Source organism: Sinohyriopsis cumingii, chromosome 19, assembly GCF_028554795.1.
Source record: "Sinohyriopsis cumingii isolate HCF-2022 chromosome 19, ASM2855479v2, whole genome shotgun sequence".
NCBI classification, from domain to species: domain Eukaryota; kingdom Metazoa; phylum Mollusca; class Bivalvia; order Unionida; family Unionidae; genus Sinohyriopsis; species Sinohyriopsis cumingii.
In genome coordinates, this window is record NC_142979.1 from 20,065,011 (window position 1) to 20,137,099 (window position 72,089).

The following is a 72,089-nucleotide window of genomic DNA, read 5'->3' on the forward strand; positions in this document are numbered from 1 at the left end:
GGAAAATATTTTAACGATATCATTTGTCTTGACTTTCCATCGAGATTGGCCTCCAGTAGGCAAAGTCACTGAGCTACACTTCTCGTCTACCGAGTCATCTGAACCCCTCCAAAATCTTTTGTCCAAGCAAGCCCAGCTAAAGCACATTGCAGAGCCAAAATTGTGAGAGAAATATTCGTAAGATAAAAACTAAAACCAATCACAAGCCAAGCTACTAATTGATCCTACGAAATGATTGGTGATTAAAGATGAATGACATTCCAAAGATTGATCTCCAGCACAGAAACGAAAGTGAAACCCTATATTTACGGCATCATCATTACATACAAAACGCAAAACGTGATACGTTTAATAACATATAACATTTGTTCAATCCGATAATATTTATTCAATCCAGGAGGATAAGCCACGATTGATCCGACTTTCAAATTACAAAATTTGAAGAAGCTGCATTATAGAATACCTTTCTTTCCATGGCCGCCATTTGAATAACATTATCATGACGGTACTAATTTACAATCAGTGTTACCTCTAAACTAAAAGAGCAAAGGAAACATGTTAGATTAGCCGCCTCAGAACTCCCAGACGAGGTGTTTATCTTTTCCTTGTTACATTTGTTTCGATGGGTTTAACTTTCTTGAGTTTATGTGCTTTTTGATTGCTACAAATTTGGATCTTTACTTTTGAATGGCACCATATAGCAATTATTGTACTGATTTGCCGTTGAACGCATACATACGTACGTACGTACGTACATACATACATACATACATACATACATAGGTTCTATCTTCCTTAGGGTTTTGTGCAATTCATGGTTTTACTTTGTTGAAAATTTACTTTGAATTGGCACAAGATAGCCATTATTGTACTGTTAAATTATATACATTCATATCATATCTTTCTCTACCGTGGAAACAGTTTTGAAACCCATTCCACTCATGTTTACATTTAGTAGAAGGGTTATTATCTTCAAAGGTTTTTGTGCAATTCTTGGTTTTAACATTTTTACTTTTACTTTTACTTTCACTTGGCACCATATAGCCATTGTTGTGTCTGGGTGCTATTAAACGCTAAAACATGCGTACATATCATTCCATTCTTAATTTTGAAAGCACGTTAGAAACATATTTCCCTCTTCATGTTTACATTTGTTTGGAGTATCTAAGCCATTATTGGATGCTACATTTTGGAAATTTACTTTTGATGGCCACCATATAACCATTATGGTGCGGAGGTGTTGCTGAACGCTGATACATACATGCATACATACATACATACATACATACATGCAAACATACATACATATATTTCTCTTTTCATGTTTACACTGAGTTGGAAGGTATTATCGTTCAGAGTGTTTTAGTGTAATTATTAGTTTTAAGATTTTTAGAATTTTACACTTCTACTGGGCGTTATTTTTTACTCTTTGGAGACCTGTGGCCTAGGGGTTACCAACATCTGCCTCGCCTGGCGCTCAGCATTAAGAGGTTAGTGTTATGACTGGTCGGCCTGGTGTCAGGATAATGTGACTGGGTGGGGGACATCGTGCTACACGTCTGCGGCATGATACCTTAGTGCTAGACATCGCTTTAAACTGCCACGCTGCAGACATCGTAGCGATATGACTAAAAAATATTTAAAGCTACGTTAAAAATCCAAATATCACACACACACACACACACACTTTGGAAAAGAACAAGGCAATAAATATTTTCCGGGACAAAATTTTGGGTTGTCTTGAACTGGTATTACTGTCATCTTACGTTATATAGTTCCTCTGTTTTAAACCGTTCCAGTGGTCTAGTGGGTAGAGCGACCGCCTGGGATGCGGGAGGTCCTGCGTTCGATTCCCAGCTGAGTCATACCAAAGAATTACAAAAATGGTACTGTGTGTGTGATTTGGATTTTTAACGTAGCTTAACAATGTTTCAGTCATATCGCTACGATGTCTTCAGTGTGGCAGTTTATAGTGATGTCTAGCACTGAGACATGTGGCACGATGTCCCACCCAATCACATTATCCTGACACCAGGCCGACCAGTCCTAACACTAACCTCTTAATGCTGAGCGCCAAGCGAGGCAGCTGTTAGTACCATTTTTGTAAGTCTTTGGTATGACACGGCCGGGGATCGAACCCAGGACCTCCCGCATCCGAGGCGGACGCTCTAACCACTAGGTCACTGGAGCGGCACTCGTATGCTTCGTCATATAAACAATGTTTGTGTTTAATAATACTGCCATGTATCCGTACGACTGATAAGACTGAGGTGTTACTTTTTCTTCCACAAATGTATTGTTCACGATAAATAATATCGTTCACGATATAGTTTTGCGTGCAAGCTTTTCCAAGTCAGATATCTAGGGAAGGGGGAGAGGGTGCATGCATTAAAGGTACTGACGAATATGAGACATCGCATTTCTCGAACACCTAATTTTATTTCGTCTCTTGACAAATCTATTTATAGTGTAATTTGCTATGGAGAGGGTACTTGCAGGTGTAGTCCGTTCTGTTGTCCCCACAGCGCAACTGCTGAAACGCACTCTAGCACGATATATATATATATATATATATATATATATATATATATATATATATATATATATATATATATATATAAAGTCAGCTAGATAAAGAGATAGTCCATACGTGTATCCGTCCATCCGTCTCTCAGTCCATCACAGATACAATTGATTAGTATGTACAGTTCTTGTAATATTTTTATTCGTCAAGCTGTATAAATAACAACAATGCACTTTGATATTTATGAGAATAATATACTTTATCTGAACATGTTTATAATACAACAGAAAAATTATCGTGATTCAATTATAAGGTTTTGTCACACAGATAATAGCCCTCTCCATTCTTTGTTTTTCATTGCGGAAGAAAGGAACAGAAGATGCCTCTTCAAGTAAGTAGTAAACAAATGAACAGTTCTTTCCCAAACGTGGGGGCCCCGAGTGGCCGAGTGGTCTAAAGCGCTCTTCGTTACGGATCACTGCCATCTCACCTCTGTCTGCGGCGGTTCGAGTCTAAGATTCAGCCAATGTGGGCATGTGAGAAAGCCTGCCAGCAGCTTCAGCAGCAGGGGGGGCGAATCGGACATTTTGTCCAATCGTTATTTTGCTTAATTGTTACTTTCTGCACTCAACGATCTAGTGTCGTCAGCGCCTGGTAAAAAAAAAACGACGTCGGTCCATCCTACACGATGGTGACGTCATTTGGTTTAATTAACACCTTCTGCGCGCCGATCCCCAGCGTCGTCAGCGTCCGGTAAGCACATCGACGACCGCGTCGATGTCATCGCCCCCCCTGCTGCTAACAATTTAACCGAATATTTGGTCAAGTCCGATACGATATCGTGTCCGAGGATCATGTAAATTTATCGTTACAAATCCATGTGGGGTCGACTGAGCATGACTAAAAAAGTTTCGAAAAACATTAAAGTCCATGTCACCGCCGCACCATGTCTGCCAAATATTTCGTAGCGTGTGTGTATCAACGCCGTTGAACACAGCAAGAATATTACAGTTGTCTCTAATTACTTTTGGAATCTGAGTGTATCGTTGAGTGACATATATCACGTCAGTGTTTTTATGCCTGCCTCTGGAAAATATCCTAGCTGGGTTTTTTTGATTGTCTAACATAACATCATCGTACACGACTAGATTGTTAACGTCGCCATCAATATCATCAATACCCGGTGCATCATTGATATCTGTAATAAACTCGATGACATTTTTTTTAGCGATCGCTGATGCATTCTCGTTGAAATCTTTCAACACCTCGTAGCATCGTTGATCATCTACGCTAGGAGCAACCAAATACAACTTATCCCACTTCATCCATCTCATTATTAAATTGAGTAACAATTGCGTCTTGCCGGATCCAGATGGTCCGATGATAATCATCCGGATCGAGTTTGGTAACGCTGCAACATGCTTAACTGGTTCTCTTGTTTTAGTCGCCGAAAAATCAATTATATTCATATTTCTATACATAAATTATGGATCTATATTGTGTGAAGTGTAGAGTACGTACTGGCACAAATGATATGACAACCGCTACAACAAGAAATAACAGATCGGCGCTTACTGGTAAGTGTGTACAATGCGGTACAAAGAAATTTAGATTTATTTCTATTAGACCCGGAGATGTTTTAAAAAAAAGCGAGGAGGTGACATCGCAGCCAAATTGGCAAAACTCCCCGGAACACCGTGGGCAAAGTATCCAGGAGAAAAACACCTCCCAGGATATAACTACTGTGGCCCCGGAACACGATTAGATATTAGACTCGATGATCAAAATCAGCCCAAACCCGGTGAGTATCCAATAAACGCTATCGATAAGGCGTGTTATGCTCATGATGTTGCTTACAAAAGTAGCGATCTGCAACAGCGTCATATCGCGGATGTAAAATTAATTCACGCATTAAATGCTATTCCTGATAAATCCGTCAAAGAAAAATTGGCCTCATGGTTGGTAAAATCGGCTATGAAAGGTAAATTAATGATTGGAAGCGGAGCTTCTGGCGCTGGTAATTGAAAACGATAGCGTTTATAATAACAACATGGATTCCATCTATTATTCTCCGAGAGGATACTGGAAGGGGAAGGCCGCAATTGATAAGCTTGCAAGCGCTGCAAAGGTAACAAAGACCACTGCGGCTAATTGGTTATCCAAACAGGCTATATGGCAAATTTATCTACCACCGCCTAAACAAATCAACTTTTCGCGCTTTGATGTCAGCGTACCTAATGAAGTTCATCAGGCTGATATACTATTTTTGCCGCATGACAACGGTTACAAATACGCGCTAACCGTAGTTGATGTTGCGAGTCGATACAAACAAGCGGAGCCGTTAAAAACAAAGTCAGCAACTGAAGTAGCCGCTGCGTTTGAAAGAATTTATCGAAGAGGCCCTCTGCGCTGGCCAAATCTATTACAAGTTGATCCTGGTAGTGAATTTCGCGGCGCTGTTTTATCAACGCTGAAACATCATAGCGTCGCGATACGACGAGGTCATACTGCGCTACATCGTGATCAGGCAATTGTTGAACGATTCAATCGGACTCTCGCTGAACGGTTATTTGGATATCAATACGCGAAGGAATTCATCCAAGAAAAACGATCTCGTGAATGGGTCAAAAGGTTGCCAGGCGTAATTGCAGCGTTAAATAACGAGATTACCCGAGCAATCAACATGAAGCCCAGCGACGCGATTAAATACGAGTATATACCCGGAAAATCAAAAATAAATAGCGTTTCCAAGCCGATTCTTGGCGATGTCACTGTTAGATATCTATATGAACCAGGAGAGCTTGAAGGCGGTAAAAAAAGGGCTACCGATCCTATTTGGAGTGTTACCACACATAACATATCAACGATAACACGATCAACTGGTAGACCACCGATCTACAGACTGGATTCAACTGCTCCTCAGCGCGGATTTACACGCGAGCAACTACAAGTGATACCTAACGATACTCAATTACCCCCACGTGGTCTTAACTAGCGCCGTTGCGTCTATTGCACTCAAGACAGGTCAACCTCACATTGTTTTTGACATGACCGAGACTGTTATCGATCCTATCCACGGTAAATTGGCGAGTGTCTTTATCCGAATAACGCCAACTCATTATACAATTGCAACTCGCGCAGTGATTATTCTGTTGTTGTCGTAGCGAGATTATTAATTCGGCATCAATATCAAAACGCCGCTGTTTTTTTTTTATCCTGTTGGCGGTAACCCGAGAGTTTTCTATCAATGACGCTTGCATCGATGGTGACTTTGTCGCCGGCTTCGTCAGTGACTCCGTCACCGGCTCCGTCAATAACAATTCTTCGAAGCTGATTTATCCTTCGTACTCTGGACACTGCAAGATAGACTAGATTCGACCATTCGATGCGATTATCAACTATCCAAACAATTGTGTCCGTGATGGTTAGTCCCTGCGAGGAATGTATTGTTGTTGCGTATCCTAGCGTCCACGGGGATTTATCAGCACGTAGCGCGTCCTCGACGACACCGATATCAACGAGCACGATATCATTCAGCACGAGAATTTGTTTTTCTGTCCGGCCTGGAATTTCAACTTCAATGTTCTGCCGCCGTGTGTCCGCGGGTCTATAACATAACGGCACTGGACGCGTTGGAAACTTTTCCTTATGCAACGTAAACAACTTCCGCTGAAGTGTGTCTCTGACTATCTTTCTACTCGCTACAATCAAATCGTTTGGTCTCCATGTTTCCCAGAATTCATTCAACGGCGTTTCCGGAATCACCTCGCGGATTATTTTACACTGAACTCTATCCGGCTGTAATCTGATTAGTTTTTTAACCTCGCGCAGTTGTTCATCAAGTGCTCGGTAATCAGTATCGGTTTCTTCATAATAGTCTACGAACCCGCTCAACCACTCATGTGGACCCTCGCCGACAAATGGTGGTGGTTGGCCATGGTCGCCACACATGATCACCGCTGTATTCGCGCGCAGCAGCCACTCAAGAAACATTTGTAAAGTATCTAACGAAACAGTACATATTTCGTCCCAGATGATAACTTCAGGAATAAATTTTTCACCCATTCGATCAGGAGTCCACTCACCGCCGCTGTATCGAAAAAAGCTGTGATAAGTAACGGCGTCAACATTTCGTTGTTTTATCTCTCGCGCTAGTCTATGGGTCGGTGTAAGCACGATTATACTTGCCCGCGTTCGAAATAATTCAATTGCCCGAGTCGTCTTTCCTGACCCGCCACAGCCGCTTAAATAAACCGTCTTGTGTCTACAAATTGGATCAGAACACGATGGTGCATTAGACCATTCTGACAATTTATCACCGCGTAAGTAGTTGTTCTCAACGGTGACATCTGCTGACGGGGAATAATCGCGTCGTATTTCATTTTTAATTCTCCATGTACCCCAACTCTCGTCCGGACTAGTAAACTCGGCTAAGTTTCCCTTATACGCTACGTCTATATAAAACGAATCAACGGCTACTCTAACCGCGGTGTCGGGAAATCTATTTATCATCGAGAATAAATTGATAGCGGCGTAACCCAGCATAGACGCCCTCAAATGTGGATATGCCGGGCTGTCTCCATCGCTGTAAGTAACAACTGTGCCCAACCTTGTTCCATTGGACAAGAAAGCTGTTTTGCAGTTTACATATCTATTTTTGGCCACTGCGTCCTTGATTACGAAATCATATTCTGCGTCATCTATAATCAGCCGTGAGCAATATCGTTTGTAGTCGCAGTTTTTTCCACCTTGTGTGAACTTACCGATTATTCTTCTACCGAGATCTTTTGCCTCGCGGTTTCGTTGGTTAAATATCCTCCTGGACCATTCGATGATATATTCCTCGTCGGCATCAATGTTTTTTCTGGACTCGTCAATTATGCTATCTAGACGCTCCGGTTCTGGTAACCAGACTTCAGTCTGCGCCCGGTATGATATAATCGCGTCACTGACAATCAACGAAACTAGCATGCTACAATCAATCATATACCGTAGCAGCGCTATTGGCAGCCACTTCTTTTCAGTCATGTGTCTACCGATCCAAATATAACAACAGCGATGGAGTCCTGCCGCGAATTCAAATGATACTATGCGAGCGAATCCGGTTAAATCAAAATCAGGCAGTGGTCCATTAATAGCAACACGAGTCATTTCATGACTGGGGTGTCCAAATCGTCTAAAGTACTCGGCGGCGGATCCATACCCGAAAAAACTCGCTGGATAACAGGCAACCATATCAACCGAGATCATAGTGTCGCGGTTGTATTCAGTGTTCCATAGTCCACCGTGATAGTATTCCAAACAACTGGATTGTACATCCGGTAGAAATTCCCTGCGCGTTGGTCTCCACGCATTTTTCCTTGCTGCAACATGAGCCGCAACCGATGGAATCGTAAAACAATTTGTTAGCAGTTGTTCATCATGCTCCTCAAATTCTATGGCGGTTTTTTTCATCCTGTTGTGAAATGCTTCAGTGCGATATAATTCACCGTTTGGCCTTACAAACTGATCAAAGGTATCCGCATCGTTTTCAGCGCTGCGAAGTAACCACACTGATACAGGGTCGTTTTTACACAAGTAGGCAATAGCATCAAATAGTTTCCTCTCCGCGAGAAAACCGTCCTTGGAGAATTGTTCTCCCAGGAATTCTTCGGGTATATACTTTACTGTTCTATTCGGTGGAAATATTGTGATCACGGGCGTCCATGCGTGTTCGTTATGATCGATAATTTTGATTGGGGCTCCCTTCGATTTATACTTCGATTCGTATAATACTTCACCGGTTATCGTTGTAACGGTTATTGGAAATCTCAGCGATGTTTCTAATCTCGCTATGTCGCTGATGGTCGCTCCACGCTCTTTTACGGTTAGTTCCCACTGGTTGATTTTGCTACGTCGTAAATCAGTCAATTTGTTTCCTCGACATGCATTTGTAAAATGCTCTATTATTCGTTCTGCTACACAATTTATCCCCGTTGACTGTTTCATCGGTTTCAGTTTTCCGATATCAGGTTTCTTATTTAACGGGTATATTCCATAAACAACTGCTGTTTCAGGATACGCTCGTTCATAGTATGGTCTGTCAATTCCGGTTAACAACCCCGGCTTGGAGTCGCGGCTGACAGTGACTGTTTTCTTGTCGCTGAAAACTGGTTCAAATTTATCACGTATGATCCAATCGCCTGATTCCACCCGGACAATGAATTTTACTCTGAAGAAATACCTTTTACTGTCAAGTTGTGATATTATCATTGCTGCGCGGTTGTCGTTCATGGTAGCATCAACAACACCATCAATTCGAAATGTTGACCAACTATGAGATGCACCATCACGTTTGAATTCATTGATACAATCGCGTATTTTATTCAACAGGGTTTTATCGTTTATTAACGCTTTTGGTGTGTCCTTGAGGACTCTATCGAGATTGAACTTAATATTTTTCCGGGGTTTAATTGCTGCTAATCTCTCAAACTCATCCATATAATTAAAACAAGTATTTAAATGAAAGAATATAGTATAATGAATCACTGCAAATGGTTGATGATTGGGTCGATAACCCCGTGCAATAAATCATGTAGAGGTGAATTCTGCGGGTATCATTTACAAAGCGTTCGTAATGGTTCTCTTGGCCCCCTCCCGTGCTTGGTTTGCCACGTTGGTGTAAGAGGAAAATCGCAGTTGTGTATCAATTGTGGCGGAAAGCGATACAGGGAACTAAAACGCTATTACGATAAACGAATAAAAAACGCCGTCATCGACCCCACTGCCGACAAAATCATCAAAACTCCTCAAGACTACATTGAAAGGTTTATAATTAAACCAAATAATGAATTAGACAAGTAGTATTATTATACAAATGGACCAAGAATTTCAGCCGCACCCCCTGCTCGTCAATTACGAGGCATCTCGCGACGGCATTGTCAGAAATCGTAGACTGAAGAAGCCGGTTGGATGGAAAAACAATCACGGATATTTGATGTTTACTGCTGGAGGGAAAAAATATCTCTGTCACAGAATCATCTATGAATGTTTCCACGGATTGATCAAAGATCGTCTCGTTATTGATCATATTGATGGATGCCCTCAAAATAACAGACTGTGTAATTTGCAAACCATCTCTCAGAGTGAAAACAGTAAAAAAGGCCAAACTGGTAAGTACTCAAAAGCAGCAAGGGGCGTCAAATCATTTGATACAACAACTCACGAGGAAAAAATATTTCAGTCGATGAATGAGGCAGGAAAATATTTTGACATTTGTATCACCTCAGTACGATTTGCTGCAGAACGAGTATATCAAACAGCGATCTCAAAAAAAACCGGACACAAAATTCGATTTTCGTATATGGATACGAGGTCACCGTGACAAGGTCACGTCTGTTTTAAAGAAAACGAATTGTTAAACACCTTGGGATTGATACGCGCGGGTTTCATTTTTTTTTATTTAAAAACAAGATGTTTTATGAGAATAATGAATATCGAAGACATCAATAATATATTAGCCGAGATTTCAAAATTAAAAAATCAAGGAATTGAATGATCTGATGGTCTCGACAGTGAAAAAATATTATCCGATTATGAGATTATTAACGAACAGTCGAAACGGGGGCGTTTTACCCTGGCCCGCGAGTATTTTTTTATAAAACGATTACAACATACGATCAATGAAAACTTGTACCACAATGACGCAAATGCATTCATTGGACTATTCACTGCCGTTGAAATAATACGAAAAAAACTCGGACGTGTTTATGAACGACGCCGGGAGATTTCTAGTAAGATCAAAAACATTAGAAGGATTATAGACGAAAACTCCGTGGAGCCCCCGATGGTACACTCGGCGGAAAATTAGAAAATTGCGGATCAATTTACAATAATGGTAGGTGAATCACTTACTACTCGGCTAGCCAGAGAGCGGCTAGCAGCGCTTAAAAAGTTTATACCGTTACGAGACAGGGTGAGAGAGAAACTTCAAACGCGACAACAAATGCAAACCGATTTTACTGTTGGAAGCGAACAACTCTTTGCCCCGGTAACTAAAGCGACTAAGGATGTTACAGCGGCAACTGTACCCGTTCTTGGTGCGCTTGAAAAGATAGCGGCAGAGACAAAACAAACAAAAAGGTCTTTAGAAACACTCCCTGCAAAAATAGCGGCTGCTACAACACGGAGGCCACCACCACTCGCTATAACCGAACCACAAGAACCTTATGTTACAATGGCCGACGAAGAAGAACTAGGTGCTACTGCGAAAGAACCAGAAGAAGAAATACCCGAAGAAACACCAGAAGAAGAAATACCGGAAGAAAAAGAGGGGAATATACCCCGTATTGTACTCAAGAAGAGCACAATAGATCAAATTAGAGGCTTCAGCAACAGGGAAGAATTAATTAATTTTACTGCCAACAATTTTGCTAAGAACATACGAGATAAGAAGCATATCAATAGCGGTTACGAGAAAAATATAAAGTCGTTAAAGGACTGGGCAAGAATAGTGTATTTAGCAAGTAAACATAAAGATGCATTACCACATCATAGTAAATCCGATTACGACGCATTCCACAAGGAAGTTAAGATTATAACACCAAAAAAAGGAAAAGGATACTCTGTTGGTAAAGAATCCTATGGCGTTACCTGTCCTAATAGTGTTCTCAGTGATATATCACGGCTGGAAGTACTAATCGGAGGAAAACGAGCCGGAAATAACTCTACGGAAATAATCAATGAGGCCGCTGATATTTGCAAGCGTTTATTTGCAGGCGGTATTATGGACATTAATGCATATCGAACGCTCATAGACGAGCTCGTGGATGATTAATTGGAAAACTGGTGTTTTTAATAAGGATGATCATACACTACAACCATGATAAACCAGTACTCGTCTACGTGGTAAACTCGCGATTGCCTGTTTACCGCGCGTACTATGGAGATGGTCTCGGTAGCACCATTGCGGGGTTATTTACAAGAATGGCTCCAAAAGTAGCGCCGTTAGCCAAACAATTAGGAATGAAGGCTATTGATGTTATTCGTGATAAGGGTATTAGTGCTATTGGAGATGTTGCCGGAAAGGCGCTTTCAGCCGCGCGGGACAAACTAATGTCGTTGGTGAAATCCAAGAGATTTTCAAGAAAAAAACAGATGCCATCAACGACAGTGATGCCTGCGAATATCAGTAAAGTAATAAATAACGCCGTGGAAGAAAAACTAGAGTCGTTGGCGGCGACGACTCCGTCGTTGGCGACTTCGCCATCCGCCGATGCGGCAACCAACGCGCTCATGAACGCGATAGCGGGGAGTGGTTTAAATTCAAAGAATTTACGACGAAAAAATCGCAATTGAAAACATCAACATGATAAATAATAGAATGTTTGCGCGTACCGCTGATCCCGCGTTTGATATGGACGCCCCAGTGCGCAGGGATGATTCTGTCCGTGATTATCAATTTTATTCTTATTATGCAGCGCAACCTGACCTACGATCGCGAATTGAACTTCAGGTCCAAGATACCAGTAAATACTTTCTGCCGTGTGAAGCGTTTATCGAAATCGAGGGAGAACTCGTGACAAATGCCGCCGATAATGCACCATACGCAGATGACCATCGTGTTCGAGTTGGCTTCGTCAACAACGGTATCATGGCGTTATTTGAGAGCGCCAGATATCTTATTGACGGGCGAGAAATTGAATCAATAGAACGCGAGGTTGATGTTGCAACAACGATAATTGGGCTAGCAAGATACTCGGATGATTATACAAGATCGGCGGGCCCATCTATGATGTTTTCGAAGGACACCACCAATAACGCTGACCATCTTCAGTACGTTAACGTGCTGGCGGAAAGAGATACCGCAGTTGACCCACAGGCTGAAGCAGCCAATCCAGACCGCAGAGCAAGACCAGGCGCTAATTTCAATATTATAAAAAGCACCAACAATGATTACAATCTAGGATTCGCAGCACGAGTAGGAATGTTGCAAGGACCACGCCGACAGTTTTCATGCGCGATTCCACTCCATCACATATTTGGATTCTGCAGAAATGTCAGAAAAGTTGTCTATGGGGCTAAGCATACAATCGCGCTGACTCGAAGAGGCGATGATAACAATGCAATATGGCATGCTGCTGGCGTCGCTGCCGGTAAAGTCATTTTAACTAAAATGGCATTGTGGATGCCGGTGCTGACTCCATCAGTTACCACGGAAGCACGATTGTTAGCATTTATGGAACAGGGAGGGAAATCGTTGTTGAGTTGGCTAGCGGTAACAACTGATGCTAAAGAGGATAACGTCGCCGATACGTTTACATGGCACCTAGCATCAAAACAGGGTGTTTCAGCCCCGCGTCATATATTCATAGCGCTACAGAATAGGGAACGATTGGGTAATCAAGAACGCAGCCATATGATATTTGATCGATTAGGAGTCATGGAGGTTTCGCTGAGAATAAACGGACAACAGGAACCATCCGAGGATATACAGCTTAATTACGGTGACAACCATGTCGCACGTGTGTATCATCGATTGCTGTCATATATGGGTCGTGATCAAAACGTCGACACTGGTTTGCAAATATCACAACTTGATTTTAAAAACCTGTATCCGATTTATTACTTTTCGTTGGAACATCTTGATTTAACGAGACAATCCGTCGTTGATATACACTTCCGAGCTCGTATAGCCCCAGCTGGTGTTAATTACAGAGCGGTCGCTGTCATTCTCAGCGATAAATCAATGCTGCTAGAAGGTGTTGGTGGACGAATGAGAATCGTGGATGCGCCAGTGGAAAACATGTAATTGAAAGCATAAACGCGTTTACAATAAAATGTCGTATAGTGTCGTCAGTGTAGAGTTGACTGATGGTCAAGTCAAGAAATTACGATCAAAGTCGGCTAAACAATGCGGAACCACAATAACGCTGAAGCCGTCACAGATGGCAGGTGGTAATCATAAGATATCGTTGACGGCGCGTCAAATAAAACATTTCAATGATGCGATGAAGAATAAAAAGGGTGTTCAAATAGATTTTTCAGCCGCAGCAATTAAAAACATGGAAAAGACCGGTGGGATATTTCCGCTGTTAGCTGCGATTCCGGCATTGATTGCCGCGGCCGCACCAGCAGTGGCTAAGGCGGCGGCGTTAGGAGCCGTTGGTACCGCGGCGGGGATGGCATTGAAGAAGGCAACCGGGAAAGGCTACAAAAAAAAACGACCCGTGGCCGGAAAGGGTCTAAGACTACCGGGAACACCGTATTCATGGTACTCGGGAAAGGGTCTAAGACTACCGGGAACCGTTTATTGACTCGGGAGTCTATGACTCCCATGTCTAATTTTGATTTAATAGACGCCGCAAACGCGTTAGCGATAAAAAACTTCAGAGGTGTTTTTATGAGGGATCAATTACCGACAAAACCAAGGAATATTGAAACCGGTATAATTAACCTCGATGGGTCCTCCGGAGCGGGAACTCATTGGGTTGCGTACGCGATTGATCCGCGTGCGATCGTCTATTTTGATTCATACGGGTTAGCTCCGCCGAAAGAGTTTATGCGGTATATCCGGGCGTGTTCAGCCCGGGCGTGTTCAGCCCGGGTTTTTTATTCCACGCTGCCAACACAGCAATTGAGTGACCCGCCGATATGTGGCCGTGAGGTATTGAACGTACTTGCGGCGATTTCATCATCGCGAAAACCACCTCATATGGTTGTAAACGAATATACTAGTGGGGTCGTAGAGGCCCGGCGGGTTAATTAGAAACGCTGGTTTATTTTACAATAACGATGATTGATATCTGGGGACGACCGGTTTCGGCGCTGAAAAAGCCCACGGAAACGCCCGCCACCGATGACATAAAAAAACTAATTGAGGATGAAATCGCTGATACGTTGAACTTAACCAGTGTTGACCCAGATGAAATAGTTGTATTTCAAGACCGCCAGGGTAAATTGAAATCCAGTAATGTGTCGCTGAATGACGTTTTAATACGACAGCGTGATGCCGCCGAGGACACTATCGCGTTGTATACCGGCGACGGACGACTCAAACCGGGTGAATCCATCTTGACAATAAATGGAAAAATAAGTACACTTGGCGACAATTATATAACCATGTCAAATTCGTTAAAGGGTTTACGTGGTGAATTTAACTTTCATGGAGAACAGTTCAGGTCGATGATAACGCACGTCAGCGAAATGCGAGACATTGTCAATAGTTTTTTTCGGGGACCCCCGACGGCAGACGAACCAAATCTTGTAATAATAAAAAATGCTATTTCGGATCTTATGGAGATGTCGGCCAATTTACCCCCGTTGCGAAAAAATGTTAACAGGATCGATGACAACTTTGATAAATTCTTTGGTAAAAAAAATACCAAGCCGGATGAGATTACAATAACTATAAATGATATCACTGCGTATGGACAGGAAATAAAAACAATCAAAACTGATGTTGCAACAAACAAAAGGAGTGTAGACGCGCATGAACGGGAAATAGAAATAATCGGCGCTAATGTTGCAACGATCATAAATAATGTAGACTCGCATGGACGGAAAATAGAAACAATCAAAACTGATGTTACAACGATCATAAATAATATGGACGCGCATACACAGGAAATAGGAACAATCAAAACTGATGTCGAAGCGAACAAAAAGGGTGTGGACGCGCATACACAGGAAATAGGAACAATCAAAACTGATGTCGAAGCGAACAAAAAAAATGTAGACGCGTATTGGCGGGGAATAGGATTAATCAAAACTGATGTTGCAGCGAACAAAAAAGGTATAGACGTGCATACATATGAAATAGGAACAATCAAACTTGATGTTGCAGCAAACAAAAAAAGTATGACCGAGAATACACGGGAAATAGAAACAATCAAAACTAATGTTGCAGCGAACAAGAATAATATAGACGCGCATTGGCAGGAAGTAGGAATAATCAGAACTGATGTTGAAGCGATTAAAGACGGGCTACCGAGAGTAGCAGAGCAATTTGAAAAAATAAAAATCCCTCATGAGAACATCATCAACACAGTATACACAATTCGGCATGGATCATTCGATTGGACTCCTACACAGAATACAGTAAATATCACCGCAACTGTTAAGGGTATTTATCGATTGACACTGATTTCAATGATGCAGTTTAATATATTATCGTTGAGTTCATCCGGGTTTAACAATACAATATCAACAATTATAGACAAGAACGCAACTGAAAAGTTTACAATTTATGCCGTTGATAGAAATCTAGCCGGGGCAAACATTACATGGTATGTGGAATTTGTAGCGAATCTAAGTAATTAAAAACACTAGTTCTTTTAAAATAAAAATGACCACCAAGGAAATTGAATCAGAGGTATCACCGACGTCACATCAATATCGATTCGATACCGCAAAAGAATTCTCCGCGAACTTGAAAACGCTTTCCGAACAATACCGTGTAAAAATAAAAAAATACCGTCGTAAAATAACCGCCATCGACGCGGTCGTGTACTCGGTGTCGGGTATAGTAGCTGGCGCCGGTGTTATTTTATCCACGGTGACCACGATAACCCCGATCGCTGTTCCAATCGCTGTCTCCGCAATGACAACAGTTGCTGGAGTTGCCAACGCAATCACTAGGAAGATATCATCGTGTTTTCAGAAAAAACTCAACGAGTATACAGTAAAACATCAAATAGTATCCGACGCATACTCGAAATTATCCGGGTTGATCTCGTTATCGATTGATAATTTGTTCGTATCCGATGTTGAATTCTCCACGATGGTCCAGTTATATAGCTCCGCGATGTCAAAAATCGAGGATTTTCAACTGGAAGCCGAAACCACCTGGTTGTTAAAATTAGACACTAAAAACAACGAATAATAATAATGTCGCTGAACCCCGAAGGGTCTCAATTACTTCAGCGGATCGCGGAGAACACCACTCCGGTACAAACAAGTATGATATCGATAACATCAACGAAACCCGAATTCAGTGTGAACTTCCCATCACCGGTTCCAGTAAAGGAAATAGCGCTGGCAAAATTGCGAGTATATCACAGTTGGCCTAATATCCGAGCGGACGCATTTAACGGACAACAACCTAATAACTCGCTGGTTTTTGCACGGACAAATAAACCCGATGGGACCCCAAACTGGGAGGAGGTTACAATACCAACTGGGTCATACCAAATAGAGCAAATCAATAAAGAATTTCAACGCAGGATAAAATCGATCACAGGAAAGGAATCAAAAATCGCTATTACGGTTCATGAACCGACGTTATCGTCGACGATTGAAATAAGCACACCGGGGTATATGGTTGATATTTATAACAGTTCAATAAGAACCATACTAGGATGGCCTGAGAATCCACCCGCGGACACCCCCCCATCAACTATCCTCAGACACGATAACGGAGATGGTGGTAGGCATATTGCTCCATACAACGTAAATATCGCATCAGTGATAGCGATCAATCTAGTGTGTGATGTTATCGAAGGGAGTTATCAGGTGGATACCAAGCAATCAAATCAAGCTCAACAGGGGTATATCCTTTATTCGTTTTCACCAACAGCCCCTCCGGGATTTTTGATCATTGAGAGTCCGATTAATCCGGTCTATATGCGATGCCATGATCGGTTTTTAACGAGAATTAATTTCAGACTTACCGATCAGTCAAATAACCTAATTGATCTGCAAGAGGAGGAGTTAGTGATCACTCTGTTTGTAAGATCATAGCAGCAGAGGGGGCAATGACATCGACGCGGTCGTCGATGTGCTTACCGGACGCTGACGACGCTGGGGATCGGCGCGCAGAAGGTATTAATTAAACCAAATGACGTCACCATCGTGTAGGATGGACCGACGTCGTTTTTTTTTTACCAGGCGCTGACGACACTAGATCGTTGAGTGCAGAAAGTAACAATTAAGCAAAATAACGATTGGACAAAATGTCCGATTCGCCCCCCCTGCTGCTGCTTCTCGTGGGTCGGTGGTTCTTTCCGGGGTTTTCCGGGTTCTTCCTCCACCATTAATACTGGCCGCCATGTATAGCCTATCGTGCTGAAAAATGGCGTTAAACCCCACAACAACAACAACAACAACAACTTTCCCAAACGTGCTTATTTTGAGAGAAAATTGTACAGATTCAGGAATCAATACGGTGTGTTTATATGAAATGCAGCTCTTATCAATGAATTTAGCGTGGAATGGGAGTCGAGGAGAACCAATTCATTTTTTAGACACTACTTGCTACTTTTATAACTTTCAACAACGTCTAACCTTTTATCTCCTACTATTATATCTTACACATATATCACTGCATGTTGTCTGTTTCACAAAACTCCGAATACATAAAACTGTCCAAGTAATGCGAATCGAGAATAAGCTATCTTTCGTAGCGATATTTTCTGTCGTTGAGGAACAAACATTATTGATAAAGTATTGTTCTAATCTCGTTTACTTCAGATGGAGTATTTTGTGAATCATTTTCGTTTCTTCTTGTCCTTTGCTGCAACATAGTTATCTTTCTTTAAATTTTCTATTTCTTTTGCTCACCTTTTCTCAATCACAACAGATATCAACAGTCTACAATACTATCAAAACTGGCGTAGTAAATGAAGACGTGAAAACGTTAAGAGTGGTTGATGAGGAAACAGAAAAAAGGAGCTGCAGTAGACGTAGTGGTGGTGGTAGTAGCAGTGAAGTAGAAACAGCAGCAAAGGAAGAAGAATTATTAATTGATTTGATGGCGTTTAGCGGTACATCATCAATGAAAGACAATATTGTATCCAAGCAACGAGGGGAAAGTGTTTTCGTCAAGAGACACACTACGATTCGGGCTTGTAAGAGAAGAAGTAGAACTTGTAGTATTTGTTTTTGCAGATTATTTTGATTGGCAAAGGTGGTTCTGTGTATTATACTATTTGCAAAATTGTAAGAATAGATATTGTTACGTCTTTATGGTCTTAAACTATATGATAGAAAGAAGCTAAACCATCAAGTATAGTAAAACCAAATGTTTTCTCTAATCAACAAATAATTGTTTTCGCCAAGTTAAAAAGTGAAAATTTAGGAGACATTAATAGTGTTGTAAACAAAATTCCAAAGCACATACTATAAATATACAGAACAATATATATATATATATATATATATATATATATATATATATATATATATATATATATATATATATATATATATATATATATATATATATATATATATGCATACTGTTCTAAAATCATGTCACTGCAGAAATGAATATATAGGGCCAATTTCAAGTTAAGTTGTGAAATTTATAGACAAAACATGCAGCCAATCACCTCCCAGAAAGAACCAATACAAAAGAAAAACAGACAAATAAGTAGAAAAAGTTACAAAGATAAATCCTTAGAAATAAATTTAAACATATACTCCTTGTCAGGGGTCAGATGGTTATCGTTATTTTGGAGACGATTGACCACAACTATCACTGATAAGACAGAATGGATATAATATAGGAATGAATAATTGTTTACCAAATCTCTTTATGCAGAAATGTCATTTGACTTGAGATGTAAAGGATTTTTACGGAAAAATCAACTAACTCGTAAACAAGGTCAGGTCCTGAACTCAAATAGAAGTAAACACCTTTGCTTACTTCTTAGAATCATGTTACAAAACAGGCTGGCCTCCAGAAGCTCTAACTACGGAAAAATAAGCAGACTAGATAGATGTACAGAACAATATATATATATATATATATATATATATATATATATATATATATATATATATATATATATATATATATATATATATATATATATATATATATATATATATGCATGAATACTGTTTAACATCATATCACCAAAGAAATGAATATATAATGCTGATTTCATGTTCAGCTGTGAAATTTATGGACAACACTTGCAACCCATCACCTCCCATAAAAAACCAAAACAAAGGACAAAAAGACAATCAAGTACAAAATGTTACAAAGATAAATCCTTAGAAATAAATTTAAATATAATCCTTGTCAGGGGCTAGCTGTGACCATACTCCAATCGGTGCTTTGGTTATCGTTATCTTGGAGATGATCGACCACGGTATTATTTCTCGGATCGAATAAACAATAAAATAAAAATTAAAGTTAATGGTCCTTTCCAAATCACTGTTGGTGACAGGTCACCGTTGCCGTATTTTTTCCTTCACTTTCTCTCTTTCTCCATCCTCTTCGGGTCATCAACCATATTGGTCGCAGTCTGCTCTTTGTTCCCACTGTGTATATCCGGTATGGAGCAAGTTTTTCCTTCAAGTAAAATATAATAGGCGACCTAAATATTTGTCATTTTGTTCCTTCTGGGATGGAACAATATTCCCACTGTTTTTACTTCAGCTATCGTCTTGTCGTAACTGAACAGAACTAAGCTCACAACCAGATACACACACTCAACCTTATTATCATAAAATTAATGTCTTTTCTTGCGGCTACTCGCATTCATAACAAAAACCATAACATAGCTAGACATCGTAGAAAACCTAATACATCCAACTGTGGGCTGCAAATCACTAGCTGAACGATTTCGGTCGATAGAGGCGATCTCTCGATCAAAAGAACCCACAACTCAGCTGCACAAATGAATTAATGGACTTTACGTCTTGTATTAACTGCAATACTGCAAGTAAATCAATTCCAAGCACACATGATACATTTAAGACAGATACATTAATTCTTACAATTGAGAGTAATCCGTGAAATTCCTACAATACATGACTTCCATTACATAGAAACCACTAAATCCGAACACACTCATATCAATGAAATATTGTAAGACATTCTTACAATACATGAATCAAATAACATTGAAGGCGAATGCACGATTAACTTCAGAACTAAAGAACAATTGAAGTATGAATTTAAACGAATAAATAAAGAAAATCGTTCCAAACTTACATTAATGAACATATTGTATGTGATTGAGACTAACCTTGTGCTTTATTGAGATTGGCTATTACTATGAAGCTGAACCTCTCTGGTTCTGGGTCTCTAAAATTCTTCTAGACCCCCGTTTTCTGGACGTCTTATTGAACGAGAAACAATTACTTGTTAATTTCATACCTCAAACTTCCCGTTAGAGAGGAAAACTTGGACGGCTGAATTTCGCAAAGGAAATGTCTTAAAACATTGAATTTCGTATAGGAAACACACGCCAGGTTTAGCTTGCTAAATCAGGATTAATTTCTCTAAACGACACATTTTAATGCTCCCATTAAAGACAGAATAATACGATCGAGTCTGACTTTATTTATAACTATTCTGGAAGACACCATTTTACGACACCTATTTCAAATGAACCAGATTTTACAAAATTTTCTCTGGCTTGTCTCACTTTGTCATTTGCGCTAATTGACCTTACGCTAATGTATCTGTGTGACCGTTATCCGAACGGATGCTAAATAAAAATATATTATGCCCCAAGCAAGAGGAGTTAAACATGGAAAGCTATCAATTTATTGTGGGCCTAGCTCATACTTCAGACTTAATGGTTACGTGTTACGCTGACCGCGTCAGAATGTATCGCAAAATATATACAAAATTTCGAACCATTACAATCCTACAAGATAAAAGGAGAAGATGTTAACACTTTTTTAATGGAATACAAAGAATAACCGTAAAAATCGTGAAAATCATTTCAATAAAGGGCCAGAAGCTGTAATATAGACATCATTGTTTAAAAAGTCGGACATTTCTTTTTTGGCAATATAGCCACACAATTTTATTTTCGTAAACTGAGTTCACATACTACTTGTGGAGCTCTAGGAACTCGACAATAATGTATTTCCCTGACAGGGAGAGACTAACAAGGTATTCACTCTGGTCGAAGCTCACGCTCTTAAATATTAGATGTTTAGTAGTATACCATTTTGCAGTATTTGCAACAATGTTTTTTTTATACTGCTTTTAGACAACGATGAATTCGTATACAGAAAGGTGCAATGATATTTGGTCTGAGCTTAAAGGTAGGGCCCCATGTGGTCTAAGACGATATCGTTTAAATATCAGTCAAATCTTACCTCTGTCCACGTGGGTTCGAGTCTCGGTTAGGCCAATGTAGGTATGTGAGAACGCTTGCTAGTAGCCGGATGCGGTAGGTCGTGGGTTCGATCTCCGGCTGAGTCATACCAAAGACTTACAAAAATGGTACTAACAGCTGCCTTGCTTGGCGCTCAGCATTAAGATGTTAGTGTTAGGACTGGTCGGCCTGGTGTCAGGATAATGTGACTGGGTGGAATATCTTGCTACATGTCCCAGTGCTAGACATCACTATAAACTGCCACACTGCAGACATCGTATAGATATGACTGAATCTTTTTTAATGCTACGTTAAAAATCCAAATCACACACACACACACACACACACACACACTTGCTAGTAGCTTACCTTAGGTCAGTGGCACTTCCCAGGCTATTCCCAGGTTCATTCTCCACCTGTCATGTGCTGACAAATGGCGCTAAACCCACAAAGCAACCACAATCCTAGTATTCGGGCCTAAAGACGCGGCTGGATTAGATGATATTTTAGTAATATATTGAAGATTCAGAGCGAATCTAAGTCCCTAGGTTTAAGCATCAGTAGGTTAGATTTATGAACTGATCCGTACCTAATCGAGCTATACTGAAGCTGTTATCATTATTTATGAGTGGTGTTAAAGCATACATAAATAAAAACAAAGTGGGGCCTAAATAAAAAGAAAACAAAAATGACGCTTATATATTGGAAAAAAGCAAACAGCTTCTCCAATACATGTTTGAAGTCTTGCTAGACTTCCAGTTGTGTTTCTCAGGCGTCTGAATTCACACTGGCATCTGACAGCAGTTTGTTGGATTCAAGATACCAGCTTAGTCTGTTGTTTATCGTTCAATCCATGGTTTTGCAAATACAATTTATTAGTGCTATCGTGCACAGTTGTTTGGAATGGTCGGCGTGTTCTGTCCATGTTTGAATACTGGCTGGTAAAATTCTTGATTCCAGATATGATGGCTGGAAGACCCAGTTTCCTATATTTCGTAGCTGATTAGTGCAGTAAGTACCGTATGAGATCAGTGTTTCAGGGACTAATTGTACATACTATCAAGTCCTTTCAAATGTCACGTGATTGATCCTGAAAGTCTGTTTTCGGAGAGTGAAAAGGTTTCTAACAATCTTCAGCAGTATCAGATTTAAAATTGAAAGGAACCTTTTCTTTCAGATTTGTGAAATGGTAGAAGTCTTCAGAACTGTTCGCTAGCTAATAATATTTAGGTAACGTTTCGGGTCAATGTGTTTGACATTTATGATTGGGTAGTGATCATTTTAGGGATCTGCTAGTTAATTATCGTTATGTATGAGATTTTCTTTTGACCTGGGATTTTCTTATTTCTCTTATCTCAAAATAGCTTATATCTTCAACAAATATAACAGATATAAAAAAGTGTTGTTGCTGCTTTAGATAAATGCAAGAATAGTTTGTTCGAGCTAATGGCCTCTACCTTATACTAGTTTTTAAAAAAATCTTAATAGTGTCGATTTATTTTTGAATCGTCGATATTTCTCCAGTATTAAATGGAGCTATGGCTTCCACACATTTTCAGGCCTCGGGGGAAATCATTTTATCATGTTTCACGCGTTGAATCCCGTTCTCGTTGTTCTTCTGGCAGCAGTCTCTGGAGTACGAGATGTGGTCAAAATGGCAATTTGCCAGTGTCTGATTAAACCCTGTGGAAGCCCTTAGGCAGTCGAAATCTTGCCCCTCCCCCCGCAACTGATCTTCTAATACGTTTTTAATTTTACCAACCAACAATTTTAATGAACAAATTCTATTACACAAAACAAATATTAACAATTATTAATGTTATTAAACAAATTAACATGTTATGTTATTAAAAAAAAATTATTAAATATTATTAAACAAATGTTGTCGCGGGGCCCCTAAAAGGCGTGGGCCCATGGGCCGGTGCCTGCTCTGCCTATTTGGTAATCCGGCACTGCAATTTACACATCAGATCTTGTCATTGCATGATGATCATCGTTGCCATCTTTTACACACCTGGAGCGGTGTGGTTTTCGTTTGCATCCATCTTTGTGGAGGCTATATTTGTGACAGATGAAACAGAGCAACGGATTTGAATCAACGGGCTCCACTGGGATTTGGGATGAACGGGGTCTACTGGGAGATTTATGAATCCTGCTTTGACCGATAGATGATCAGTGGCTCAGTTCAAACTTTTGCAAGCAAGCGTTGGTAGAAATGAACTTGTCGTGATTTTTTTTTTAAGTATTCCGAGTTCTGAGATGTTTAAGCACCGAAGTCCTCTGCAACCCTCTAAGTCACGAGACTGACCGACACTTCAACATATGTTGAAAGATTTTTGTCCAGACACCTTAGCGGGTACCACCACAGGCCTTTTTGAGCGAATGAGACTTTTAAAAGTGAACATTGCAGCTGCACTTTACGATGTAACTGAGCACGAGCTACATATTTTTTGTTTTTATTCTACAATTTGGTTCTCTAGCCAGGCCACGTAGTGTTAGCACAAATGGCGAGGGCCAACGTAGCATTTGGTTTCATTCAGATGACTGAACGGCATGATATAGAAGCCAGTTTTCTTGACTTGAAACAGTTTTGTTCTTTTCACATAATGGAACACAACTGGTTCATCACTGGTGTTCCTCACCCGTCTCGAAGTCCGACAAGTGTACAGAGATAACGATGATTTATTGAGTTCGCATGTCAGGGCTACACAGGGTGATATGGTATCAATAAATGAGAATTCTTACTTGAGTGACCCTTGCAACGGCTCTCAGAGGCCATGCCCTTCGCGAAGTTTTACAATGCAGCAGTATATGTTTTGTTAATCATAATAGTCGAAGTAGCGTGTTGCATCAGAGTGGCCTCCCCAGGATCCTTTTCTGCACCGACACATAACGATGACCGCGGCAAACAGGTTACCTCCGCTAGACGCCTCCTGTCGCATGCAGGAGGGTGCAAGGGACATATTGTGCATAACGAGGCCCCTGTGGAGGGGGTATATTAACATAAGTTTTATAATGGAACCTTACGAAATTCACAGAAAAGTTTTCAAATGCGGCCAAATTTGATCTCAAAGACATTCATTTGGCATCTTCAGACTTGCGTCTCAATTATAATTTCTTTTCTAATTCTTCCTAAGGCGTGACACAAAGCAGTTTCTTAGGACATTTAATTGATTATTAGAATTGACCGGTCGGGGTTGGTATCCTGTTCCTCTTATTTCTTCATTTCCATCTCTCAACTGATAACGTGTATTATTCAGAAAAAATCAAATCAATCAAAACTAATTAACACATCAATTATTCCTTTGAGCCCCCTTGCAGTGCTTTCATGCAGTCAAGTGTCAAAGTCGTACCTGGCCATAATGAATATCGGAGGACGCAGATTATGACTGACAAATGCACGAAGGTCATTCGAGGGGGCCACATCTATATACATACCTTCTAAACTTATCTACATATACATCTTTCAAACATGTCACTTGACACCCCGTTGGCAAATATTTTGGAGTCAGATTTGATAGGACCCTGATATCTTCGGAATTTTTTTTCGCACGCGACTGTTCCCGCTCAGATGAACAGTTTACAACCATTTAACATGTACAGTTATTAAAAGTATTGGAAGATGGTAACAGCAAAACAAATGACTCCATGCTTCGTTTCTCCGCTTGCTTCTGAATGGCTGTCATTAGTATGGAGATTCCGCATCCAAATATCCACCGTCAGAGAGAACGAAAGGAGGACATAAAAATAATTAAACAAATAAATAAATAAATAAATAAATAAATAAATAAAGATAGAGAGAAAGAAAGAAAAAGGGCTTAAGCAAAATTATAAATAGCAGAAAAATGTCCTCCTGCAAGGTTCAATTGAAAAATGCAATCTTTTTGAGTGCGTTTGGTTGAAAGTATTTGGCATGATTTTACAATTAGTTAATACTATTTGTACTGAGGAGATGAAATGGAGAAAGCACCTTTTTGAAATGCATGTAAAAATCAATGCACGCTGAATAAATGGTACAGTTACATGTAGTTGCAAGTTGTATTCTTCGTTAACTTTTACATTTATCTTCGTTGATGAGTAGTCTCTCTCTCTCTCTCTCTCGTTGTAAATATAATATTTCAGCAAGTGTAGTGTTTTGTTTTTATTTTGTTTGTCTCTTATATCTTGTGGAATCGGTACGGATCGCATGAGAATGGCCATCACATTACTATCAACATATAGCATGACATCATTTCGCCATCCTTTTTTGATCAGCTTGATGGTAAGTGAATGCCGGAAACAGATTATTTGTTTTCAGGCTTCATATAATTCTTGTTGGATATTGGAATTGTATGGGTTCTGGATTTCCATGCTTCTCTAACGCCAGTGTGTGTGTGTGTGTGTGTGTGTGTGTTCTTTTATTTATGTGACTTTGTTTTACCCTTACAAAAATCATTCGTTTCTTCCTTGAATATTTGTCAATCTTATCAGTCACAGCAATTAAGTATATTCCAAAGACAAATAAAAGAGGCGTCTCTGGCATATATTCTGTTTTTGATTTAAATGTTTGTTTATGTAGTACATAGTGGAAATAAATAACAGTTTAAACAATGATAATCTAAAGTTAAAACATGCAAAAATGAGTGAATCATTTTATCACCTAAGTGGTTCTAAGAGCGAATTGTGTAAACACACACACACACACACTCGAAAATAAATTTCATCATAATTTAACACAGAGACTAATATATCATAATAGTCACCACCCATAATTTTTTGTTGAGCCAGTACAAGCTCCTAAATAAACTTCGTTATATATTTATATGAAATATGTTTGGAGCAACAGTGCGCATGATTAAATACAATTATTTGAAAAACTATGTCTTCGAAACATTTTCCCACTGACACTTAAGTGGAGGATAAAATATAACCTATGTATTCCTCAGCTTATAATCATGTAATAGGTTTGAAAATGTATTCAACTATTATATAAAAATACGGGGCATTGTTTATTCAAAATCAAATCACGGCTCTTTCTTTGTTCATAAAAACTTATGGAATTTCATTTCGAACACAAATAGGTTATCAGCCGACCCGGGTTGAACCGATGGCTGGATTCGAACCTGCACGCTTTCTAATGCGAACTAGGCCGGCAAACCACTGAGTAACCGGTTCTAATGCGAACTAGGCCGGCAAACCACTGAGTAACCGGTTCTAATGCGAACTAGGCCGGCAAACCACTGAGTAACCGGTTCTTCTTATCCGCAGACTTGATAAGGAGTTACTTTACACACGAAGGAGATCCGCTTGTGTTACATTTACGAAATATTTCTTGCCTCGAATACATTGTATTCATTATAGGACGCTACAGGGTCCTCTTCGTTAGATTTTGTTTTTTAATATCCGGGTGTTCTTGGGCTGTTTTGTCTTTTAGTAAAATAGTACTTACTTGTCGGACTGTATTTCTCTCGCTACACCAGAAGAAACATCATAATAAGCTGACACTGTACCCTTCAATACACTGTAAATTGAAACTTGTAAATAGAAAATGGTTAATCCCCCAGGGTGTACAACAACCGGGTCACCTTCAGCTTTCTTCGCTAAATGCAAACTGCTGAGCTTGCGCACCGCTGCATCTAGAAAGCAGGGATGTTACGTTCATGCTGAAAGTAAAATACAAGTTCTTTTACTTATTGGATTCCCCTAATAAGAGTTCTTTTAACGCAGCTGGGTTTGACTCATGACTTGAAGATATACACACAACACAATTATTTGAAATTATATCAGTGTAGTAAGAACATATCAAAATGCCTGACAATCCGTGCTAATTAAAAGTGTGTGTGTGTGATATGGATTTTTAACGTAGCTTTTAACAATTTTTCTGTCATATCGCTACGATGTCTGCAGTGTGACAGTTATAGTAATGTCTAGCATTGGGGCATCATGCCGCAGACATGTATCATGATGTCCCACCCAGTCACATTATCCTGACACCAGGCCGACCAGTCATAACACTAAACTCTTAATGCTAAGCGCCAAGCGAGGCAGCTGTTAGTACCATTTTTGTAAGTCTTTGGTATGACTCGGCCGGGGATCGAACCCAGGACCTCCCGCATCCGAGGCGGACGCTCTAACCACTAGGCCACCGGAGCGGTCGCTAATTAATAAATGATAAAATATAAATTTAAAAAACTAGCTGCGAGAAAAAAAAAATGAAGAATCTCTTTGTTATACTATGGTGATATAATTTCAAGGTCCCTGGTACACTACATACATGAACCCATCCATGTTATCGTAATAATTATTTGAAAACAATTAGCAATATATAAATTAAGAAAATAGTATCATTACTAAGATTATTTTGGAATTTATGGATTAATTACTATTAATTAACAGGCGTGTCCAAATATTGCGTTTGAAATATTTGACCTAGACCCCTCCATCTCCACCAGCAGAATATTGCCCAAACTTTTAACGTCACTGCATTGTCCAGTTTGTATGATTATCAAGTAAACCACTTGATGCAATCCTTGACATAATGGTTTGCGTGCTTTTGAGTGGTTTACAAATGCTACTAACCAGGGCCGTAGAGAGCGATCAAGGGCTCTAGGGTAAGAAACATCCGGGCCTCTCCTAGTTCTTGTTCTAACAAAAGTGTCCTTTTATAAAATTAAAACGTTTTGTTCGACCCGGGCCCCCCTTACGGGGATATATCCCCTGTTGCCTTCCCCCTCTTATCGGCCTTGCTGCTAATCTTGAAAAGCCAGGGATTAGCATATATTCAGCTATAAATAGAAGTGTCAAATAATGTCAAAACTTGATTAATTAAACTGCATTTTCTTGGATTGTGAACAATGTCTGTATATAATAATCACTAATTAAACTGTATTCAAAACTAAAATGCATCACAAAGTAACTGTACAGTGGCTGTTGTGTTCCCTTGGTGCTAATCAATGGACTGGTCATTCTTTGTTTTCTGAGTCATAATTTCATGGCTTAAGAACACTTGGAAATCACAATAAAACATTATTTAAATACCTGCACTTGCAATTAAGGTTGTAAAGTTCCTTTTGACGGTTTGAAAGTTACTAGCTCTTAGCTGTATTTGGAACACATTTAGATGGACGCACAGCATAACACTGACTAAAATACTTGCAAAGAATATTTGGATTGGATCTGCACGAATCGTTGCATTATTACCATGAGAGATGTGCATGTGAAACTGGAAAACAGTTTAACAGGCAACGCATAATATAGTTTTTGATAATACGAAACAGCGGGGGTGATCTCTGGAAAGGTAGAAAGCAGAAGTTCTAAAAAATATATGCTCTCAAACAAACCTGACAGTATTTGATGTAAACTGAATTATCTTGTTCCCTGGACATCCTTCTTCAGTCAGATATTGATTTCATAGTGTCTGCGCAAATGTATCAGGCATTTTAAAGGATGGGTCTAGTACAGATAATGTTAGTAGGTAAAATTAGGGGAGACATTTTAAGAGGCTCTGTTTTATAAATTGTCATAAATTTTAAATTGGACTTTAAATCAATTATTTTTTCCTCTTTTTAGTCAGATTCAAATGTCGATAACTAGTGACATCAGTATTTCTTCAACGTACAAGGCCGAAAATCGCGTTGGGTGAAGGTAACAAGTACTGCCTTAGCATGGCGCCTAAATGTGTACCCAGACATAAATAGCAAGCTGATGCTTTGAAATATATATGTGCTGTCTCCCATGGAATGACATCGTTTTAATGCACAGTGATGTATCTTCTAGGAAGTAAAGGCAATTATGATTTGCAGTATTTAGAGCAATAGATAAAGCAAGACATTCGTTTTGTACTGAGATTGTGCGGGTCATTCAGTGTATTACCAAGTGAATGTTTACGCTAGCACTTTATTTTTTCCCCACCCACCCCCTTCCTCTCACTGTATTTAGAAAGTATCCAGACACTCTCTATCGTAATTGCTTTGGAAAAGGATAACAAACACTCGTATCATAATTTCTTTGGCAAAGTATGCCAGACACTCTGTATCATAATTGCTTTGGAAAAGGATAACAGACACTCTGTATCATAATTTCTTTGGCAAAGTATGCCAGACACTCTGTATCATAATTGCTTTGGCAAAGTATGCCAGACAATCTGTATCACTTGTAGCTCATTTTCCTATGCATCGTTGCATGCATATTTATCACTCATGTTAACACAAATAAAAGGTAAACTGAAGTTGTAATGGCATACATTTCTTGCTAAATTGGCTGTGTTACGTTTCTGGATTATGTATTAAGTACAGGCGGGAAACATCACAAGAATTTCCTGTTGGTTCTATCTTTACGAAGTTGTTCATACTTGTATCCATTCACAAGCGTGAAAGGACAGACAAATTTTTGGTTTGGTTTGAATTTATGTTTCATGCAATATTTCACTCGTGTTCTCTTTGTTACTTTTCAAAAGTACCAATTCTATTCTAGTAAATCATAAAAAATAGATGATAACAAAATAGAAATAATTACATGTATCAGATTATACTATAAATAAATAGAAAGTAAGTGTTGGACGAGCACTTACTCATACACACGTACATACACGCAGATACACTTTCCATCGCACTCAGATACATGTAAAAGCTATTTTAGTGTGTAATATCAAAATTTGTCCCGCGCGACTATCAAAAGACACGAAAATCTTGCTTTATATTGTCATTCGACTTTCAGTCCGTTTTGAAGAATTTTGAAAAAATACCACACCCAAAATTAAAGAATGGAAAAAGAAATCATTAACTTCAGCATACCTACGCTATCTCAGACTCCCGTTAATTAGCAAAATAATTATCTAAAATTATTAAATGACAGAATATCAAATTTAAAGGGAATTTACTGCTAGTCTAGAAACCAAATATCACATAAGTTTCTTCCCTTTCTTCAAGGGAGATAGCGCTGTATGTAAAGAGCAAAGTCTAGTAGTTTTCAACAGGACTTCTAAAATTTTATCGGCTGGTAATGATCCACGAAGTAAACAAAACAAACTAACAAACAAAGAAAACAAAACAAGACAAACAAACAAAAATACTCAAACATATAAAAGAAAGTAAAATACAACAACAACAAACCTTAAACAAACAAAACAAAACAAAACAAAAACATGCATGTTAAGTTTTACAATAATGAAGATCAGAATATATAATCTGTTGCTATGTAACGCGTTGTTACAACACTATGGTACTTTATTTCGATAAGTAGGATCAATTCGATAATGAAAACATTTAAATGACATATCATAAGTTATTTTGTTCATTATACATAAAGTCTAGTCGCGCGAAAAAAAATAAAATAGAAACTTGTCAGCTTGTACAAGAGGTGTGTACTTCTTTCGGTCATAGAGAACTCTTCAGTCGCAGAAAAATGAGTAATGATGAGACTTTCCCTGTGGGACATTCCCCTTAGAGACTTTCCACCACGAGACTTTACTTTATGCGACCTTCTCGTATTAAACCTTCCCCTATGAGACTTTCCATGCGAGACCTTCCCCAAATGAGAATTCCCCTTATGAGACATTCCTTTATTAGACCAACCTTCGTGAAACCACCTACGAGATTTTCCTTTACGAGTCTTTCCCTTACGAGACCTTCCCCAATAAGATTTTCCCCTACGAGACCTTTCACCCCGAGACCTTCTCCGCTGTCGGACTTTCCCTTAAAAGGTTTTTCATATACATGGTGCCTAAAGCTCTTTCCAAAGCGCTAAACCAACACAACATTTTAGCAATCTTAATCAAAGTTCTATATATTTATGAAACCTTACCTTTGCAAGGTGACATTGTCGATAGAAGTCATTTTGTCATCCGTTATGATCTATTACAACGAGCTATTTAAAACTGGTGAATAAAATCTTAAAGTAATTATGGAGAAGGGGTCGAAAGTAAGTTGCCTACGTTATTGATTTGGTAACCTGCATCTACAGAAATAGCTTTGAATAGCCTTGTAGTTGAAAAAATAATCTCCTATTAACGTTAAAAATGGTAGACATGATTTCTGTTACTGTAAATTATGTTGTATCAATGTTGGAAATCGACCTTTTCTTTTGGAAGCTGACGTTGTCTTTTAGAAGCTGACGTTTTCTTTTGGAAACTGACGTTTCTTTTGGAAGCTGACGTTGTCTTTTGGAAGCTGACTTTTTCTTTTGGAAACTGACATTTTCTTTTAGAAGCTGACGTTTTCTTTTGGAAGCTGAGGTTTTCTTTTGTTTTTAATGTTGGGGAAAAGAAAATAACAAAATATGTGCTCCATTTGTCATGGGCCAATGGTTATGCCTTTGATTTCACAGGGAATGAACATGGAACGTACACATGTGTATGTGTTTTTTTTTCCTCAAATTTTGAACGTCGCTTTAGCATATCGCTACGATGTCTGCAGTGTGGTAATTTATAGTGATGTATAGCAAAGGGACATCATGTCTCAGACATGTAGCATGATGTCCCACCCAGTCACATTATCCTGACACCAGGCCGACCAGTCCTAACACTAACCTCATAATGCTGAGCGCCTAGCGAGGCAGCTGTTAGTACCATTTTTATGTCTTTGGTATGACTCAGCCTGGGTTCAAACCCGCGACCTCCCGTATCAGAGGCGGACGCTTTACCCACAGGCCACCGGAGCCACCGGAGCGGTCACGTATACATGTAAAAAGTATTGTAACACACTGAGTTCAAAATCGACCAATATCAGCTGAAACAAAAATATGGCATGCTGGTCAGGTGACGGTAAAGTTGATGATAAAATCGGGTTCTCGATTTTGGTCATGACGTGTTTACCAAACGCTGCAAGCGATACGTACAATTACACGTACAGACAATTATACATTTACTGAATGATATATCAGAGTGACACACTTCAAAGCATATATAGAACTGTTTATTTGTCAGGCCTATCCCATTGTTCCAGATACAGTCACCCCAAAAAACTAAACTGTTAATAACGTTTTAGAAGTTTTGATTATTTTGTATTATCTTGAAATTACGTTAAAACACAAAACCTTTATATTTATTACAAAAGTATGCAGTGATAATGTAAATATGATTTTAGTTTTTGAGTCTGGAGTCGGAGTAAGAAAAGCATGCAAATAAATGTGAGTATTTTGCATCAAATGTTCATAATTTGTTTAAAATAAATATGTAAATGTCTGTATTAGAAAAGATTGGAAGAAGACTGTGTTCAGTTTATGATAGCTAATTCTGAAAGGAAAACTAAGACAGAAACTGAAACAAAAAGAAAGAAAGAAAGAAAGAAAGAAAGAAAGAAGGAAGGAAGGAATGAAATAAAAAAGTAAAGAAAGAAAAGAAAGAAAGAAAGAACGAATGAATTAATGAATGAATGAAGACTACATACCAATAGCAAACATTCGATTCGGTCAGTAAATGATAAGATGATTTACATCACCGAAAATAAAACAACCAGTCATGTCAAAATTACTTAGAAATATAAAGAAGCAAATTTAATTGGAATCCCCTTCATATTATAAGTGGCAAAATTATGTCGAAAGATTTACAATAGTTCTAGAGATCGACCTCCCACCATATAGACGTGCACAACTGTTTTTGATTAAAATTATCTCAAGTAAGTTTGGTTGTCTGGGCAATAATACTCATGTGAACTTGTTAACAAATTAGAACGTAAGAATAATGTATTCAGTTTACAGTGGAATATGCAGCTCTGAGCTTTACACACCATGGAATACAAATGCGAATGCTATGTACATATTGGTCAAGATATGCGCAGGGATGTTTCGGGGGCGGGGTGATGACAATATGGCCATAGAGACTTGCAATCCCACGATAAGATTTAGGGGATGGATGGCCATAGTAGACAGTCACGACCTGGGCAAGAGAGAACACCGCAATGGTGAAAGGTCGGTTGAGATTTCAAGTGTGAGCCTTGACTTCACCGCATCAAAAAGCCTTACTATTGAAATGCCTGCCCGGCAATGATAGTTTTATACGGATTCCGACTCCTTCGAGGACCAAACCCTGACAACATGGCTCCTTTGAGGGATGGTGATCTGAATTGCATCGTAAAGTCATTAGAGGATATGGTCTTACTGAGGCCCCCCCCCCCTTTTAAAGAATTACGAAGTGGGGAAAGTCGAGTGCACGAGATGGGTGTAACAATGAACGACCTGGCGGATGGGGAAAGCCGAATGCACGAGATGGGTGTAACAATGAACGACCTGGCGGGTAGGGAAAGTCGAGTGCACGAGATGGGTGTAACAATGAACGGCCTGGCGGGTGGGGAAAGTCGAGTGCACGAGATGGGTGTAACAATGAACGGCCGGGCGGGTAGGGAAAGTCGAGTGCACGAGATGGGTGTAACAATGAACGACCTGGCGGGTAGGGAAAGTCGAGTGCACGAGATGGGTGTAACAATGAACGACCTGGCGGGTAGGGAAAGTCGAGTGCACGAGATGGGTGTAACAATGAACGGCCTGGCGGGTGGGGAAAGTCGAGTGCACGAGATGGGTGTAACAATGAACGACCTGGCGGGTGGGGAAAGTCGAGTGCACGAGATGGGTGTAACAATGAACGGCCTGGCGGGTGGGGAAAGTCGAGTGCACGAGATGGGTGTAACAATGAATGACCTGGCGGATCTCAAGCACAGATTCATCCTGAACGATATAGCCGACATATACAACAGGGGCAAGTAGTCGTGTCGGATATCGAGCGATATAGCTTATATTTCACACACACACACACACACACACACACACACACACACACACACACTCACACACACACACACCATTTACTTTGCAGCCGTGCTGTCTTCCATCATATATGAATAAGTCTTAAGTTTTTGGATAAATCAAAAAGATCAATTGTAAACGAGTTCGAAGTAGAAGAAAGGGATAAATATAATTAAAAATGTCGATTTAAGGTAACTATATACCATGTATGTAATGTAGCAAGCATCATGTCTTTACTGAGAGGTAAAAATGTTAAACCTGCTAAATTAAAATAGTTAACCATCTATAAAGAAACATTATATAAAGAAACGGAGAACAACAATTCGTAATGAAAGAAATGAATATAGGCTACTTGCCCATGTGTGTGTGTAAACAACAAACGTAATTAAAATTGTCCGAACTTAATTTGTTGATTGTACCAGTATATTAGTCCAGGAATGTTACTTTAGAAAAATTAAAGACGTCAGTATAATGAAATAAATTTACAATACAATGTAATGCAAAGGTTGAGTTTTGCACATACTGCATTCGTTTTCTTTTGTCCATTAGGATCGAAAAACAGTTATATCTAATGCATTATTAACAGTCTGACTCTTGAGGTACAGTCTTCAGTCTGTCCACAAGCCTTTTCGCTCTGTTGGTTACTTGCTTGTACCACCTGCTTCTCTCCATTTCATGTGCCGCTTTTTTCCAATCCCTACTGTTGATGGCATTTCGAAATTTGACAACACTATTCAGGCCCGCATGACCCAGGTTAAACCCCATGTTCAAGATGATCAACTGAACCTCGTCTGGTAGATTTTGGAAATCTTTGAAGAGGCTGCAACAGCTATGGACGGTCTTCTTCATGTCAGATTGGTAGGCTTCCTCGATCCGTTTACGACCTACCTTGGTTCCTACCGGCGTATAAAATTCAGGCTCTTGTTTGGTTATTTTGTGGCCTATTCCGAAGTGAGGAACTCCATTCCGAGTCAGATAGATCTCTTTTACGTATCCCTCATCAACTATGATATCTATTCGTAACTTCTGCCAGAAATCTTTAGCTGTAATTCAAAAAAGACGGTAGAAATATAATTTTCAAAATGTCACGGTTGGTTTGTTTCGCTGAGGTTAAAAGTTGAATTTAAATTTAAATTTCTTGCTTTATGTCTTTTTACTGATGATTCAGAGTTCGAACTGAGTATGAACGAGTTGGCTTTAAAGGATTTTTTAAATATTAATACATCCTTTATATTCTTTTTAAATTTTGTTTACATTGTTTTTATGATGCTAAATGTTACTCAGTGAGGCTTTAACTTAATTGTGAAATTCTGGTGGTGTCTTTATCGCTATTCTACGATTTTACTGAATCGGTGTCTTTTAACTTGAAATACAGAGAAATAGCGAAGTATGCGATGTCGGATGCAGATTTCGTTTCCAGTTCTGCGTTGTTCTAAACGTGCTCTAGACTAGGCAATTTATGTCATGTGTCAGATTTCGTTAACAATCGCCGATAACCGACATCAGAAGCCCAATGCAAGTGTCTGATGGAGGCTTTCAACACACAGGGTGAACGTGTCGTCAAGATTGTGGCTTAAAAAATACGACACTCCGTTGAGGAGTGTTGGCCTAAAAAAACACAAAAAGAACAGACTCACCAACACATATATTGTGATATGACGAGTTTGAACTATTCGTCATTAATAATACTATTTTTTATTATGGCGTGTCAGATGGGCTACGTAATACCAGCTCACTTTGTGTAAGGCAGGGTTTCTTCACCGGTCTTTTAGTTGTACATCTACTCGTTGAAAATGGCGTGGTATCCGTTTTCTTCGTGAGACTTGCAGGAGTTTGGAAGTTAGCTGGTTTCTTAAACCTCTTGGCCAGATTTAAAGTACTTTGCATTGCTTGAAATGATGTGATAGAAGATGATGTTTCCAAACTACTTGAGGTTATCACGCTTGTGTCCGAAAGGCCATCCATTGACGTGGAGGAAAAACCTGGACTGGTAAACTCTGTTGTGGTTAAGCCTGCGGTGGATGATGTCCCATTTACTTGTGGCCAATACAAATGTGAGACGAGCATGTAAATTGTAGACAGGACTCCAGAGCTTATACTGTGTTGACCTGTCATTGTTTTCATTGTCGTCGCAGCAGTTTATTAGTTTATTTGAAATCTATGCCTGAAAACAAATTATGAATAAAATAACTTTTTATCTCCGAAAAGGGCAAGATAATAAGGTTTTAATGTGACTATTTTTCTCTCTCTCTCTCATATATATATATATATATATATATATATATATATATATATATATATATATATATATATATATATACATAATTGAAAAAATAATGTTTCTGCAGAGAACAATATTCTTTGAACATAAGAGCAAGATTGGAAGGTAAAAGTGCTTAACCCGTTATAATACACATTATCCCGTTATAATACACATTAACCCGTTATAATACACATGCCTAAATGTTTGTGATAAAGGAAAAATTATACAGTTATAGTAAACACATGCAATGTCGACTCGCATCAATGCATATTTGCAAATATGCAGCTGATTTTTACGCAATCGTAAAAACACACTTTCTTTGCATGAAAAGGTAAGAAACTTGTGCAGCAAACATTGGCACACGGGACACTCCCTACCTCGTGTGGATTGTTTCATAAAGTATAACTCGAAATCCATTTAAGTACGAAAATAACATTTCATTACGAAGAGTAGAATGGGTTAATAATAAATAGCTCGTTGTAAAATGATTCTTGTGCACATTTGATTAGATGGATGATTAGATAGATACATAGATAAATAGATAGATAAATGGATGGATGGACACGGACGGACGGATAGATAGAACGCACGTTTCAACAATCATAGAGCTTAAAGTCGCATTAAATCGGACTGAATTATAGTGCTTCGATGTTTCAACCACCAATCTCCAAGATACAATTTAACCATGAGAGAGAGAGAGAGAGAGAGAGAGAGAGAGAGAGAGAGAGCAAATGATGCATTGTCTGTTAATCATAAAGTATTTATTAACAGTACCTATGGCAGCGAAATAAAATTAATTTTGGTATTCCTAACTGCAGAAACAGCAATGAAATCAGTTATACAATATTTACTTTTCGTGAGAATTCCACGAGCCTACCTTCTTATGAGTGCACATACACAGAAGTCATTACGGTCGGGCTTCTTGGTACAATGTCTGAAGCACGCGTGCTGAAAATGACATTATTAGTGTTATGACTCTATGGTAATATATTAAGTATCAGACAGAAGAAAAACGTGCATGTTTTGTAAAACTCAACAAATAACTTAACTATCAAAATTATAAAATGAAAATTTAAGAGGAACTTGCAGTATTATAAACAGAATCCAAAGTAGGCCAATAAAACATCCAAACATGTTCAAAACTAATCCAATTAAACTTACTCACAGTCAATAGAGAATCGAATGTTCCGACTGAAGTTGATATCCAAGAATGTATTTGTCTGCCAGCAGTTCTGATGTTTCACAATTTCATTTTTCCAGAATTCATTTGAATAAATTCACTATAGCCCGAGAATAGTATTGTATTCTACTGGGCACATTGCAATTCCAATGAATAATGCCCAACAAATGTGTCCACTTAAGGTATTTCCCATTCGATCGGCTCAGCATTAAGATGTTAGTCTTAGGACTGGCCGGCCTCGTGTCAGGATAATGTGACTGGGTGGGACATCATGCTACATGTCGGCGGCATGATGCCCCAGTGCTGGACATCACTATAAACTGCCACACTGCAGACATCGTAGCGATATGACTGAAAATTTTTTAAAGCTACGCTAAAAATCCTAAACACACACACACACACACACACACACACACACACACACACACACACAAGAATCTAAATAAGTATTTATCACAAATACAGAACATTGTCACTAAATCATGACTATTATGTATGTATGTAACATTTTTTTTATCGAAAGTGTCAAACCTTTCCATATACGGCACACTATATAATCTACAGATGGATATATAAAAGTATACATGTTATACATGTCACAGTGACCGTCGCTATACTTACTTTAACATTCAAGACACGTGACAATCGTGACATTCAACAGAACTGAACCAAATACATTCTTTTGCTAATGCTCGTATATATTACCTCATCAGTTTGCGATTTAATTTTTCTTAATTTGAAACACACTCTTTGCGGGAAGTGACTTCTCACACACAAGCGGAAACGCATGCAACAACTAAAATAGTTCTCATACTTACAAGAAAATTCAATATATAGTCCATACACGGATACATATAAGGATTTGAAAAACATAAGTAGCTAATGGCAAATATTTGTCATTAACATTAGACGGGTATTAATAACGAAGAACTGATGATACCCGAAGAAAACAACTTTGGCAGATAAATATTTAGAGAACTACATGCAGTGAAAGAAGAGTTGAACCGATATAAAAAGTAACTAAGCAAATAAGTCAGTTTAATGCACATACTTTACGACAGTCTTGGAATTCTCTTCGTAATAATCAGGACAGACCACAACTGAACATTCCACTGGGAAAGTTGGATAGCCATCGATTACATGTATACGTGTAATATGACTGTTAAAAATTAATGGACAGGGTTGACTGGAAGATCAATAGTTACCATTAGCCCACTTATATTACATGAAACTGTAGCGTTTACCACGTGCATTACGCGCAAGGTCACATGTATATGAAAAAGGTAAACGTCGTTGCATCTTGCATTGTCGTCATGCAACAAGATAATTACAATGCCATAGCTCAATACTATCTCAATACTATATCAATGCGTGACGTATCGCGCGTAAATGCAATATCGAATTGCCCATTTTAGCTCAAATAAATACATTTTCCACAAAGCAGATTGTCCCTGAACATTTAAATGACAGTTTCGTAAGTTAATAGTTTATAATATTTCACTTGTTACCTGATATATGTGACATTTGGCTGTGCCACACCCACCCACCATGCTATACATTTCGTATTATGAATATCTCTTAATTAATATGTCGAAATTTCCAGATGCTTCCAAATTTGCAAATGTGGTCTCGTTATAAAAAGAATTGTCAGAAAGATGTTTCAAACGGCCGCCATATGTCACTTGTATTTCGTACAAGGCGTGTGTGTGCGTGCGTCTGTGTGTGTGGTTCTGATTTGGATTTTTAACGTAGTGGTTCTGATTTGGATTTTTAACGTAGCTTTAAAAAATGTTCAGTCATATCGCTACGATGTCTGCAGTGTGGCAGTTTGTAGTGATGTCTAGCACTGGGGTATCATGCCACAGACACGTAGCATCATGTCCCACCCAGTCACATTATCCTGACACAAGGCATACCATTCCTAACACTAATCTCTTAATGCTGGGTGCCAAGCAAGGCAAGTGCTAGTAATATTGGTATGACTCGGCCAGGGTTCAGACCCGCGACGTCTGAGGCGGACGCTCTAACCACTTGGACCACCGGAGCGGTCTCCAAGGCGTTTTAAGTGGGTCTAAATCTTTGCATAATGGTATTATTCGGATCATTTGCTTCCAGCCGGTGACTGTCTTAATAAAAAAGATATTTATATTGTACGACTTGTTTAGTTCTAGACTGGGGAAAGGAATTTAGAACGGTTTTCTTTGATACAAATACAGCGTTTGTTTGTGCTTGGCATTCCGGGTTACTTTTTAAGTTTAGAACAATCGGAATACAAGGTTGTTTACTATTGTCGTTAGAACATTAGTTATCATTAAAAAAAGCGAAGAGTTGTCCTGAATTCCCAATTATCAAACTACTACAAGAGTCCCTCGAGGATCAACCCTTGGACCATTTTATTTAGTGTATAAGCATTTAGGTATGATGCCATCTGTTGATACCGCATGATACGCCAATGCCAAGCATTTACATAAAAATGGTTGTGAGAAAGTTAATAATTAAATAACCTAGCAGCAGGGGGGGCGAATCGGACATTTTGTCCAATCGTTATTTTGCTTAATTATTACTTTCTGCACTCAGCGGATCCGGTGTCGTCAGCGCCTGGTAAAAAAAAAACGACGTCGTCGTCGGGGGATCGTCCAAACGTCATTTGGTTTAATTAACACCTTCTGCGCGCCGATCCCCAGCGTCGTCAGCGTCCGGTAAGCACATCGACGACCGCGTCGATGTCATCGCCCCCCCTGCTGCTATGATCTTACAAACAGAGTGATCACTAACTCCTCCTCTTGCAGATCAATTAGGTTATTTGACTGATCGGTAAGTCTGAAATTAATTCTCGTTAAAAACCGATCATGGCATCGCATATAGACCGGATTAATCGGACTCTCAATGATCAAAAATCCCGGAGGGGCTGTTGGTGAAAACGAATAAAGGATATACCCCTGTTGAGCTTGATTTGATTGCTTGGTATCCACCTGATAACTCCCTTCGATAACATCACACACTAGATTGATCGCTATCACTGATGCGATATTTACGTTGTATGGAGCAATATGCCTACCACCATCTCCGTTATCGTGTCTGAGGATAGTTGATGGGGGGGTGTCCGCGGGTGGATTCTCAGGCCATCCTAGTATGGTTCTTATTGAACTGTTATAAATATCAACCATATACCCCGGTGTGCTTATTTCAATCGTCGACGATAACGTCGGTTCATGAACCGTAATAGCGATTTTTGATTCCTTTCCTGTGATCGATTTTATCCTGCGTTGAAATTCTTTATTGATTTGCTCTATTTGGTATGACCCAGTTGGTATTGTAACCTCCTCCCAGTTTGGGGTCCCATCGGGTTTATTTGTCCGTGCAAAAACCAGCGAGTTATTAGGTTGTTGTCCGTTAAATGCGTCCGCTCGGATATTAGGCCAACTGTGATATACTCGCAATTTTGCCAGCGCTATTTCCTTTACTGGAACCGGTGATGGGAAGTTCACACTGAATTCGGGTTTCGTTGATGTTATCGATATCATACTTGTTTGTACCGGAGTGGTGTTCTCCGCGATCCGCTGAAGTAATTGAGACCCTTCGGGGTTCAGCGACATTATTATTATTCGTTGTTTTTAGTGTCTAATTTTAACAACCAGGTGGTTTCGGCTTCCAGTTGAAAATCCTCGATTTTTGACATCGCGGAGCTATATAACTGGACCATCGTGGAGAATTCAACATCGGATACGAACAAATTATCAATCGATAACGAGATCAACCCGGATAATTTCGAGTATGCGTCGGATACTATTTGATGTTTTACTGTATACTCGTTGAGTTTTTTCTGAAAACACGATGATATCTTCCTAGTGATTGCGTTGGCAACTCCAGCAACTGTTGTCATTGCGGAGACAGCGATTGGAACAGCGATCGGGGTTATCGTGGTCACCGTGGATAAAATAACACCGGCGCCAGCTACTATACCCGACACCGAGTACACGACCGCGTCGATGGCGGTTATTTTACGACGGTATTTTTTTATTTTTACACGGTATTGTTCGGAAAGCGTTTTCAAGTTCGCGGAAAATTCTTTTGCGGTATCGAATCGATATTGATGTGACGTCGGTGATACCTCTGATTCAACTTCCTTGGTGGTCATTTTTATTTTAAAAGAGCTAGTGTTTTTAATTACTTAGATTCGCTGCAAATTCCACATACCATGTAATGTTTGCCCGGGCTAGATTTCTATCAACGGCATAAATTGTAAACTGTTCAGTTGCGTTCTTGTCTATAATTGTTGATATTGTATTGTTAAACCCGGATGAACTCGACGATAATATATTAAACTGCATCATTGAAACCAGTGTCAATCGATAAATGCCCTTAACAGTTGCGGTGATATTTACTGTATTCTGTGTAGGAGTCCAATCGAATGATCCATGCCGAATTGTGTATACTGTGTTGATGATGTTCTCATGAGGGATTTTTATTTTTTCGAATTGCTCTGCTACTCTCGGTAGTCCGTCTTTAATCGCTTCAACATCAGTTTTAATCGTTCCTATTTCCTGTATATGCGTGTCCACATCTTTTTTGTTCGCTGCAACATTAGTTTTGATTGTTTCTATTTCCCGTGTATTCTCGGTTATACTTTTTTTGTTCGCTGCAACATCAAGTTTGATTGTTTCTATTTCATATGTATGCACGTCTATGCCTTTTTTGTTCGCTGCAACATCAGTTTTAATTAATCCTATTCCCCGCCAATACGCGTCTACATTTTTTTTGTTCGCTTCAATATCAGTTTTGATTGTTCCTATTTCCTGTGTATGCGTGTCCATATTATTTATGATCGTTGTAACATCAGTTTTGATTGTTTCTATTTTCCGTCCATGCGAGTCTACATTATTTATGATCGTTGCAACATTAGCGCCGATTATTTCTATTTCCCGTTCATGCGAGTCTACATTATTTATGATCGTTGCAACATTAGCGCCGATTATTTCTATTTCCCGTTCATGCGCGTCTACACTCCTTTTGTTCGTTGCAACATCAGTTTTGATTGTTTCTATTTCCTGTCCATACGCAGTGATATCATTTATAGTTATTGTGATTTCATCCGGTTTGGCATTTTTTTTACCAAGGAATTTATCAAAGTTGTCATCGATCCTGTTAACATTTTTTCGTAACGAGGTAAATTGGCCCGACAGCGTCGTAAACTCCAAAATAGTATTTTTTATTGTTGCAAGATTCGGTTCGGTTACCGTCGGGGTTCCAAAAAAACTAGCGGTAGTGAGTTGTATATCGGTGACAGATTTTTTCACCTCGGTGGCAGATTTTTTCACATGCGCGTCAAGTTCGATCACGGATTCATTCAACCTTATAGTACCGTCTCGGATTAATTCTATTATTCTCTCTATCTCCACTATATGTTTACCTGGTCTGAGTCGTCCGTCGCTGGTATACAGCGCGATAGCGTTCTCGGCGGCATCACGCTGTCGTATTAAAACGTCATTCAGTGACACATTACCGGATTTCAATTTACCCTGGCGGTCTTGAAATACAACTATTTCGCCCGGGTCAACACTTGTTAGATTCAACATATCAGCGATTTCATCCTCAATTAGTTTTTTTATGTCGGCGGCGGCCGTTTCCGTGGATTCTTTCAGCGCCGAAACCGGTCGCCCCCAGATATCAATCATTATTATTGTAAATGTTATTCTCTAAAATCCGTTGAGCTTCTACAACCCCACTAGTGTATTCGTTTACAACCACATGAGGTGGTTTCCGCGATGATGAAATCGCCGCGAGTACGTTCAATACCTCACGGCCACATATCGGTGGGTCACTTAATCGCTGTGTTGGCAGCGTGGAATAAAAAACCCGGGCTGAACACGCCCGGGCTGAACACGCCCGGGCATACCGCATGAACTCTTTCGGCGGGGCTAACCCGTATGAATCAAAATAGACGATTGCACGCGGATCAATCGCGTACGCAACCCAATGAGTTCCCGCTCCGGAGGACCCATCGAGGTTAATTATGCCTGTTTCAGTATTCCTTGGGGCCGCCGGTAATTGATCCCTCATAAAAACACCTCTGAAGTTTTTTATCGCTAGCGCGTTTGCGGCGCCTATTAAATCAAAATTAGACATGGGAGTCATTGACTCCCGAGTCAATAAACGGTTCCTGGTAGTCTTAGACCCTTTCCCGAGTACCATGAATACGGGGTTCCCGGTAGTCTTAGACCCTTTCCGGCCACGGGTCGTTTTTTTTTGTAGCCTTTCCCGGTTGCCTTCTTCAATGCCATCCCCGCCGCGGTACCAACGGCTCCTAACGCCGCCGCCTTAGCCACTGCTGGTGCGGCCGCGGCAATCAACGCTGGAATCGCAGCTAACAGTGGAAATATCCCACCGGTCCTTTCCATGTTTTTAATTGCTGCGGCTGAAAAATCTATTTGAACACCCTTTTTATTCTTCATCGCATCATTGAAATGTTTTATTTGACGCGCCGTCAACGATATCTTATGATTACCACCTGCCATCTGTGACGGCTTCAGCGTTATTGTGGTTCCGCATTGTTTAGCCGACTTTGATCGTAATTTCTTGACTTGACCATCAGTCAACTCTACACTGACGACACTATACGACATTTATTGTAAACGCGTTTTGTGCTTTCAATTACATGTTTTCCACTGGCGCATCAACGATTCTCATTCGTCCACCAACGCCTTCTAGCAGCATTGATTTATCGCTGAGAATGACAGCAACCGCTCTATAATTAACACCACCCGGGGCTATACGAGCTCGGAAGTGTATATCAACGACGGATTGTCTCGTTAAATCAAGATGTTCCAGCGAAAAATAATAAATCGGATACAGGTTTTTAAAATCAAGTTGTGATATTTGCAAACCAGTGTCGACGTTTTGATCACGACCCATATACGACAGCAATCGATGATACACACGTGCGATATGGTTGTCGCCGTAATTAAGCTGTATATCCTCGGATGGTTCCTGTTGTCCGTTTATTCTCAGCGAAACATCCCTGACTCCTAATTGATCAAATATCATATGGCTGCGTTCTTGACTACCCAATCGTTCCCTATTCTGCAGCGCTATGAATATATGACGCGGGGCTGAAACACCCTGTTTTGACGCCAGGTGCCATGTAAACGTATCGGCGACGTTATCCTCTTTAGCATCAGTTGTTACCGCTAGCCAACTCAACAACGATTTCCCTCCCTGTTCCATAAATGCTAACAATCGTGCTTCCGTGGTAACTGATGGAGTCAGCACCGGCATCCACAATGCTATTTTAGTTAAAACGACTTTACCGGCAGCGACGCCAGCAGCACGCCATATTGCATTGTTATCATCGCCCCTTCGCGTCAGCGCGATTGTATGCTTAGCCCCATAGATAACTTTTCTGACATTTCTGCAAAATCCGAATATGTGATGGAGTGGAATCGCGCATGAAAACTGCCGGCGTGGTCTTTGCAACATCCCTACTCGTGTTGCGAATCCTAGATTGTAATTATCGTTAAGACTCTTTATAATATTGAAATCGGCGCCCGGTTTTGCTCTGCGGTCTGGATTGGCTGCTTCAGCCTGATCACCTGCGGTATTTTCTTTTATCAGCACATTAATGTACTGAATATGATCAGCGTTATTAGTGGTATCCTTCGCAAACATCATAGATGGGCCCGCCGATCTTGTATAATCATCCGAGTATCTCGCTAACCCAATTATCGTTGTTGCAACATCAACCTCGCGTTCTATTGATTCAATTTCTCGCCCGTCAATAAGATATCTGGCGCTCTCAAATAACGCCATGATACCGTTGTTGACGAAGCCAACTCGAACACGATGGTCATCTGCGTATGGTGCATTATCGGCGGCATTTGTCACGAGTTCTCCCTCGATTTCGATAAACGCTTCACACGGCAAAAAATATTTACTGGTATCTTGGACTTGAAGTTCAATTCGCGATCGTAGGTCGGGTTGCGCTGCATAATAAGAATAAAATTGATAATCACGGACAGAATCATCCCTGCGCACTGGGGCGTCCATATCAAACGCGGGATCAGCGGTTCGCGCAAACATTCTATTATTTATCATGTTGATGTTTTCAATTGAAATCCATCAACGTCGTTTTCGTCGTAAATTCTTTGAATTTAAACCACTCCCCGCTATCGCGTTCATGAGCGCGTTGGTTGCCGCATCGGCGGATGGCGAAGTCGCCAACGACTGAGTCGTCGCCAACGACTCTAGTTTTTCTTCCACGGCGTTATTTATTACTTTACTGACATTTGCAGGCATCACTGTCGTTGATGGCATTACCGGTGGTTTCTGTTTTCTTTTTGAAAATCTCTTGGATTTCACCAACGACATTAGTTTGTCCCGCGCGGCTGAAAGCGCCTTTCCGGCAACATCTCCAATAGCGCTGATTCCTTTATCACGAATAACATCAATAGCCTTCATTCCTAATTGTTTGGCTAACGGCGCTACTTTTGGAGCCATTCTTGTAAATAACCCCGCAATGGTGCTACCGAGACCATCTCCATAGTACGCGCGGTAAACAGGCAATCGCGAGTTTACCACGTAGACGAGTACTGGTTTATCATGGTTGTAGTGTATGATCATCCTTATTAAAAACACCAGTTTTCCAATTAATCATCCACGAGCTCGTCTATGAGCGTTCGATATGCATTAATGTCCATAATACCGCCTGCAAATAACCGCTTGCAAATATCAGCGGCCTCATTGATTATTTCCGGAGAGTTATTTCCGGCTCGTTTTCCTCCGATTAGTACTTCCAGCCGTGATATATCACTGAGAACACTATTAGGACAGGTAACGCCGTAGGATTCTTTACCAACAGAGTATCCTTTTCCTTTTTTTGGTGTTATACTCTTAACTTCCTTGTGGAATGCGTCGTAATCGGATTTACTACGATGTGGTAATGCATCTTTATGTTTACTCGCTAAATACACTATTCTTGCCCAGTCCTTTAACGACTTTATATTTTTCTCGTAACCGCTATTGATATGCTTCTTATCTCGTATGCTCTTAGCAAAATTGTTGGCAGCAAAACTAATTAATTCTTCCCTGTTGCTGAAGCCTCTAATTTCATCTATTGTGCTCTTCTTGAGTACAATACGGGGTATATTCCCCTCTTTTTCTTCCGGTATTTCTTCTTCTGGTGTTTCTTCGGGTATTTCTTCTTCTGGTTCTTTCGCAGTAGCACCTAATTCTTCCTCGTCGGCCATTGTAACATAAGGTTCTTGTGGTTCGGTTATAGCGAGTGGCGGTGGCCTCCGTGTTGTAGCAGCCGCTATTTTTGCAGGGAGTGTTTCTAAAGACCTTTTTGTTTGTTTTGTCTCTGCCGCTATCTTTTCAAGCGCACCAAGAACGGGTACAGTTACCGCCGTAACATCCTTAGTCGCTTTAGTTACCGGGGCAAATAACTGTTCACTTCCAACAGCAAAATCAGTTTGCATTTGTTGTCGCGTTTGAAGTTTCTCTCTCACTCTGTCTCGTAACGGTATAAACTTTTTAAGCGCTGCTAGCCGCTCTCTGGCTAGCCGAGTAGTAAGTGATTCACCTACCATTATTGTAAATTGATCCGCAATTTTCTAATTTTCCGCCGAGTGTACCATCGGGGGCTCCACGGAGTTTTCGTCTATAATCCTTCTAATGTTTTTGATCTTACTAGAAATCTCCCGGCGTCGTTCATAAACACGTCCGAGTTTTTTTCGTATTATTTCAACGGCAGTGAATAGTCCAATGAATGCATTTGCGTCATTGTGGTACAAGTTTTCATTGATCGTATGTTGTAATCGTTTTATAAAAAAGTACTCGCGGGCCAGGGTAAAACGTCCCCGTTTTGATTGCTCGTTAATAATTTCATAATCGGATAATATTTTTTCACTGTCGAGACCATCAGATAATTCAATTCCTTGATTTTTTAATTTTGAAATCTCGGCTAATATATTATTGATGTCTTCGATATTCATTATTCTTATAAAACATCTTGTTTTTAAATAAAAAGAAAAATGAAACCCCGTGTATCAATTCCGAAGGTGTTTAATAATTCGTTAGACGTGACCTCGTCAGCGCCATAGGCGCCGGTGACTTCATCACTCGCTGATTTCTGTTATATATGAAAATCGAATTCTATGCCCGGTCTTTTTTGAGATCGCTGAATTCTGTATTCCTTCTGCAACAAATCGTATCGAGGCTCCACAAATGTCAAAGTATCTACTGGCTTCATTCATCGACTGAAATATTTTTTCTTCGTGAGTTGTTGTATCAAATGACTTTACGGGTTTTGCTTTGTTTGAGTATTTACCAGTTTGGCCTTTTTTGACATTCTGACTCTGAGAGATGGCTTGCAGGTTTGTAAGAGAATTATCAGTCTTATTATTATTAATATGATCAATCACAAGCCCATTTTCGATTAATCCGTTGAATGCTTCAAATACCATCCTATGAACATAATACTTCTTCTTTCCGGCACCAAATGTCAAATACCCCTGATTATTTACGGTACCAACCGGCTTCTTCAGTCTACGATTTCTAACAATGCCGTCGCGAGACGCCTCGTAATTGACGAGCAGGGGATGCGACTGAAATTCTCGGTCCATTTGTATAATAATACTACTTGTCTAATTTATTATTTGGTTTAATTATGAATCTTTCAACGTAGTCCTGGGGGGTTTTGATGACGAAGTCGGCGGTAGGGTCAATGACGGCGTTTTTAATTCGCTTGTCATAATAGCGTTTTAGTTCCCTGTATCGCTTTCCGCCACAATTAATACACAACTGCGATTTTCCTCTTACACCGACGTGACAAACCAAGCACGGCAGGGGGCCAAGAGAACCATTACGAACGCTTTGTAAATGATACCCGCAGAATTCACCTCTACATGATTTATTGCACGGGGTTGTCGACCCAATCATCAACCATTTGCAGTGATTCATTATACTATATTCTTTCATTTAAATACTTGTTTTAATTATATGGATGAGTTTGAGAGATTAGCAGTAATTAAGCCCTGGAAAAATATTAAGTTCAATCTCGATAGAGTCCTCAAGGACACACCAAAAGCGTTAATAAACGATAAAACCCTGTTGAATAAAATACGCGATTGTATCAATGAATTCAAACGTGATGGTGCATCTCATAGTTGGTCAACATTTCGAATTGATGGTGTTGTTGATGCTACCATGAACGACAACCGCGCAGCAATGATAATATCACAACTTGACGGTAAAAGGTATTTCTTCAGAGTAAAATTCATTGTCCGGGTGGAATCAGGCGATTGGATCATACGTGATAAATTTGAACCAGTTTTCAGCGACAAGAAAACAGTCACTGTCAGCCGCGACTCCAAGCCGGGGTTGTTAACCGGAATTGACAGACCATACTATGAACGAGCGTATCCTGAAACAGCAGTTGTTTATGGAATATACCCGTTAAATAAGAAACCTGATATCGGAAAACTGAAACCGATGAAACAGTCAACGGGGATAAATTGTGTAGCAGAACGAATAATAGAGCATTTTACAAATGCATGTCGAGGAAACAAATTGACTGATTTACGACGTAGCAAAATCAACCAGTGGGAACTAACCGTAAAAGAGCGTGGAGCGACCATCAGCGACATAGCGAGATTAGAAACATCGCTGAGATTTCCAATAACCGTTACAACGATAACCGGTGAAGTATTACACGAATCAAAGTACAAATCAAAGGGAGCCCCAATCAAAATTATCGATCATAACGAACACGCATGGACGCCCGTGATCACAATATTTCCACGGAATAGAACAGTAAAGTATATACCCGAAGAATTCCTGGGAGAACAATTCTCCAGGGACGGTTTTCTCGCGGAGAGGAAACTATTTGATGCTATTGCTTGTTTGTGTAAAAACGACCCTGTATCAGTGTGGTTACTTCGCAGCGCTGAAAACGATGCGGATACCTTTGATCAGTTTGTAAGGCCAAACGGTGAATTATATCGCACTGAAGCATTTCACAACAGGATGAAAAAAACCGCCATAGAATTTGAGGAGCATGATGAACAACTGCTAACAAATTGTTTTACGATTCCATCGGTTGTAGCTCATGTTGCAGCAAGGAAAAATGCGTGGAGACCAACGCGCAGGGAATTTCTACCGGATGTACAATCCAGTTGTTTGGAGTATTTTCACGGTGGATTATGGAACACTGAATACAACCGCGACGCTATGATCTCGGTTGATATGGTTGCCTGTTATCCAGCGAGTTTTCTGGGGTATGGATCCGCCGCTGAGTATTTCAAACGATTTGGACACCCCAGTCATGAAATGACTCGTGTTGCTATTAATGGACCACTGCCTGATTTTGATTTAACCGGATTCGCTCGCGTAGTATCATTTGAGTTCGCGGCAGGACTTCATCGCTGTTGCTATATTTGGATCGGTAGACACATGGCGAAAAAGAAGTGGCTGCCAATAGCGCTGCTACGGTATATGATTGATTGTAAAATGCTAGTTTCGTTGATTGTCAGTGACGCGATTATATCATACCGAGCGCAGACTGAAGTCTGGTTACCAGAACCGGAGCGTCTAGATAGCATAATTGACGAATCCAGAAAACACATCGATGCCGACGAGGAATATATCATCGAATGGTCCAGGAGGATATTTAACCAACGAAACCGCGAGGCAAAAGATCTCGGTAGAAGAATAATTGGTAAGTTCACACAAGGTGGAAGAAACTGCGACTACAAACGATATTGCTCACGGCTGATTATAGATGACGCAGAATATGATTTCGTAATCAAGGACGCAGTGGCAAAAAATAGATACGTGAACTGCAAAACAGCTTTCTTGTCCAATGGAACGAGGTTGGGTACAGTTGTTACCTACAGCGATGGAGACAGCCCAGCATACCCGCATTTGAGGGCGTCTATGCTGGGTTATGCCGCTATCAATTTATTCTCGATGATAAATAGATTCCCCGATACCGCGGTTAGAGTAGCAGTTGATTCGTTTTATATTGACGTAGCGTATAAGGGAAACGTAGCCGAGTTTACTAGTCCGGACGAGAGTTGGGGTACATGGAGAATTAAAAATGAAATACGACGCGATTATTCCCCGTCAGCAGATGTCACCGTTGAGAACAACTACTTACGCGGTGATAAATTGTCAGAATGGTCTAATGCACCATCGTGTTCTGATCCAATTTGTAGACACAAAACAGTTTATTTAAGCGGCTGTGGCGGGTCAGGAAAGACGACTCGGGCAATTGAATTATTTCGTACGCGGGCAAGTATAATCGTGCTTACACCGACCCATAGACTAGCGCGAGAGATAAAACAACGAAATGTTGACGCCGTTACTTATCACAGCTTTTTTCGATACAGCGGCGGTGAGTGGACTCCTGATCGAATGGGTGAAAAATTTATTCCCGATATTATCATCTGGGATGAGATATGTACTGTTTCGTTAGATACTTTACAAATGTTTCTTGAGTGGTTGCTGCGCGCGAATACAGCGGTAATCATGTGTGGCGACCATGGCCAACCACCACCATTTGTCGGCGAGGGTCCACATGATTGGTTGAGCGGGTTCGTAGACTATTATGAAGAAACCGATACTGATTACCGGGCACTTGATGAACAACTGCGCGGGGTTAAAAAATTAATCAGATTACAGCCGGATAGAATTCAATGTGAAATAATCCGCGAGGTGATTCCGGAAACGCCGTTAAATGAATTCTGGGAAACATGGAGACCAAACGATTTGATTGTAGCGAGTAGAAAGATAGTCAGAGACACACTTCAGCGGAAGTTGTTTACGTTGCATAAGGAAAAGTTTCCAACGCGTCCAGTGCCGTTATGTTATAGACCCGCGGACACACGGCGGCAGAACATTGAAGTTGAAATTCCAGCCCCGACAGCGTCGGGGACAAAAAAACAAATTCTCGTGCTGAATGATATCGTGCTCGTTGATATCAGCGTCGTCGAGGACGCGCTACGTGCTGATAAATCCCCGTGGACGCTAGGATACGCAACAACAATACATTCCTCGCAGGGACTAACCATCACGGACACAATTGTTTGGATAGTTGATAATCGCATCGAATGGTCGAATCTAGTCTATCTTGCAGTGTCCCGAGTACGGAGGATAAATCAGCTTCGAAGAATTGTTATTGACGAAGCCAGTGACGAAGCCAGTGACGGAGTCATCGATGCAAGCGTCATTGATAGAAAACTCTCGGGTTACCGCCAACAGGATAAAAAAAAACAGCGGCGTTTTGATATTGATGCCGAATTAATAATTGCGTTACGACAACAACAGAATAATCACTGCGCGAGTTGTAATTGTGTAATGCGCTGGCGTTATTCGGATAAAGACGCTCGCCAATTTACCGTGGACAGAATCGATAACAGTCTCGGTCATGTTAAAAACAATGTGAGGTTGACATGTCTTGAGTGCAATAGACGCAACGGCGCTAGTTAAGACCACGCGGGGGTAATTGAGTATCGTCAGGTATCACTTGTAGTTGCTCGCGTGTAAATCCGCGCTGAGGAGCAGTTGAATCCAGTCTGTAGATCGGTGGTCTACCAGTTGATCGTGTTATCGTTGATATGTTATGTGTGGTAACACTCCAAATAGGATCAGTAGCTCTTTTTTTACCGCCTTCAAGCTCTCCTGGTTCATATAGATATCTAACAGTGACATCGCCAAGAATCGGCTTGGAAACGCTATTTATTTTTGATTTTCCGGGTATATACTCGTATTTAATCGCGTCGCTGGGCTTCATGTTGATTGCTCGGGTAATCTCGTTATTTAACGCTGCAATTACACCTGGCAACCTTTTAACCCATTCACGAGATCGTTTTTCTTGGATGAATTCCTTCGCGTATTGATATCCAAATAACCGTTCAGCGAGAGTCCGATTGAATCGTTCAACAATTGCCTGATCACGATGTAGCGCAGTATGACCTCGTCGTATCGCGACGCTATGATGTTTCAGCGTTGATAAAACAGCGCCGCAAAATTCACTACCGGGATCAACTTGTAATAGATTTGGCCAGCGCAGAGGGCCTCTTCGATAAATTCTTTCAAACGCGGCGGCTACTTCAGTTGCTGACTTTGTTTTTAACGGCTCCGCTTGTTTGTATCGACTCGCAACATCAACTACGGTTAGCGCGTATTTGTAACCGTTGTCATGCGGCAGAAATAATATGTCAGCTTGATGAACTTCATTGGGTACGCTGACATCAAAGCGCGAGAAGTTGATTTGTTTAGGTGGTAGTAGATAGATTTGCCATATAGCCTGTTTGGATAACCAATTAGCCGCAGTGGTCTTTGTTACCTTTGCAGCGCTTGCAAGCTTACCAATTGCGGCCTTCCCCTTCCAGTATCCTCTCGGAGAATAATAGATGGATTCCATGTTGTTATTATAAACGCTATCGTTTTCAATTACCAGCGCGAGAAGCTCCGCTTCCAATCATTAATTTACCTTTCATAGCCGATTTTACCAACCATGAGGCCAATTTTTCTTTGACGGATTTATCAGGAATAGCATTTAATGCGTGAATTAATTTTACATCCGCGATATGACGCTGTTGCAGATCGCTACTTTTGTAAGCAACATCATGAGCATGACACGCCTTATCGATAGCGTTTATTGGATACTCACCGGGTTTGGGCTGATTTTGATCATCGAGTCTGATATCTAATCGTGTTCCGGGGCCACAGTAGTTATATCCTGGGAGGTGTTTTTCTCCTGGATACTTTGCCCACGGTGTTCCGGGGAGTTTTGCCAATTTGGCTGCGATGTCACCTCCTCGCTTTTTTTTAAAACATCCCCGGGTCTAGCAGAAATAAATCTAAATTTCTTTGTACCGCATTGTACACACTTACCAGTAAGCGCCGATCTGTTATTTCTTGTTGTAGCGGTTGTCATATCATTTGTGCCAGTACGCACTCTACACTTCACACAATATAGATCCATAATTTATGTATAGAAATATGAATATAATTGATTTTTCGGCGACTAAAACAAGAGAACCAGTTAAGCATGTTGCAGCGTTACCAAACTCGATCCGGATGATTATCATCGGACCATCTGGATCCGGCAAGACGCAATTGTTACTCAATTTAATAATGAGATGGATGAAGTGGGATAAGTTGTATTTGGTTGCTCCTAGCGTAGATGATCAACGATGCTACGAGGTGTTGAAAGATTTCAACGAGAATGCATCAGCGATCGCTAAAAAAAATGTCATCGAGTTTATTACAGATATCAATGATGCACCGGGTATTGATGATATTGATGGCGACGTTAACAATCTAGTCGTGTACGATGATGTTATGTTAGACAATCAAAAAAACCCAGCTAGGATATTTTCCAGAGGCAGGCATAAAAACACTGACGTGATATATGTCACTCAACGATACACTCAGATTCCAAAAGTAATTAGAGACAACTGTAATATTCTTGCTGTGTTCAACGGCGTTGATACACACACGCTACGAAATATTTGGCAGACATGGTGCGGCGGTGACATGGACTTTAATGTTTTTCGAAACTTTTTTAGTCATGCTCAGTCGACCCCACATGGATTCATAACGATAAATTTACATGATCCTCGGACACGATATCGTATCGGACTTGACCAAATATTCGGTTAGTTGTAAATAATTTTCATTGTAAATAACCACTTAGCAGCAGAGGGGGCGATGACATCGACGCGGTCGTCGATGTGCTTACCGGACGCTGACGACGCTGGGGATCGGCGCGCAGAAGGTGTTAATTAAACCAAATGACGTTTGGACGATCCCCCAACGACGTCGTCGTTTTTTTTTTACCAGGCGCTGACGACACCGGATCCGCTGAGTGCAGAAAGTAATAATTAAGCAAAATAACGATTGGACAAAATGTCCGATTCGCCCCCCCTGCTGCTAACCTAAACATAGATTGGATCGTTAAATTTTTTGGTACGACTCGGACGGGGTTCGAACCCTCGTCTTCCCACATCCGAGGCGGACGCTCTAACCATTGAAACCACCGTGGATTGGATCGCTTGTCCATGGAATGAATGTATACAATTGGTATACGTTCATGGTTAGACTATGCTGAATATTTGGAATAATTGCCCTATGCAAGAAAAAGAAACATTAGATAACATGAATCTGGAGGCTATGAAAATAGTAATAAGCGCTACTAAGATTGCAGCTCAGGCACTATTAAATGAGGAGACGTGGTGAGAGTTTGAACCAGAGTTTGCGACGTTATAAGAATAAATTAATACAGTTGTTTAAAATCTACGGTGGTTTTACTCCAAAGTATTTACAAGATGCAATTCAGGCTTTTGTTGTTAAGAATTATACATACACCACTCGATCATCAAATACTATTGAGCACACTTTGTATAAGGGTAAAAAACGATGCCTTCCACATTTCAACTGTGGAACACGTTACCAACTAAAATAATAAGTAGCCTGTACTTGATCTGGATAAACATCGAATTCCATCGTATTATTATGGTGGTGGTTGGGAAGATTCGCGACTGAGAACCAAATGCAGTAACGTAAATAAAATCCTTCCGATCCCCTACCTGATGAATGGTTCGTTTTGAGTTAGTATGTAATTATTTGTGCCAGAACACAGACATAAAAGGCAGCAATAATGAAGCAAAAGTGTCTCCCGTTTTCTGGTACGTGTGCTGCGGCAAAAATACCTTTGCAATTTAGTTGTACATTATACCCACTTGCTTCCACAAAATAAACGTAAGCGTTAACTTACCTTATTGCAAACTGTATTTGATTAATGAAACATTTGATAGTGAATACCAGGCACCAACCATGTATAGACGATAAAGTAATCTACTAAGTTCTTATCATCCAGATGTTGCACGTGCTTGAGCCACTGGGCGAGCAGAAACGCTAATGCATTCAAATCAACGAAGCATTGAAAAGTCGTCCTGCAAAATAGTGTAAAGACTGTCCCAATAGAACATTGTTGACGTAGTACATAAGACAAGCTGATAAAATATTCTTGTGTGCGTGTGTGTGATTAGGATTTTTAACGTATCTTTAACAATTTTTCAGTCACATCGCTACAATGTTTGCAGTGTGGCAGTTTATAGTGATGTCTAGCACTTGGGCATCACGCCGCAAACATGTAGCATGATGTCCCACCCAGTCACATTATCCTGACACCAGGCCGACCAGTCCTAACTCTAACCTCTTAATTCTGAGCGCCTAGCGAGGCAGCCGTTAGTACCATTGTTATAAGTCTTTGGTATGACTCGGCCGGGGTTCGAACCCACGACCTTCCGCTTCCGAGGCGGACGCTCTAACCACTAGGCCACCGGAGCGGTCCAAAAAATATTCTTTCTACGTGCGGGGGATTCATTAATCGATTTGTCCGCATGAAATTAGGGATTCCAGTTCATCATACTACAGACCAGTAATAACCTTGTATGAATGTGTAGAGCCTATCTTGAACACAATTATTGTTACACTGAACGTCTATTCATCGAAATGGTGTCTCCTGTTCTTCTTGACACGAGTTCATCTGTTTGTCAACATGGGTCATGATATGGATTTCCGAATGTGATAGTAGGATACTTGAATATATATAATTTATGAATAAATAGTGATAAACAGCTTTATTAATATTTTTATTATGTATATTGCACATTTTGTTCAATATTTCATCAGAATTCAATTTTTATATCATAAAAAATTATGGTGTGCATAATACTTATAATCAAGTATTTTATACATAATTAATCATAATATATTGAGAATAAATTTTAAAACCTTTCATTTTTTTAAAGAATTAGTAAACTTATTTTTTATGTATTAATTTATACTTTCACTAGTTAAGTTATTCTGTAAAAGTTTCAATAAAAAATAATGAACCGCAAACACTGTATACAAAGTGTACCGACTATGTGATAAACATAAAACGATCATCCTTTCCAAAGCAATACTGTATGAATGTTAACTGAGTACTATTCACTTCCAGTGGAAAGTGTAAAGACATATTAAAAACGTTTTTTGAATTAATGAAATCGGTTTGATATTCATACACTTTATAACATCCTACTGTTGCCTGACTCTCATTAAATCGAAGACGATTGGACGATTGTGCTACAGGTATATTTTAGTGTAATTTGAAGCATGTTTACCTGCTTAAGTTACGTCATATTTAATGAATAGTCTGCTACAGCAATAAGTTGAATCCGTATTGTTTTATCTGCTGTTGTTGTTGTTATTGTTGTAGGGTTTAACGCCATTTTTCAGCACACGATAGGTCACATTAATACTAATTTGGTTTCACGAAACGTGCTAGATATATTTGCTATGGTGAAAATCCATTTTTCAAGATGATAATTCCTCGGTACATAGAAGGTGGATTGTGTCTGGTCGTGAGGTAAGTAAAGCTAGTCAATCTGATTAAAATCAGATCTCCTCTGTCCTACGTGAAGATCTGACAGCGACCGCTTTGGGGTCATGCTATTGTGACCTATGTTATTACCATAATCGATAATCAGATGAAGTCTGATACCTTCGCGTTTGGAAGGCTAAGCAGTCTAGCTGAAGAGTACAAACGTGTACCGAACGATTTGATTCATTTTTAAATTTATGAAAGCTGCATTTCCATTAGCTAATTCTAAGAAAACCAGAACATAACCCTTAAGCTAAAGATGCAACAGAGAACAGTGGTCATCACGAAGAAATAGAAATAACTCAAAGATTATTCTCCGGGAGTAAGTAGTCTTACCAAATTAATAAACGACATGGATACTCTTTTTTTTTTTAAAAAGTCGTGTGACCTGATCCCATTAGATGCCAAAGATGTTGTCAATCCTGATCTTGCTGATGAAATTGGGACACGTTAGAAACTTAGGCAGGTAACAGCTTGAATCATTCTTCGAGGGGCTTTAAGTAAATTTAAATTTAAATTTCTGAAAGCTGCATTTCCATTGGCTAATTCTAAGGTCACCAGAACATGATACCTAACCATCAAGAAGACCAACATTGCATTCTTCAAAGACAAGTAACTATTTACAGTCACCCCAAAGGAAGAGACACTGAAGGAAGACTGTCAACGTTCTCTCAGTTCTTGATCTACTGCTCAAGCAGACAATATGACTTACATGAATTCTTCTGGCATGAAAAATAATTCGTTTCTTTCAGTGACAATGATTATAGCAAACAGTGAGTCAGACATAATGTTTTTGTTGTGAATACCCTGTCACCATGTACAACAGAGACATTTGATGAATATGCCAGAATATGTGTCCTTGTTGTGAATACACTGCCACCGTGCACAACAAAGTCGTTTGATGAGTATGCCAGAATAGATGTCCTTGTCGCAACAGAGGCATGCTGCACCAAGTACAAAATAATTTAAATTATGTTTGATGTATGCTTACTATCCAGCAGAAAGTCTGAAACTAGGTCCAAACGAGACCAAGGGGCCAGGAAAAGGGAGGCAGGAAGCTAGGAGAAGGGAGACAGTGACAAGTATGATTCCAAGAAAATGGCGAATATTCCTGTGGTATGGTAATAACAAGTGACTGAGCTATCATACTTCCTTGCAGACATAGTTCATATACGCACCACAAACACGCTGATCGCCGCAAAGGGAGAAAACGCCGCCAGCAATCGAAAACCCCAGCCTAGGCAAGTTGTCTCCCTGTTCGCATGATTACACACAACAAGCAATACATTGTTTGACGGCAACAATGTCCTTATGATCAGTGCAGGTGACCGTTGCCATATTAATTCATGTTGTGCATTCTCTGAAGGATCTATAACTTGAGAAGAAATGCATGGCTTTGGCCATGGATCAAATCACTGGTGGATTCCGATGCATGACATTGTTTCTGCAATAGGACCTGAATACCCTTCCGACGTGAATTCATGGGTAACATGCTACATGAATGATGATAAAACCGAAGCCATTCTGATTACCCCACGAAAAATTTTCCATTCCTGCCCTTTACCGCAATATATAGCATCAACAACACCAACTTTAGATGTACCCAATGAATACGATATCTAGGTATCACTTTTGATTATTATCTCTCATTACACCAACGCGACATGAACACGTGCAAGACTGCTTCTATGGAGCTGTAACGCATCAGATCCATTCTCAACTGTCTTTTTGTTGTTGCTATTAAATATTTGTTTGTTCCTTATGCTGATATCATTAGTCGCCGGAGATGAAATTTACTTTGAAGGAATTGTACCTAACCATCTTTGGCGCCTGTGTTTAATTTGTCATTACGTATAAGTAATGGATTCTGAATAGCCACGCCATAATGAGCTTGGAGAATTTAACGATAACAAGGTAGTGGATCAGCATGGAGGGCGTGTAATCTACGCAATGGCCAATGTACCAATACTATCTGGATGCCAGCTTGGATTCCTCTCAATAGCATGCGAAAACATCCGGTCGTGGGAAATCATGTTACCGTTGTGCGTGGAAACATCCAGCAATTGGTTCTGCAAGGATGAAGTGGAATATCCCAATAAATCCACACAGGTTACGTTTTCAGAAGGTTTATCGAATCAACATTGCCTCGATTAGGACAAGAAAGACCTTAACTGATGTTCACCAAAGACACACTTGCACGGATTATAGATATGGGACGAAAATGATAATAAACAAGGGTGACACAAAGTAAGGGCGTAAACAGTGTAGTTCTAAGTGAAAGTGAAAATAAGTCGCCGCCCTGCACACTCTCCCCACCCCAACACATAATCGCAAGCACGATATTTCCTACGATGGCATGGCAGTTATACCAGTGAATCAAAACACTTGGTTGGCGGGTGGAAGAGCATGTGCGTGTGGCACCCGAATAAGACCATCAACTAACTATACTGCACGACGACAATATTAACAGAAAAATTATGGTGAACCCTCAAGGCTACCGACGCGAAAAAATAATCGAAGCGGGACAAAGCTGCGAGATGAAATCTCCAAGAAAACCGTTATACACGTGAAATACACACGTGTGTCTGTTGTTGCAAATGATATTTATGGACTCCCGCCGCAACAACCGTTGACATAGGCATGGCGAGTTTCGCCATTGCGGCGAGTATCATGAAACAGTGTTTTAAAAACACCTGTCTGATTTGCAAGCAGATCTATAACAATAGCAACCGGTGTCGATGGCAGCGATGGCAAAATCATTTTATTACGGTTGCACAAGCAATATGGGTTTATTTGTAAAGTAGCGTCAATAGCTATAGAAGATAAAACGATTACCACAATGAAGTGCTGACCCACGGAAAGCTAACTCCAAGCCTTTTCACATGTCCATATTAGCCGAGTCCGAGATTCGAACCCACGAGTACAGATCGAGAGTGATTAGCAAAAGCGAGCAGTGTAGACCACTCGACTGCACGGGATCCCCATCAAAATTATGTCTGTTAATGTGTCATGCATATTTTACTTAGCTTTTAATCTGATATGTCATCAAGGAGCACAAAATTAAAATTTTTTAAAAACATACGCTGACATTTTTTTTGTCAGTCAGTAATTCACCCTTATGGGCGCCTATTGCAATTTGACAGTTTTACATTTTTGTTTTCTTGTAGCTCCCATTCACTGAAAGAGCCCTCACATCTTGTAAGTGGGAAAAAATCGGATTTGTATCTTGCGTAAACCGCAATCTGACAGCGGAACGAGCCATTACGCAACATTAATCCAGGTAATTTGCTCCCGTATGAGCAACTTACAGTCATAAAGTTGGGCAATTTAACTTAATCAAATTGTTTTTCTTTTTACGATTGTAGTTAGATATGTTGCCCACGAAGTCAGATGATTTGTAGTCCCAGACTGTCCTAGTTTGGTTCCCTGATCTCTCTCCACTCCATTACTGGACGTTATTAGGACCAGGCAATGGCTTCCACTATGTTGCGGTTGTGAAATGTATATAAAGAAAGTAAATACATTTTGATCAGACTTGTTTCCAAAGCGAAATATTCGGGTGAATGAGTAAAACGAAGGTGTCCTTTACGGGAAATGATGATTTCCCTATATTAGTGTTCTGTAAAAATTGCTCCCTCGTAGAACTTTGAGGAGCATTTTTATATATAAATCGTGGGTATGTGGGGTGGGGTTGTGATTAACAATGTGAATAACATTTTACTCGACCCTGTAATTAACTAGGGTGGCTTAGTCTTTTTATGCTGATTTTTATTTACAAAAGTAAAATTCGATGGTTTCAAAATGGTCCAGGCCTTAGGGGGCGCTCACAAGTTATTATGTACTTTTGAGAGAGTGACGTATGTAAGGTGAAGTTGTTTACATTTGAGCAGCAGAAGGGCTGAACAGACCTAGATGTTCCGACAAAAAATAAAGCTTCTACAGAAATCTAATCCGGAGAGAGGTTTATTTTGACAAATAGAAGCTTCCTGAGAGAGTTTCATTGTTGTTGGGATCCAACCAATAAATAAACCTTTGGTTCATACTTAGCTGCAGACGGGGTAAGTTTATGTAATTTATTGTATTTATACTAATTTTTTGGTCGACCAATAGGAGGTAGCAGCCCTTCTGCTGCTGTCGTGTTTAATTAAAATATTCTATCTAAACCTATTCGATATCTTGTTCTTGGATCGCATAAATTGACTGTTACAAAACCATATGGTGTTGATTGAGCTCGACTAAAGAAATTCTTAAATTTATTCAGATCCATGTCTCCACTACACCAAGTTTGATGAATATTTCTTAACGTATGAGTATCTACTCCATTAAGAACCGCTAGCATATTACAGTTATCTCTAATCACTTTCGGTATTTGAGTATATCTCTGAGTCACATAAATGACATCTGTGTTTTTATGTCTACCGCGGGAAAATATTCTGGCTGGGTTAGACTGTTTTTCTAACATAACATCGTCGTAGACAACTAAATTATTAATTGATCCATCTAGAGCATCTATCGATGGTGCTTCTTCAACATCGGTAATAAAATCAATAATATTCTCTTCGCTATTTAACAAGGCTGCGTTCTCATTGAATTCTTTTAATACTTGATAACAACGTTGATCATCGACCGATGGTGCAACCAAATACAATTTATCCCATTTTAACCATCTCATTATCAGATTCAACAATAAATGAGTTTTGCCTGATCCTGATGGTCCTATTATTATCATTCTAATCGAATTTGGTAATATAGCGTGGTGCTTAACAGGAACGGATTTTTTTTGTAGCCGAAAAATCAATTACATTCATGATATAATTTATAATATGGATTTATATTGTGTTAAGTGTAAAACGCGAACACCAACGAGGGATCTTACCGCGGTCATCACACGCAACAATGGAACAGCCGTTACCGGTATATGCGAAAAATGTGGTACAAGGATATTTAGATTCACCTCATCTGGCCAAAAACAAACTAAGACGGAAACAATTAAAAAAAGAAGAAAACACGGAGGTGATGTTGCAGCAAAATTAACAAAGCTACCAGGTACTCCGTGGGCAAAATATCGTGGAGAAAAACATTTACCAGGATATAATTACTGTGGACCAGGAATACGAATCGATATCAGATTAAATAATCAAGATCAGCCAAACCCCGGCGAGGATCCAATAAAAGCAATCGATCGAGCTTGTCTTGCTCATGATATCGCATATCGAAGTAATGATTTGCAACAGCGACATATAGCTGATGTAAAATTAATTCACACACTAAATTTTATAAAAGATAAATCCATCAGGGAAAAAATAGCTAGTTGGATTATTAATACTGCATTGAAAGGTAAATTAGTTTTAGGTGCGTAGTTAGTATCATGGAAGTAATTTATTATTCTCCTGTTGGATTCTGGAAGGGTAAATCAGCTATTAAAAAATTATCAAAAGCTGCTCGGGTAAAACCATCAGTAGCTGCTACGTGGTTATCAAAACAAGCTATCTGGCAAATTTATCTACCACCACCCAAACGAATTGAATACGCACATTTCGATGTTAGTGTACCAAATGAGGTGCATCAAGCAGATATAATGTTTCTACCACACGATACAGTCAATGATAAAACTTTTAAATATGTTTTAACCGTGGTAGATATCGCTAGCAGATACAAAGCTGAACCACTAACAACTAAAACAGCCACTGAGGTTGCTAACGCATTTGAGAAAATATATCAACGAGGTCCATTAACCTGGCCAAAATTACTTCAGGTTGATCCTGGACGAGAATTCCTTGGTGCAGTAACTTTTTTAATGAAACAGAAAAATACAAAAATAAGACGCGGAAAAGTTAACGTCCATAACGATCAGGCTATCGCTGAGAGGTTTAATAAAACACTAGCTGAGCGATTATTTGGCTATCAATATGCGATGGAATTCATTCAAAATAAGCGATCCAATGACTGGGTTACTAGGTTACCAGGTGTAATATCAGCAATAAATAATGAAACAACGAGAGCAATATCGATGAAACCAGCTGTTGCTGTTACAAAAAAATTTATACCGATAACGAGAAGGGATTTTTCGACTCGACCAGTACTCGGTGACGTCATTGTTAGATATTTATATAAACCAGGTGAGGCTGAGGGGGGGGGGGGGGTAGAAAAAGAGCAACCGATCCTATTTGGAGCACAACAACACATAAAATCGTATCTGTAACGAGGTCATTTGGTAGACCAGCAATTTATATTCTTGATTCATTAGCTCCTGAACGTGGATTTACCCGTGAAGAATTACAGGTAATTCCAGCTGATACTCAACTACCTCCTCAATCACGTAGATAATCAACTCCACGACGATTACACTCTAAACACGTTAGAGTAACATTTGTTCTGTTATGACCAAGATTATTATTTATTCTAACTATGGTAAACTGTCTAGTATCATTTTTTTGATAACTCCAAGTCATAATACAATTACAACCACCACAATGATTATTTTGTTTCTCTTTCAGCGACAAAACAAACTCAACATCTAGGTCAAATTCATAATTATTTTTTTTTATCAAATTGCTTATAGCTAAATAATTTTTTCTTTATCATATACTCGTTTGTTTCGTCGTTGATAATCAATTTATCTAGAGTAATTCTACCTAACTGAGATATTTTTCTCACTCTAGAAACAGCTAAATACACCAAATTGGACCACTCGATGTAGTCATCGATAATCCAAACTCGTGTATCAGAAATTGTTAATTCTTGTGATGAGTGTATAGTCATAGCATATCCTAGATTCCAGGGTGATTTTGTCGCGTTTAGTGCTTCTTCTACTAGATTAGCGTCGATGGTAACAATATCATTTAACACCAAATTCTGCTTCCCTCTTCCTGGTACATCAACATCAATATTTTATAATCTGGTATCAACCGGTCTATAACACAGTGGAACAGGTATCAAAGGGAATTTTTCCTGATGTAACTTAAATAATGCTTTTGCTGTGTTTTAGTTATTGATAATTTATTTGGACCACCTTGAATCTGATTACTTTTCAGGGTTAATTTTACTCCACATTTTTTTGATGTTTCCGACTGAAGCTTTTTTGTCTGACTCGGAGTCAGAGTCACACTAACGTGTTCATATGGCATTTTATAAGTAACATAATGATTTAAATTACATTTGTTTCTACAGCAGCATCAACGACTCTCTTTCTACTACCAATACCCTCGAGAATCATAGTTCTATCACTGAGTATAACAACAACTGCTCTGTAATTAATATTCAATGGATTACCCACTCTAGCCTTAAAATGTATATCAACGACAGACTGTTTTATCAAATCAAGATGTTCCAGTGAAAAGGAATAGATCGGATAGAAATTTTTAAAATCTAACTGAGATATTTGTAACCCAGTATCAGCGGTATTATCATGATTTCTTGGTCTTCTTATAACATATTGATCAGAATCAGCAGCATTAGAATTATCCTTGGTAAACATCATACCAGGACCGGCTGATCTGGTAAAATCATCCGAGTATCTTGCTAGGCCAACAATTGTTGTTGCCACGTCAACGTTATCATTAATTGATTCAATTTCTCTTCCATCGATCATGTAAGCGGCACTCTTGAATAATGCCATAATGCCATTATTAACCAATCCAACCTTGAAAGCTGTTGCATAGTTGGTATTATCATTTTTTACAATATAACCAACTACTTCAATAAAAGCCTCATATGGCAGAAAATATCTTGTTGTATCCTGTACTTGTAATTCACTTCTACTACTACTATTTGGTGTTATCGCATCGTACGAGTAATACTGAAAATCTCGTACTGATTCATCCTTCTCTATTAGCTCATCTAACTTAAAAGCGTCGTTAGATGTTCGCGAAAACATTTATAATAAAATATTACCGTCTAAAACGAAGACCGTCTCGTACACGCTAGTACTCATTATCTGTTGTGGTTGCACCAACGACGCTAATTTCTGATTAGCTGATTCATTTATTATTTTACTAATATCGCTAGGCATCTCAATTGTACTCTGTAATTTAGCTGGTGATTTTTTTTCGCCTTATCAATCTTAGTATTCTGTCTTTAACCGCGTCAAATGCTTTGCTAGCAGCAGCACCAACAGCAGCTGTAGCTTTATCGCGAACAAAATCCATAGCTTTCATTGATAATTGCTTAGCGATAGGACCAGCTTTAGGAGCTATTCGAGTGATAAGTCCTTTAACTACTTCGCCTAATCCTGATCCATATGTGAATTTGTACATCGGCAACCGTGAGTTTACCACACGAGTTGGTAATGATGCACGATGACCCTTGTAAACTATCATTTTATTTATTACTTAATTGTTTAATCGCTGTAGTCGTCGACGATCTCATCAATAAGATCACGATAAATAGCTGCATCAATAATATTTCCCTGAAATAATCTTCTGCAGATATCAGTTGCTTCATTAATTATTTCGTGTGAGTTATTGCCTGCTCGTTTTCCCCCGATGAGTATTTCTAATCGATATACATCGTTAACGACGTTATCAGGACAGATATTATAACCGCTACCTGTTTTTGGACTACCCCAAATTGATCCAAATAAATCATAGGTTTTTTCTTTTAATGATTTTGGTTCTTGAACCGCTTTTCTTAAAGTGAGTATATATTTCCTAAAATGTTTATAATCTTCATCATCAATATTAGATCTTTCATCCTTACGAGCGAAGCATAACATGGAAATCCAATCGTCATCATTTATAGTACTACTATGATATCTTTTTTGTAAATATTTATTTCTATTTTCATACTCGAATACAGCAATACGTTCTAATTCTTTTTTATCTTCTCTAATTTTTTCAAAATATCAGGATCAAAATAATTGGAAGTGTATACAACATGAATATTAGATTTATCCTCTGGAATATCAATTTTTTTTCTCCAGTTTTGGAATAACAAATTCTTCTTCTTCTTCTTCTTCTGGAGATAAGTTTTCTTCTTCTGGAGATTTTTTTTCTTATTCTACTTTTTTAACAAATTTTTTATAATCTGGATCATTTGGATCTTGTTTTTTATTATAAAAAGTAAAATATAAATTAGAAACCCAATCAGATTCTTTTACCCGATCAGCATAATCTGGTAACAAATATTTATCTCTCTCATCATTATCGTGTGCAGCAATTTCAATCACTCTTTCATGGTCTTTGAGAAGTTTAGTAACATCCGGTCTAAATATCCATGAGGTGGTTTTAGGTAGCTGTTTTTGTTTTGGTTTAGGTTGTTGTTCTGGTTGTTGTTTTTGTAAAAATTTAATATATCTGTCTATAGCATCACTATATTTAATAAATTTTGGATCATTTGTTTTAGCCTGGGTAGTTCTATAATATATATTAAATATCCATCTGTACCATGTTTCACGTGCTACTGGTTTATCACCAAATTCAGGTTTTAAAAGCTGTCTTCGTTCATCTAAATTATATGTTCGAACAGCACTCATGGCAACCATATCAATAGTCTTCTGTGATCTTATTGCTGTGATAGCATCCTCGGTAAATTTATCAATTGCAGCAACTCTACCAGTTGCTGTTGCATCCTCTTCAGCTGTTGCTTCAATAACAGGTGCAGCAACAGTTGTGGTCGAGTTTGTACTTCAATTCTTTTTAACACAGGAAGAATTTTCCATGTTTTCTCACCTCAGGATCATCCACATCACCTAAAATAACTTTTTCAGTTGTTTCGGTTACTGGTTTGAATAACTCGGTCGAGAACTCAGTGAAACCTTCTTATGCATCTTGAACTGCTCGTATTTTTCGTTTAACTGATTCTCGCACTGGTAGATATTCTTCTATCGCTTTTAATCGTTCTCGTGCTATTCTTGTTCTTAGTGCTTCTCCTACATCCATTAATTATTAATTTTTATTTGTATCTTAAAACTGAGATAGAATATTTTAATTAAACACGACAGCAGCAGAAGGGCTGCTACCTCCTATTGGTCGACCAAAAAATTAGTATAAATACAATAAATTACATAAACTTACCCCGTCTGCAGCTAAGTATGAACCAAAGGTTTATTTATTGGTTGGATCCCAACAACAATGAAACTCTCTCAGGAAGCTTCTATTTGTCAAAATAAACCTCTCTCCGGATTAGATTTCTGTAGAAGCTTTATTTTTTGTCGGAACATCTAGGTCTGTTCAGCCCTTCTGCTGCTCATTTGAAACATGTACAGTGGAGAGAATGTTGACATATCTCTTTGCTACTTTGAAGTAATGTGGTTGACATTTCTTTGGATATTGTACTAATGGAAACTGTACATGATCTAAGCACACTGCTTACTGAAATGACTGCTCCCTTATGCTAAAAAAAGTCAGGCTGAATTAGTCTAAAGTGCATTATATTTAGCACCTATTAAAATAGGGAAAATCAATTTTGCCCAACTAGACAATACCAGCTTTTGAAAGTGCAATGGATGGATTACTACATACATAAAATGTAAACAAAGTTATCGGCTCTTTCTTTTTTACAATTTACCTCTGAAGTCTATGAAGTGAAAATGACCAAACGGAGCTAGCAGTTTTTGAAAGGTGCACATCTGGAGGAAGCCCAAGCTGTATACCCATATTTTACCCATCAATCATACACCAATATAAATGGAATTAAAGGTTCTTTGAACAATACCTAAGATATACCCACCGTATCATCTTAACCGGAAATGCGTGTCAGTAGTGTAGTGGGCCACTATAGCGACAATGGGAATTAGCATTACAAGACCCCCCGGGCCACTATAGTGACAAGGCACACTGAAACATTTATAGCGACAACGGAAATTGAACATGGGACTATTGGGTTTGTATAGCGACAAGGGAAAGTGGGGTTTGTATAGCGTCTGACGTCACGGTGTGGAAGAGTGGTAACAATGTTGCAACCCTGTGAGGTGACGTCACAGTACTGTCAACTGGGCTGACCTCCATAGCGAAAACAGAGGGAGGCCTTAGATTGATATAACCCATACAACATACAACAGACTAACACTTATACAACATAATGAAAACAATTTTTTTTGAGGCAAAAATTCAATTCTTTTCGAGGCATATGAGTGGCATTTGGGTTCTTCTGCTTCGTCTTTTATTTTCCCACTTCTTCCATCAGCTTCTGACTTTCCCTAATATTCCTTTCTTCTTCTTCTCTTCATTCTCTGGCATCCAGTCAGGATGGCCTATGGCTCTGAATTTCTCCTGCACTTTGTTCCAGTTATTGTTTACTCTCTCAAACTCTTCCTTTTTCTTTATGTTTTCTCTTTCTTTTATCTCCTTTGACCATCTTTCTTTTATCATCTTCATTTCTTATGTTAACACATTTCTCATGAGTTCTTCGGCTTTTTTTTTAACTGGTCCAGTCCCCATTTTATAAAAGACCACATTGTCCATTGCACTATATCTTCCAAGAAACACCTTACTCTCATTACATTATCTATAGCTTCTTTCAAGTTACCCACTCTCACATACTGAGGGTGAATAAAACCTCTTAATCTCTTCACTTCTTCCTCTATCATGTCTTTCACAATATCCATGGCTACTTTGAGGCTGGTTACTTGCCTTTTGACAAACTCCTTGGTAACTGGGTAGCCAGAGCGTTCCCTTTATAGATGTTAAGCACGGACGTGAAGGAAAACATCCCTGTAACCACAACTAACATTACCCATATCATTACCCAAAAGAAACATGGAACGCGCGGACTTAAAAGAAACACTCACTTTTTACTGACAAACATTAATTACTGAAAATGAAGTGCTTATAGACGTACTTCAAACAAAGTTAAACAAACAATGTGCTTATAGACGCACTTCTAACAAAGTTGAAGAAACAAAGTGATTATAGGCACACTTCTATTTCTTTAAACTTACTAACGTACCATTGGCAATTGAATTAGTATCTCTTTTCTAGAGTACTGGGTATCCCTGAAAAAGGCTGTTTTGGTGGACGAGGAGCCATAGGGTCCGCTTCTTCCGAAAGAGAAGAACTCTGTGGTGTCGACACGGAAGTCGACAAAACCTCTGTCTGGTTCCTGCTGATGTTGTTGCTGCTGCTCTCTCTGCTGCTTCTGAAGCCTGTACTTCTCCGTCCATTATTTGTCTCCTTCTTGATTTCCTCTCTGAAGAGCCCTTCTATCAAGTCTTCAGTGACTTTCAACTTTCTGACATTCTCTATCTCTTCAGGTATCGGTATCAGGCTTGTAAGGACACGATGTAAATTCACGTAAGCTTCGTTCAACTTGGCTAGTCTTGATCACATCTTCATAGGAGGATGAGTTAACAATGGATGGTTAGACTGCATACTACCCCGCTTTATATGATTCAAGCGCGGACGCGATAGAAAACACCCCTACACTGTTTAGAGTCGGAACGCTAGAATAGTTAGATTTAAGGGATAGAGAGAAGTCAAAGAGCATGGTTCATGATACAAATGGCAAACAAACGTCAAACGCCTTTTTTTTTTAAAAACACATTTTTATTTAAATAACTAACAAGCAATAATTAACAATTAACAATTATTATAACTAACAACAAACATTTTTTCAATTAACAATCTATTTTAGACAAGGTTGACAACGTTGTGAACTGAAGTTAGACTTCCACTGTTGAAAGTCATTGGGCCATTGATGTGCACTACGTTTCCTAGCTAAAGACAAAAGATAATCATAATGGTCACAAAACCATCGATCTACTTTGTGATCATTTCTAGGGGAGTGAAGATCAAAATAAGTCACTAAATGTTCTAAAGAATATCCAAGACTGCGTTGATGAAGAAAATACACACAACATTGTCCACACACCATGGAATCTGTGCCTTGTAATTTCACGTTATTGAATCGTGTTCTCTGGGCATTTCTTTTCATAAAGTCAATGATATCGTCTTCCAAAGGGGGCATATCCATACGAATCAAAATACTCCACACAACCATCACGGGGAAAATAGACGGCTAACCAGTGAGTTCCTGGGAGATGACTGTCGTCCGTGTTGATGACATAAGCTTGATGGTCTTGAGGTTTGCGATGAGGTAGTTCATCTTTAGCGCACACGACATGATTCCAAGAAGCAGTGTACTAACTGTGGTTCAAAAGATAATAAAGTTCCCAGGTATCCATTTTTGTGCTGTTTTCCTTCACAGGTAATGATAAGTGAACAATTCAATTCATACTTTCCCATTGAAAATGTCTGACAAGTAACCGTTTCTTCGTTTCGTCTCTGCTCTCTGAGCTAAGAGAACTTCGATGCGATGGATCTCTAGAGTCATCGGTGGAGGAAAGGAATGTTCACGCAAGTCTTTAACCACTGATGCATCACGGCTTCTTCCGAGATGTCACTCCAAGCTTCGTCCAGATACTCGTCCAATTTTTCTTTTAGACTCAGCATCAGACATTTCTCGTGTTGAATTTGACTGGGGTGATCGTATTGACATCCATAGCAATCTTTCTTGATCGTATACCTAATTTTGTCTGCCAAGTGTTTGGCAAAACAGGAGACTAAATGTTGTTCTTGTTCTGGCCATCTGGACTTCATCATTATGACTTCTTCATCTTTGTTTTGGCGTTCTGCTTCCACAGTCTCCTCCCATGCCATGTCCATTGATTCTCCACTGTTCAAAGAGGGATAACAGTCTTCCATGGCTTCTAATAGTCTAGAATGACTCTTCTCAAACTGTTGATTTCTATCATATTATCGAATTCGGCATACAGGATGACGTTTACTGTCTCGTCCAGCTTGTCTTTAAACTGATGTTCCACACGAATCTGGCCAGATTATATAGGGTGGAATTGTCCCTCGTCGCTGCCTTGGTCTAGAGTGAAATCAAAAGCCCACAATGCGTAACCATCTGCATAATCCTTGTACGAAATGCCGTGACTGGTGTTGGTCCCTAGCTGTCCGGTAGCTTCGTACAGGGACAATTACGATCTCAAGTAATTCTTCTGGGCAAAGTTAGGTTCGAAAGGCTTGTTACACATGGTCTTGCCATCGCGACTGACTTCGATTTTCTTCACGTTGAAGTGCTTGAACTCAAAAGGATTTTCATTGAAGGCTCCGTTGAAGGCTGAATTCTCAACGATGCCAAGGATTAAACATTTGGGTAACTGGAATGATGGTTCGCGGGAATGGTGAAAGTTTTCACGAAATTCGGTGCCTTTGTCAGTTTGCTATTGAAGAGGGTGCCGACCACTTTGTTTCAACACCAGTTGGAGGGCTCGCACTAATTCACCGCTCGATTGGAAGTTAATGGCATGAAGCAGGCGAATTTGGAAAAGACGTCGATGACACAACACAAATATTTGTAGCCACGATTGTAGGTGGCTAAATGAGAGATATCGGCTAAATAAGCTTGCCATTGATGATCGATGAACTCTACTTCGGTGCGACGTCTGGAAAATTTTCGTCGAATGGGTTTGTGTAAAGTGTACGTGGCTTGTTCTTGCAATCATCGTTGCACTTGAGGTAATCGGAGACTTTTCAGACAGGTTTTGGCAGCACGATACAATTTCTAAACTCCTCCGTAACATGCAGGTGGAATGGATCGTTGTAAATGCTGGCTAACACCTTCTCCATTTTTATTAAGTCACCCACTCTTCGCTGATGCTCCTTTGGACGGGGCGAAAGGGTGGGTTGGAAACGGATTTACGTGTCCGATGGGCTACGGGAGTAGAAGTCGACGGTAGTGATGAAGGTGGCGGTAATGGAATGGCTTAGGTCTTATTTTCTTTTTTTTACTTCTGGTTTCCTTTCTTTCTTTTTCACTTCTGTCGGCGAAGGAGTAGACATCTCTTTTTAACCCAACCTTTCATTTCTTCTCGTTGGGGTGTGGGATAAGGGGTCAACAAGGACGCTGCAATCTTACTAGGAATGGGAGCTGCTGACGGTGTTTGAAAGACTTCTCGTGCCTCTTCTTCCTCAGGCATTCGTGGGGTT

General features: G+C 39.6%; 1 protein-coding gene and 1 non-coding gene across 3 annotated transcripts; both read right to left on the reverse strand.

Moving 5' to 3' along the window:
- Window positions 1–27,625: 27,625 nt before the first annotated feature.
- Window positions 27,626–27,702, reverse strand: Trnap-cgg (transfer RNA proline (anticodon CGG)). Its single transcript has one exon. It is a non-coding gene; the product is annotated as a tRNA-Pro (tRNA).
- A 6,726-nt stretch (window positions 27,703–34,428) lies between these two features.
- LOC149775239 (uncharacterized) lies at window positions 34,429–55,625 on the reverse strand. Of its 2 annotated transcripts, none has more exons than XM_089943811.1 (4): window positions 55,504–55,625; window positions 37,422–37,492; window positions 36,018–36,445; window positions 34,429–35,324 (listed from the first exon to the last, which is right to left on the reverse strand). In XM_089943811.1, the coding sequence occupies exons 3-4, from the start codon at window positions 36,403–36,405 to the stop codon at window positions 34,861–34,863; spliced, it is 852 nt and encodes a 283-aa protein (XP_089799937.1). In that variant the 5' UTR covers window positions 36,406–36,445; window positions 37,422–37,492; window positions 55,504–55,625; the 3' UTR covers window positions 34,429–34,860. The 2 variants fall into 2 exon arrangements, with proteins under 2 accessions (XP_089799937.1, XP_089799938.1); XM_089943812.1 differs by lacking the exon at window positions 55,504–55,625 and adding an exon at window positions 38,346–38,434.
- Between the last annotated feature and the right edge of the window lie 16,464 nt (window positions 55,626–72,089).

What these genes read in the sequence shown, in the direction of transcription:
- LOC149775239 (XM_089943811.1), bottom strand. Translation starts at nt 36,405, where the DNA reads ATGAAAACAATGACAGGTCAACACAGTATAAGCTCTGGAGTCCTGTCT. An exon ending in GAAACCCTGCCTTACACAAA is followed by an intron (nt 35,325 to 36,017) that starts GTGAGCTGGTAT and finishes TTTGAATTACAG; the next exon opens with CTAAAGATTTCTGGCAGAAG.